At 38.3% G+C, this 72,089-nt stretch overlaps 1 protein-coding gene across 1 annotated transcript; it reads right to left on the bottom strand.

Moving 5' to 3' along the window:
* Window positions 1–7,777: 7,777 nt before the first annotated feature.
* LOC115512497 (vesicle-associated membrane protein 714-like) lies at window positions 7,778–40,623 on the bottom strand. Its single transcript, XM_030313599.1, has 6 exons — window positions 40,520–40,623; window positions 35,444–35,514; window positions 30,651–30,747; window positions 28,344–28,445; window positions 18,618–18,776; window positions 7,778–8,033 (listed from the first exon to the last, which is right to left on the bottom strand). The coding sequence occupies exons 1-6, from the start codon at window positions 40,595–40,597 to the stop codon at window positions 7,896–7,898; spliced, it is 645 nt and encodes a 214-aa protein (XP_030169459.1). The 5' UTR covers window positions 40,598–40,623; the 3' UTR covers window positions 7,778–7,895.
* Window positions 40,624–72,089: the final 31,466 nt, after the last annotated feature.

Consider the following 72,089-nt stretch of genomic DNA (forward strand, 5'->3'; position numbering starts at 1 on the left):
AAATTTCATACGTAGTTTGCTAGTTTATTATGGAACCAATCTCTATTAATGGACAGTGTTAGCTTTTATTTCAATTCTCCACCAGTTTTGTAGACTGATTAGAGCTGTCAATCTTCCTTCTTTTCAAGTAATGTGTGAGTTCTTGGTCTGCCGGCCTAGTTCAAGTTTTGATACCTTTGGTTTACTAGGTGTGTGCTACCAGGTGAGTTACAATCTCTCTTCTTGGGGTTTTGGGCTTTTATTCCTTTCTTAACCTTCAATGAGCTTTATAAGGTTACAGGTTTTGTTACTACATTACTCTTTGCACATTGGGATGGCGGTTGCTTCATTGATGTGCACAAGTTAGAATACATTATGTGGAACATCTGTCCAGGTGTCCTTCATGCTGAGGTAATTTTGAAAGGTGGTTTCATTAACGTTAGCATCTAAGTTACAAAAGGCCTGTGCATTCTATATGCACTTTTGGTTTTTTACTGCTTGGAAAAGTTCTTTGAAATGGTTGTCTTGTACTTTAAAAGTACCTTATGGGGTTGAGGTATTGGGAAAATCAAAACTGAACCCACTGCCTACCACAGCAAATTTTGGTTTTCTGAAATGTATAATTTTATTTGGCTTGGGGTCACATTAACTTGAAAATGTCAAAATCTAGGTGAGTAAATTTCTTTGGGAACAGTTTACTTCTAATTTATCAGCTCTCTAACATTTAAGCATGACTCCGAATTATTCATAAAAACTGATTTTTACTATCTACTTTGGGCAAGCTGAGAGTGCATTCTTTATCTTTTCTTCACTGCTGGCCATGTTGAAGTCTAGCCTGAAAATCTCCATGGCTGAGGTAATTCTGGCAAGATGAATATCCAATTGTGCAAATTGAATCTGCCTGGCCTGCTAATTGCTGTCAGTTGCCTATAATCTGGTAAAATTGGAGAAAGGTTAGTTATAATCCTCATTTCAAAGAGGCTTGAGCCCATTTATATGGGAATCAATCAGAATTGTTCAGGTGTTGCCTGGGAACTTGGATTTCACACCCCACTCCAAGTGATCTTCGCTACTCTAAAGTTTTAGGTATTGTTGCTTTAAGATGGTTAAATAATGCTGTTTCATAAAGATTTTTTGTTTTTACTTTTATTTCGGGTAAAGACAAAGGTGTGTGTTTCATAAAACAATGCCACTCAAGCATTTTAATCATGATCCCTTAAGTCTTGCTTGGAAAAAAAATCAGAAAGACTTGGCATTCTAATGAGTGTACAAGATGATAATGAGTATATGTGCTGCCGAAGGCGAGCACCGAGATGACAATGAGTAATAGTGTACCAAGTGGGGGAAGAGATGTGGTGGAAGTAGCAGTAGGCTTGGAACGTGGGGAGTTGGTTTTATGATTTTTAAATTAACTATAGGCGATACACTTTCCTTATTGCCTGCATATTGCCCCACTTAAGTTTGTCACTGATGTCACTCATCCATTCCATTGTGAATTGGTAATTAGTAACTGAAATTGACTTGCTGTAGTTTTGGGTTGGGCTTGTTACATATTGTCCCACTATCCTTAGCATCTTTTAGATTCTCTAGTGATTTCCAGCAGCCTCTTATTTTCAATGGCTGTAGTATAGGAGTAGCCTTAGGTAACAACTGTGGTATCCAAGGGACTATGGAATTTAGGAAGACAGCAATGGGTGACTGCTAAGTGTTAATTTACCCCAGCAAGCCCTGTAAATTTGGGGGGACAGAAGGGGGGCTCTAAAGGCATGAAAAAAGGACCTTGCAAAATTACTGTACTGCTTTTAAAAGGTGATGCTTCATAAGAATTAGATCTTAAGAGCAAGGTGTTCTTTGTTGTTAACAGTCCAAATCAGTTACTTTACTTGTCAGGAGAGGAATTCTTTAAAGTCTTCCGAGAAAGTACAGAATAGGCATTAGGGGAGGTGCTAATTCATTTAACAATGATAGAAGTTACTGAATTCTATTTTGAGAAACTTAAGTCACTTGATAGGAAGATCATTTAAACTTCAAGGTTAATTGGTATACAATTTATTTTGTAATTGGATAGGCTACATTGTTTGCACTTCGGGATTTAAATGCGAGGTTATTTTTCCTGCCTCTCTCATTTCTCTGAAAAATAAAATATTTGAAGAAACTTAAGAGGTCTGTTAATGTTACCTAAAAGCGACATTTAACATGTCATGGAAGCGATGCTTTGAATAAATACTTAAGGAATTATATAATTCCCCTTTGTTGTTGTTGTATGGATGGCCTTGGATTACACAAGGCTTAATCACACTTTTAGAAGACACTTGCCAATCTCACTAAGTAGAACCCGTTTAAAATAAAAATTGGAAGATGGCTCTGGCTGTTATAAGTGTAGTTAAATTAGCTAAGGCAATAAAGAAAACTTCAAAATGCTCAGAAATTTGTTGTACATTGCTTCTGCAATCATTGATATATAATAAAGCATGCTACTACTAGTCAATTAGTTTTATGTATTAAGACCTATCAGCATGTCTTTGTTTTTTTTGTTTTTTTTTAGTACCTGGTTGACTTGATTTCACACTAACGTGATGTTCTCTGTACCATTTAACATTTTCAAAACCTATTCTCCCCCAGCAAATTCTGTTAGAACCAAGTGTTTCCATTTCCGGAAGCCTACTTTTAGAGTTCATATTAAGTTTATAGTGGGCTTTAGTGGGGTTTTAATTTGCACTAAATTTTCTTTTCTGGAAGATTACTTATGTTCAAATTTATAATGTAGTGCTTTTGTCTTACAATTAAACTCTTATAGCACTCATGCATTTTTTGCACTGTCTTTTTGTTTTTCTTTCTTTTTTTTTCAATTTAAGCTTTCCCTTCTTGGATGAATACTTTGAAATAACAGGTCTTATTTTCTTAGTTGAAAAGGTAAGAACTATCATATTTAAAATGTAACAGTTTTAAATGATGGGATTCTTTTGAAAGATTATGCAAAATGGTCAAATAGTTTTTGAATTTGAAGAGTCACTGAATTCAATGGAAGAAAGAAGGGTCATTTTCAGTTTTCTCCAGGATGTTCAGGAGGAAGGATAGTGAGAGAAGGAAGATTCTGTATGGGGATATTCAGTCTCTGGCCTCTACTGGGTTTGCTGTCAAATGTGGTGAGACTGCTGAAAGTGCTGCTTTTTATGCTATTTATGCAGACTTGTATATATTTCTCAGAAGATGGCAAATTGAATTAGATGTGTAAAGTTGCACTAATGTTCGCCAAGGTATTCCTACTCTGAATACAGAGGAAACCTAACATAACATTATTGTTCCACTATTCCATTTCCTATGTTTGTGTTCCTCGAGAATTCTGAGGCATTTGGGTCGTTCCTAGTGCTGGCCTGCCAAGAGAGAGGCTGACATTATGGCAGGTCATGGTATGATGCTTAGAAGGTCTTCACTCCCTCACAAATGATCTCTGTGACCAGTTTGTGATTTGCCTTTTTGTTCTATAAAATCAGGCCAAGTTAAATAATGGGTTCTGTTATTTTAGGTTCTGCCATGATTCTATAATGAGAATATTAACTTTATTTTTTTAGAAGTCTCCTACTAAATATTTGGGGGGGGGAGGGGCAGAGGGAGAAAGAGAAAGAATCCCAAGTAGGCTTCACGTTGCCAGCGCAGAGCCTGACCTGGGGCTCCATCTCACAGCTGTGACATCAGGACCTGAGCCTATATCAAGAGTCAGACCACTGAGCCACTCAGGTGCTCCAAGAATATGTACTTATTTAAAATAAGTTAAAATCATCTTTTCAGATTTATTAAAATGTATAGGATATTGTCTAGCAGACTTAAAGCAATTTCTAGTTTAATACATAATTCAATGGAATAGACTTTAAAAAAAGAATGTTTCTGAGGTCCAGCTCTGTCATTTGCCCTGTGATGTTGGACAAATAAAATTTAACTTGTCTAAGCATCAGTTTTCCAACTGAAAATTATTTCTCAGATACGGATGTTTGATGATAGGCATGTGAATGTGCTTTGGAGTTAGTAGTTCTCAACTTTATCATAAGGTTAAACACACTTTGAGGCCCTATCCCAGCCTTAAGTAGAATCTTCAGCGGGGAGAGCCCAGGCATCTATATTATTAAGATCCCTGAGTCTGAGAGTTGAAAACCAAAGCTTCATATTTATTGCTATGACCATGTTTAAGAGCTATGGAGATCACACATAGGAAAAGGTATCAAATGTTAATACCTATATGTGCTGGGCAGTCTGAATGTGAAGAGTATAATGTGGCCAGGCTTGTGGGGAGTAGATACACATAGCTGTCTACCAAGATGGGATGAGTGCCCTTTGCAGTTTGCCTGGGCATCTGCTAGGACTTCCCACTTGTGCTTCTGTAACTCTTCTGGGCTTCCCTGGCTATGAACCTTCAGATTTAGTGTAGAAGTCCCTTGAGTTTCGTAATTTGAGATAAGCAGAAAGGCTAAAAAGGTTCTGGATTACAGAATAGTGTAAAAGCCTTTATAAATAAGAAATAAGGTCAAGGAAGCATTTTTGTGGGGAATGGAGGAAGAATATATCGTTGAGTTTTGGGGATTTAAAATTTAAGGTGTTTGCATGATACCTAAGTGGGTGTATCCAGTAGAGAGTTGGAAAAGGTTTGGAATTCAGAAGAGAGGTTACTTGCTGGAGAAGGCAATGTCATGGGAGTAAATAAAAGCACCCTAGAGAGTGTGGGAAATGAAGAGAACCAAAGGCTGAGCTCTGTTGCAGGCCATTTGATGAATGAGTGCATGATTAGACTCCCAAAGGCCTACTCTGCTTTCTGCACCCCCCCCCCCCCCCCCCAGCAAGCAGTGTCTTAATTTGCTAATCCTCTCTCTTACTAGCCCAGTGGAGTCAGGCAAGTGACCTAGCTTGTCAAGTTTTCTTATCTGTAAAATGGAAATGAGTCCCTACCTCAGGGTTGTGAGGATTAAAAAAGAATCTGTAAAGTACTTAAACAGCTACTGGCATATAGTTAAGTGTTTTAACTGTTACTGTTGACTGCCTTGACCTATTGAGATAAATTCTTTTTTTTTTTTTCCTTTTTAAGTAGGCTTCATGCCCAGCATGGAATCCAAACTTGAACTCACAACCCAGAGATTAAGGCCTGAGCTGAGATCAAGAGTTAGATATGGTTTAACCGACTGAGCCACCCAGGCACCCCAAGATAAATTCAATTTCTAGTAAGATCCAATTACCAGCCCCACTTACAACCCACAAAATCTCCATCAGTGACTGGAGCTGGTGTTGATCATTATCTTTCTTAAATTTATTCTCTGCTGCACAATGTGCCACTTAAATAGGCATTGTTTTAAATGTGCTTATGATTTTTTTCAGTCTTGCTGCCTCAACTGGAATGTTAGCTTCCGTTGGGATTAGGTCCATTTCTTAGACTTCTGTGTATAGCCACTAATTTCTCAAACATCAGTTATCTCTATTGATGTGGTAACTTACAATAAAATTGTAATGTTTTAGAACTATTTTGGTGCAGAGTGGGAGCTCAACAATGTTTGGATGCATAAATCAATGAAAAGTCTTAAGATTGCCTTAATATTTGTTTCTATCTACTCAGGTATTTTCTGACAGATGTAGCATAAATAGCAGATAAACACTCCTTACTAAACGAGTGCTTTTCTTCCTAACTCTTAAGCTCTAAGACAGTTCTAAGACTGGGAAAACCAGCATTATGTGGGACTTAATAGCCTGGAACCAGAGTGATAGCTTGTGTCTTATTTGTGCTGCAAGTGGAGAGAAGCTTGTCACAACATGCTCTTCATTTTTAGGTTCCTGGGTCTTGGCATCCTAATATGTAAAATTGGGGAGGGGGTAGATTAAGTGATCTTTAGGTTCATGTCTTCTAGCAATACATATGTTAGTATTCACTGGCAATCAGGAAACAAATACATTGTTTTATAAATATATTACAGAAATGTAAGGGAAACACATTATATAGGCTTTAAAAATAATAGCAAAATACATGGCAATTCTCACAATGCTTCTCTTTAAATTTCTGTCTCCCCCCCCCCCCCCCCCCCCCCCAACAACCTACCAACCTACAAAAAGCAAAAATACTCCATGTGTCTTAATCTGGACCACAATTGAGGGGTCAGATAATATACTCTGAGTTAAAGATACAGATTTCATATATACAACAGCCAGGACTTGAATTCATAAAATCTCAGCTTTCTAGGTGTGTGACCTTGAACATGTCATTGAACTTGGCTATTTTCTGATCTGCAAAATAACGATAATATGAGCAAATATTACACAGCACTTTTCTATGTGCCTTACATTATACTTAATAGGGGCTCATGGGTGGCTCAGTCGGTTAGGCGGCCGACTTCGGCTCAGGTCATGATCTTGCGGTCCGTGAGTTCGAGCCCCGCGTCGGGCTCTGTGCTGACAGCTCAGAGCCTGAAGCCTGTTTCAGATTCTGTGTCTCCCTCTCTCTGCCCCTCCCCCGTTCATGCTCTGTCTCTCTCTGTCTCAAAAATAAATAAACGTTAAAAATAGTTTTTACTTCTTTGTCATTGTAAAATTAATGAGACATTCCTCCTCCAAAGCACTTAGTGCATTATATCAGAGTACATATTCAATATAACACCTATTTTTTTCCTGACATAAATTACAGAAACTCTAAAGTTTCTAACATTTAAAATCCTTTAAAAAATACTTTGTGCATGGAAAGGTGATCCTGTGCTGGAGGAATAACAAGCTTGGTGTCTATTTATAAAGTGCTGATACTTGATCATTAGAATTAAAATGAGCTATCTACCAGATAGGAACCCATGTTTTTACTCTTCCCCATGGATCACTAAGTGATTTTTAAAACTGACTTTAGACCTCAAGTTCCCATTTAAGAAACAACTCATGATACCTTGTTACCAACTGCAAAGTGAAGCTGGATGTTTTGGTTATTAGATATCTTAGTGATTTGAGGTTATTGAGTGAAATGTAGGGGGAAAGCTATTAGGGTGGTAAAATGGGACAGGAAATCTCCAGGTTTATTGGAGATACAGCTTCCTAATTTTAAAATCTTCACCCAAGGAAATGTCTAGTATAAAACAATGGTGTGAGTAGTCATTTCAAATGAAAGAATCTGTGGAAGAGGTGAATGTTTATTTCTGGACTGTGTACTCATGTGAAGAGTCATTAATTTTTATTTGTATTTAATTTTAGAGAGAGCAAGGGAGGGGCAAAGAGAGGGAGAGACAGAATCTTAAGCAGGTTCCATGCTCAGTACAGAGTCCAATGTCGGGCTCGATCCCATGACCCTGGGATTATGACCTGAGCAAAATCAAGAGTTGGACACTCAACCAATTGAGCCGCCCAGGCACCACAAGACTTCTATTTCTAAGGGAATTAATGAGATCACAGTCATTTTTCTTCTGAGTAAGAAGGAAAATATTAGGGATTTAATGCCAAAAATGCAATCATTTTCTTCCTGTTAAGTAATAGTTAACACTTAAATAGCATTTACTATGTGGTAGACATAATTCTATGTGGTATTATTACTAGCTCCCTTTTACAGATGAGGAAACAGACACAGGTTAAACAACTTGTCCAAAGTCACCTGATGGTATCTTGCAGGGTGGAGAGTTAAACTTCAGTGGTCTGATTCCAGGGTTTGTGCTTTTAATCTTAACAAAGGGCAGAGAGGCTGGGGAAGTAGCTGGAGCAGTGGGGAAAAAACTGGCAGCATTACAGAAATGGAAGAGGTACGAAAATTAATAAAGCACACTACAAGGACAAGGAAAAACTTCCAAAACCCTCTTCCTTCAGTCTTCCTACCACTGGAGAATGCTATTTCATAATTGTTGATTGTAGAACTCTCTATTTACACACAACAATTTATTGGTAACTGCTGGGGATGGGGAGAAAAAGGGTCAGGGTCAGGTTGGTATTACATTTGTACTTAAAAGAATGATGATGATTGAGAGGAGAATTACCACGGTGATGATTATAATCTTTCTGAAGTGTTTCCACCATATCCTTCTGAGAATCTTTCTTGTTTTTTGGGACTCTTTGGCCTGAAATAAAAATAAACACAAATTTAATGTTTTCTTTCTGTATCTGGATTAATGGACACACTTTTAATACCTAATAAAGCTATGTAAAAGAACAGATTTAGCTTGGTTTTGAGCAACCCCAGAGAATCTCACAAAGTCTGCACAGCTTTTATAAAATGATGCACCAAGGTTCCAGGTGTCTTCCTCATTGAGTTCAGCTGTAATTTTATTAATATTAATAAATTAATGTTTAATATATTTAATAAATATTTAATAAACTAATAGAATTTATTAATAAATAAAATTATTAACTCTGTGACCAAGTTAATAACTCTTTGAGCCCCAGTTTCCTCATCTTCACTTTATGATTTTACTTAAATGCCACTATCCCTTATAACCCTATTTAAAATCGCTACCCCCATCTCCATCCCAGAAACCCTATTTCCCTTCGATACATTATTTTTCTCTAAAGTATTTATCTCTTGGGGTGCCTAGGTGGCTCAGCCAGTTAAGCGTCTTGACTGGCTCGGTCATGATCTCATGGTTTGTGAGTTTGAGCCTCTGGCTCTGTGCTGACAGTTCAGAGCCTGGAGCCTGCTTTGGATTCTGTGTCTCCCTCTCTGCCCCTAACCCATTTGCACTCTGTCTCTGTCTCTCTCAAAAATAATCATAAGAAATTAACATGTTTAAGGTATTTATCTCTTATCTAACATTATGTAAATCTTATTTATTGTGTGTTGAGAATGTAAGCTCCGCGAAGGCAGGGATTTTGGTCTGTTTCATTCACTGCTGTATTCCCAACAGTGCTTAACGTAGAATACTCCTCTATTTTTCTTTAGCACCCGTATATTGCTATTGAGAAATGTGATGCTATTCTAATTGCCAAGTCTTTGCATTTTCTCTCTGAAAACATTTAAAATCTCTCTTCCTTTTTTAATGTTCTACAATTTCAATATTACCTACATGCCCTGCTATGGTCCTTGTTTTGTTCATTCAATCTGGAAACTCGTGTTATTTAGTTCTAGGAATTTTTCTTGTATGCCTCTAATTTTCTCTCCTTTGATTTCTTCATTGTCTGAAACTCCTGTTGTTCATATGTTGGATCTCAGACTGATTCGCTCTTATCTTTCCTCTTTCTCTTTTTGCTCTCCTTTCTGAGAGAGTATCTCAACTTTATATTATAATAATTCTACTGAATTTAAAATTTTTACTATTGTTTTAATTTCCAAAAGATCTCTTTTGTTCTATGAATAAGCTTTTACATAGCTTTTCATTCTTGTTTCAGGGATGCATTACTTTCTATTACTTCTCTGAAGACAGAGAAGGTTGGGGAATGGTCACCATATTCAAAGATACAGATACTCAGGATAAAACTTTTCACTTGATCCATCGGATTTTAATATGCTGGTCACTCTGGCCTCAACTGCATATGGTTTCTGAATTTAGACCCTCTCTGGTCTGTTGTCTTTAGGTAATAACACTTATTATCCTTTTGTCAGGGGTAAGGAGAGGAAGTGATGTGGCTCTAAAATGTAGGGAAGAGGCTCTGCAGGTAACATGTTCCTTTTAAAGACTTTATACCTAGTCTCCTCTTGAGACTTCTATTGCATGTCTACTTTTACAAGTACCATGTATCTCCAATTTCTGATTCTTTCCAAAGTTCTATGGCCTGGATCAGTTTGCATCTTAATGTCTTCTGGTACAAACTTAGGTTTTGAGGTTTTTGCTACTAAAAAGGTTAAAAAGTACTCATAATTGGTTTTCTAGCTTCCAGAATTGTTGCCATCTGTTACCTGTTGTCTTTTCCTTGTTTTTTGTCCTAGTAATTTATACGTTAAAATTCCTAATTATTGCTTTACCTATAATTTTATTGGAATTTTGAGTGTATGCCAAGATAAATGTATCTGTTTAATCTGTCAAATTAAAATCCATGACCCATATTTATCTGTAGGCAGACTGAGAGAAAGCTTACTGGCCTTTTTGTTAAAAAGCCAAATGGGCTTTTTTTTTTCCCTTTAAAAAAGCTTATTTATTTTGAGAGAGAGAGCACTTGTGCACAGGTGTGAGCACAAGCAGAGCAGGGGTGGAGAAGGAGAGAGGGCTCGTTGTCAAGAACCATGAGGTCATGACCTGAGTTGACAGGAGTTGGAAGCTTAACTGACTGAGGCACCCAGGTGCCCCCAAATCAGCTTCTTAAGGGACATTCAGTAGTCTTTTATATAAAGATCAAGGGGGAAAAGAGAGGTAACTAATTTTGCAAGTCAAAAAATAGAGGTGGGGCGCCTGGGTGGCGCAGTCGGTTAAGCGTCCGACTTCAGCCAGGTCACGATCTCGCGGTCCGTGAGTTCGAGCCCCGCGTCAGGCTCTGGGCTGATGGCTCAGAGCCTGGAGCCTGTTTCCGATTCTGTGTCTCCCTCTCTCTCTGCCCCTCCCCCGTTCATGCTCTGTCTCTCTCTGTCCCAAAGATAGATAAACGTTGAAAAAAAAAATTAAAAAAAAAAAAATAGAGGTTTTTGTGAGAATGATTATGTGGTATCTGTGTGAAAAATATTCTGAGAAAAACTGTAAAATACTTCAAATATGTTTTATTGAGCTGCTTCTACTCAACTGTCCTCAAAGAGGAAGTCATTTTTTTCTTCATGTAATCATGTATGAATAAAAGTGGGATTTGTTTGGAAGGTAAGGCAGTAAAGTGAAATAAAATCTCTTACTTTTTTTGCCATATTTTTTGTGGGATTTAGATGTTGCCACTTACCCCATAAAAAAGACAAAATCTAATAAAAAAATTAATAGATCTGGCAGTATGGTAGACTAAGTAATCCCATAACCCTCCTGCCACTATTACTACTCAGAAATGCTAGATAAAATATAATAAGCAAACTTAAATTCATAGCAGAATTGGGAAGAAAGTCAGAGTACAGCCTGGTGCCAAAACTTAGGCAAACAGTGAGAAATTGCACTTCTGGTGCAGCTTGTCTGGATTTGGGAGGGTGAGGACATTGGCTTCTGTCATCCAGGGCTTGGGATTTCACTGCCCACAGGCACAGCAGGCTAATCTCTGGGCTCCATGAGGAGAACATGGAACTATATTGAATTTTCATCTTTCCTGCTAACTAGGCTCAAAACTTTGGAGTCTTCCTTAACTCCCTCTCACCACACATGCAATCTGTCAGCAACTCCAATTTGTTCCACCTTCAAAATGTATACAGAATCCAACCACCTCTCACCACTTGTACTGAACTAAATATTCATTTTATGTTACCTACACTTTTACCACTTTCTTTGCTCTTTAATTTTTTGCTGAAAGTCAGATTTCTCCTCAGAGATAATTTTCCAACTACCTAAAATACCTCCTTTAGAATTTCCTTAGTGCAGATGTGATAAACACAGCCAGCTATCCACTGCAGACTTTAGTTCCCCTCTCATAATGTAGAATTATTGCTGGCAAGAGACTGTCCAATCACAGACCACATTTATCAGGCTCTTCACCCCCCTCTGTGCTGTTTCCCTCTCTGCCTCTTGCACATATGCAAAGCTGTAAGACTAATTCTTACCAATAGGTCGTGAGTAGAAATGATGGTGTCACTTTTGGGCTGAAGTGGCTATAAGCAAATATGCTTCTTCCACTCCATGTTTAACCAACTGCCACCTGAAATGGAAAGACTCTAAGGCCCCAGGCAATGGCAGAGTCACAAAACGGAAAAAGCTTGGGTTCCTGGATTACCATGTGAAATTATGCCCACGGAAAACCTGTTTTAAATTGTTATGCAACCAAGAAATAAACCTTTATTTAGTTCAACAGTTAGTGTTTCTCTAATACTGCAGTTGGTAGTAGGATGAGATGTTATTAAAAGAGTCTAAAACATGTGGCATTGGCTTAACCATCAGGTGGTAGGCAGTGAAGAAACTGGTAGTAGAGGCTGGAAAGATAAAGACCTATATTCTTCAGAATAAAACACTGGATAGTTTTACCATTGCCTGTGACAACTTGGAAGGCAAACAAATTGCCTATTGAGTCTTTCACTTTGGAAGAAAATGTTGGAAAACAGAATGGTAATGGTGTGAGTTCTTGTTACTGGCTGCATTTATCAAGGTACCAACTGGCTGGTTTGCAAGAAGAAATGAAAAAGGAATAGGGTGAAGAAATGTGGAACACTGAAACATTAGATAAGCTTATGTTTTTTTGGTCCAGAAATAGAAATATTGAAAAGGTCTTTAATGACAAATGCCCATTAAGAAGATTCTGTCCTCCCTCAATAACAGAAAAACTCCAAACCTATTAAAAAAAAAATGGGAAAAGGACTTGAACAGACTTTCATCAAAGATCTATAAATGGCATGCGAAAAGATGCTCAACATCATTAGTCATTGAGGGAATGCAAATCAAAAGGAGATGCTAGTTAAAAAAGTGAGATGCTAGTTCATACCCAGTAGGATGTCTATAATTAAAAAAATGGAAAATAACAAGTGTTGGAGAGGATATGGAGAAATCTGAACCCTCTTACATTACTGGTGGGTACTTGTGGCTACCCTCTTACATTACTGGGTTCAACCACTGTGGAAAATAGTTTGGAAGTTCCTCAAAAAGTTAAACACAGAATTACCACATGATGTAGCAATTCCATTCCTATGTATACACACAAAGGAATTGAAATCAAGTATTCAAACAAAAATTTGTACATGGATGTTAATAGCATTATTCACAATAGCCAAGGCAGAAACAACCCAAATGTCCACCAAATGATGACTAATAGATAAGCAAATAGGGGTGTATCCATAAAATGGAATATTACTCAGCCACAAAAAGGAATGAATTACATATGCTACAACATGGATGAACTAGAAAAACATGCTAAGTGAAAGAAGCCAGCCACAAAAGACTGGATTGTATGATTCTATTTATATGAGATAGCCAGAATAGGTAAATCCATAGAGACAGAAAGTAGATTCGTGGTTGCCAGGGCCTGGGGAATAATTGTTTAATGGATATGAGGTTTCTTTTTGGGGTGACAAAAATGTTTTGAAACTAGTAAGGTGTTGGATATACAATACTGTGAATGTATTCAATGCCACTGAATTGTATACTTTAAAAATGTTAATTATACCTTATGTGAGTTTTACCTCAATTAAAAAAAAAAAGATTCTGCCCTGTGGTGGAGACGAGGTTAAGGGTGCAATATGCTTCCTATCCAAGCCTAATGGCCTCAAAGTAGTTGTCTTTAAATTGAGAGGGAGGCATGAGGGCAAGGAGCAGGAGCAAAGAAATAACCGGGTTTCAGAATATTGTCCAGAAAAGAACTTTACATGTGGATACAGGCACTTGGAAACGACTAGAAGCAAAAAGATTCAAAATCAATCAAGTTTTGAAATGGAAAATAAAGCAGAACCTGGTCCTTTGAAAGGACCAAAACAAAACAAAACAAAAAACTTGATTAAAATAATCGAAAGGCTAAGAATGAGGAAATTAAAGCAACCACAGGCACAAGACAAAAGTTAAGAATACAACCGCATATAGCATATAGTATAAGTTTTTATACACGGCTAGAGTCAGTCTTTTGAGGCAACAAAGGTAAAACTATAGCAGTGAATCCTACAACACGTACAAACATTTAATGTGAAATTTATCATATTAACAGGTTTAAGAAGAAAAATCATTATCTCAATTAATGTAAAGATAGCATTTGATACAATTCAACCCCCTGTCATGATAAAATTTCTTAGCAAATAAAGAATAGAAAGGAAGATTTATAAGTTGTTAAAAAGTATCTATCAAAATCTGAATGTAAATTTAATACTTAATTGGGAAGCATTAAAAATATTCATTTTAAATTGGGAACAAGTATTTCAGATATCACCATTTCTAGTCAATATTTTACTGGCATTCCTAGATAACATAGTAAGACAAGCAAAAATAAAGAGGGGTGCCTGGCTCTTGGTGGAACATGTAACTCTTGATGTTGGGGTTGTGAGTTTGAGCCCCATGTGGGGTGTAGAGGGTACTTAAATAAAAAAAAATTAAAAAATGAATATATATGGGAAAGGATGAAAAAATATAGTCATTATTTAGTATATGATAAAGTTTTTATGTAAAAATGCAAAGAAATCCATAGATAATATTACCATGAAAGTTCAGTAAGATTTAGGATACAACATTAGTATGCAAAAATTGATTGTGTTCCTATTAATCAAAAAACAGAGTCAGAAAGAGACCTAGAAAAATGGAGACCTAGCACATTCAGAGATGTGAAAACAATATTTTAAAGATGTCAATCCTCCCCACATTAATGTAATTCCAACTAACATCCTAAAATTGTGTGTGTGTGTGTGTGTGTAACTCAAGATGTAGATTCTAAAATTCACTGAAAGAGAAAGCAAGACTTGCTAACACAATTTTCAAAAAGTAGAATACCATTCACTATAAGATATTAAGACTTCTTATAAAACCACAGTAATTAAAACAGTATAGTACTGGTCCAAGGATAAAGAAATGGATTAATAGATATTAAATATGTATAGGGAGGGGCACCTGGCTGGCCTACTGGTAAGTGCATGTGGCTCTTGATCTTGTGGTCATGAGTTCAAGCCCCACGTTGGGTATGGAGATTACTTAGATAAATTAAATAAAAAGAAAAAAGAATAGAGTATATATATATTTACATATACATATATGTACATACATATACATATATACATATATATGTAAATATATATATAATTGGCATTACAAACCAAATTTGGAAAGGCTGAGTGCTATTCAATAAATGGTGTTTGGGCAACTGATTTTTTGTACAGAAAATTATAAAACTTTGATTCCTACATCATACTCTATGCAAAAAACAAAATTCCAGATGTTTTAAAGATCCATGTTTAAGAAGCAGAATTTAAAACTTTTAGGAAACAATGTAAGAATATCTTTATAACTTTGGGAAAGGAAGGAGTTCTTTTTTTTTGAGAGAGGGAGGGAGAGAGCGCTAGCAGGGGAGAGGGGCAGAGGGAGAGAGAGAATCTCAAGCAGGCTCCACACTCCGTGTAAAGCCCAATGCAGGCCTTGATCCCAGGACCCTGGGATCATGACCTGAGCCCAAACCAGGAGTTGCATACTCACTGAGCCACCCAGGCGCCTCAAAGGAGTTCTTAAACAAGACCCAGAAAAGCATAAACCATGAAGGACAAGACTGATATATTTGTCTAGATGAAAGTTAAAGACTTCTTTCCTAAAAAAGGTATTTTACATAAAGCTGAAAGCCAAGCCACATACTGGGAGAACATATTTACACTTTATACAACTAAGTATCAACAACTAAGAATTGTATACCATTTTTTATCCTTTATTATACATCAGTATTTTATGTATTTCCTATAAATTATTTTAAAAGATAAAGATTCACATTAGCAAAATGGGCAAAGGATATCAACAGGCAGTTCACAGAACAAATTCTAATAGTTAATAAACATAAAAATTGTTCAATGTCATTCAAAATTAGGAAAACACAAATTAAGACAATAGTTATCTTCTTTCCCTTACAGATTGTTAAAAATCATAATCTCATAATCCCAAGTATTAGAAAGAATGTGGGGCAACAGAACTCTCATATACTACTGATGGAAGTATAAATGGCACAACACTTCTTAAGGAATTTTGAAGTATTTAGTTAATTTAAAGATGCACATATTTTAAGATCCAGCAATTTCATTTCTCTTTCTATATATAGCAGAGTGAGGGTTCTACAATGAGATCAAGCATCCCAGGGAGTTGCATGAGATGCTCCATTGGAAAGCAGGAAATTAATTTTAGAACTTCTCTTTGTTTATTTTAATCAAAAAAATAGGAAGGGAATGAACATGTATTAATGTACAACATATGTATAGGTGCTGACACCTTCCCTAAGTGTGTACGTAAAATGATACATGAGGACGCTTAAGGTTTTTTAGGGGTAAAGTGTAAATTCCCTAGTGACAAAGAGTTGACCACTGCCTACCCCTTTATCCATTTACCTGTAGTGTATTGCAATTCCTATAATTTACATGCATCTGGGGAAGAGAATTTATGGGCAATATTATTTAGTTTTAACTAAACTAAAAAGTACACATGTGGCTTAAAAATTCTACCAATAAAGGGGTGCTGGTTGGTTCAGTAGGAAGAGTGTGCAACTCTTGATCTTGGGGTTGTGAGTTCATTACTTAAATAAATAAATAAACTTAAAAAAATTATACCAATAAGGCAAACATAAACAACAAAAACATGGCAAAGAGGATATATCTCTTCTAGTTTGAGTATTTCATCTGCCATATTTAGAAATAAAAATATAATGATTATAATCAGATCTGACTTTTAATTATAATTACTATTATTAAAAACATTCTTATTAATATTTTTCTTAATCGGAGAGAAACAGTTTTAATCTTCTTAAAAAACCAAATTATTTAATATTTTATTTCATCTTCATCCCATTCTTTTAATTACTACTTTCCTATATTCTTTATATTATATAGTGTTATTATAGAAGAATATATAATTTAGATATATATCTAAATGCATTCTGAAGAATGCACTTGTAAATTTGTAAAATTACAAATAAGTATGCATGACCAAAAAACTCTACAGATCACTGTCTTAGAAACAGTTTTGCAGGGGAACCTGATTGAGGTGACTCAATCAGTTGAGTGACTGACACTTGGTTTTGGCTCAGGTCACGACTCATAGCTTGTGAGCTGGAGCCCCACATCAGGCTCCACACTATGGCCCTCCCATGTGCACTCTTTCTCTCAAAATAAATAAACAAAAAGAACAGTTTTGCAAAAGTGTACCAAGAGATATGAATAGGTTGTTCAAAGAAGTATTGTTCATAATAAAGTTAGAATCTACATTAATGTTTATTAAAAGGAGAAAAAATAAGTATACTGTGTTTATGTAGTTTTAAGTTTTTTACATTTTATTTATTTAGAGAGAGAGAGAGAATGGGGGATGGGCAGAGAGAGAATCCCAAGCAGGCTGTCCACTGTCAGCGCAGAGCTGGATGTGGGGCTTGAACACACGAACTTGAGATTATGAACCTGAGCCGAAGTCAAGAGTCAGTGCTTACTCGACTGAGCCACTCAGACGCCCCCAACTACATTTACTTAAATAGTAATGATATGCTGTCAGAAGTTAAACTGATAAATTAAAGCTAAGTGTGTCCAAATAAATACAGTTCATAAACATAATGTTGAACTAAAATCTTATGTTTTAGTTCATTATATGTACATTATAATGTCACAAACATAAAGTTAAAAATGCAAACTAAGAATGTAGATACATATATACCTACAGATACAAATCAGGACTCAAGCATACAAATGATTCATATCAAATTCATGATAGTGGTTCTGGTGTGGAAGGGGAATGGGCTTGGGAAAGGTACACAGGGACTTTAATCATAGTCTAATTTCTTTTTTAAAATTTTTAATGTTTTTTTTTAAAATTTATTTTTGAGAAGGAGAGAGTGCAAATGGGGGAGGGGCAGAGAGAGAGGGAGACACAGAATCAGAAGCAGGCTCCATGCCATCAATGCAGAGCCTGATGTGGGGCTCGAACTCATGAACTGTGAGATCATGACCTGAGCTGACATTAAGAGTCGGACGCTTAATGGACTGTGCCCCCTAGGCGCACCCAAAACTATCTTCTAATAGAAAATTTTGAACACATACAAAAATTGACAGAATGGTATAATGAAACCCTATATACTCAACATCTGGTTTTAACAATTGTCAACTTATGGCCAATTTTGTTTCATTTATACCTCATTCTACTCCCCCACTCCTGAACTATTCTGAAGCTGATCTCAGATATTACATAAATTCATTCAAAATATTTTAATATGTATTTCTAGTAGTAGTGACTTTTTAAAAACATAACCATAATACCATTATTACATCTAAAAACCAATAATATTTCTTACTGTCATCTAATATCCAATCAGAATTCAAATATCTACTTATTCATGAAGTTGTAAATGTTCATGTTTAGAGTTTGTTTGAATCAAATTTCAAATAAAGGCCACACACTGAAATGATACACCTTCTAAATCCATTTTTTGGTAAGTTCTCCCTCTTTTTTTTCCCTTGAAATTTATTTGTTGACTAATCTGTGTGTTTTTTAATGTAAGAAATACATCTGTTATGCAAATAAGTACCTCCTACTTTAATGGGTTTTAAATTTTCATTGTTTTATAATTAATACTTTAGTTGCATTCTTATAATTTTTTTTAAAATTTTTGTTAACATTTATTTATTATTGAGAGACAGAGAGAGACAGAGCATGAGCAGGGGAGGGGCAGAGAGAGAGGGAGACACAGAATCTGAAGCAGGCTCCAGGCTCCAAGCTGTCAGCACAGAGCCCGACGCGGGGCTCGAACTCACAAACCATGAGATCACGACCTGAGCTGAAGTCGGACACTTAACCAACTGAACCACCCAGGAGACCCTATAATTTTTTGATAAAGCCATAGTTTGGTGACATAGGATTATCTCACAGTATTCGTGGTATTCCTCACAGTATTTCCTTTTGGCCATTTGTCTCAAGTCCTAAGACACTGTTTGGATATCAAGACAGGTGAACATCACTTACAGTTGTTTGGAGATCATCGGTTTTATCAGTGAAGATATTCAATCTTTCTTCATTTTCCAAAATTTCATCAATATTTTTGGACATAATATTTTTTACTTCAGTTACTTGGCTCCTCAGTGTAGATATTGAGCTATCACCTTGATTTTTATTGTATTGCATCTATATAGAAATGAAATATAATACAAATATTATTTTCTATAAATAAAATCTATGATAATAGATTGTACAAATTAGAACAAAAGTGTCAAAGGTGCATTTCAATTGTATTTCAGCATAAGGAATCAACTAAACTTCAAATTGTCCCACCTTAATCTTGCTAAAAAAGGGGAGGGGGTGGATGGAAGAGTGATATTTCAATATATTCAATCAGTGGTGGAAGTCTTTTTTAAAATTTAAGTTGTTTATATATTTATATAGACTTTTAAAGAGAAGTTTTAGGGGTGCCTGGGTGGCTCTGGGTTAAGTGTCCGACTTCTGCTCAGGTCATGATCTTGCGGTTGGTGAGTTTGAGCCCCGCGTCAGGCTCTGGGCTGACAGCTCAGAGCCTGGAGCCTGCTTTGGATTCTGTGTCTCCCACTCTCTTCCCCTCCCCCACTCACGCTCTGTCTGTCTCTCTCTCTCTCTCTCAAAAATAAATAAACATTAAAAAAATTTTTTTTTAAATAAAGAGAAGTTTTAGGGTCATAGTAAAATTGAGTGGGAAGTATAGAGTTCTCACATAACCCTTATCCCCTCCCTACACCCCTCCCCCTCCCCAAAGCTCCCCATCAACAACCTGCACTAGAGTGGTACATTTGCTACAATGGATGACCCCACACTGATGCATCATTATCACCCAAAGTCCATAGTTTATATTAGGTTTCACTGTTGGTATTGTACATTCACTTGGTTTGGACAAATGTATACTGACATGTATTCACCATAATATAGTATCACACAGAACAGTTCCACTGCCCTTAAATTCCTGTGTTCCACCTATTCATGCCTCCCTTCTCCCTGGCAACAATTGGTCTTTTTACTGTCTCCATAGCTTTGTCTTTTCCAGAATGTCATATAGTTGGAACCAAGTACTGGCTTTTCATATTGGCTTCTTTCACTCAGTAATATGTATTTTTTTTAAGTTTATTTATTTATTTTGAGAGAGACAGAGACAGATCGAGTGGGGGAGGGGCAGAGAGCTAGGGAGACAATCCCAGGCAGGCTCTGTGCTGTTAGCACAGAGCCGGGTGTGGGGCTCCACTCATGAAACCCTGAGATCATGACCTGAGCTGAAACCACGAATTGGACGCTTAACTGACTTGAGCCACCCAGGCGCCCCTCACTTAGTAATATGTATTTAAGTTTCCCACATATCTTTTCATGATTTGATTTACTCATTTTTTTTAGTGCTGAATAATAGTCAATTGTCTGGATGTACCACAGTTTATCCATTTACCCATGGAAAAACATCTTGGTTGCTTCCATGTTTTGGCAAGTATAAATAAAGCTGCTATAACATCTGTATGAAGACTTTTGTGTGGACATTACTTTTCAACTTATGTAAATAACAAAGGTGTGGTTGTTGGATCATATGGTAAGAGTATGTTTAGTTTTGTAAGAAACTGCCAAACTGTCTTCCAAAGTGACTGTAGCATTTTGCGTTCCCATCAGTAGTGAAGAAGCATTCCTACTGCTCTACTTCCTTGTCAGCATTGGTGTTGTCAGTGTTTTGAATTTTGGCCTTTCTATTTAAAAATTATTTTCATGTTTATTTATTAAAATTTTCTTTAACGTTTATTTAGTTTTGAGAGAGAGAGAGAGAGACAGAGCGCAAGCGGAGGAAGAACACAGAGAAAGGGAGACACAGAATCTGAAGCAGGCTCTAGGCTCTGAGCTGTCAGTATAGGGCCCAATTTGGGGCTTGAACTCACAAACCATGAGATCATGACCTAAGCTGAAGTCGGAAGCTTAACCGACTGAGCCACCCGGGTGCCCCTAAAGTCTTTATTTTTAAAAATAATTTCTACAATAGGGGCGCCTGGGTGGCGCAGTCGGTTAAGCGTCCGACTTCAGCCAGGTCACGATCTCACGGTCCGTGGGTTCGAGCCCCGCGTCGGGCTCTGGGCTGATGGCCTAGAGCCTGGAGCCTGTTTCCGATTCTGTGTCTCCCTCTCTCTCTGCCCCTCCCCCGTTCATGCTCTGTCTCGCTCTGTCCCAAAAATAAATAAAAAACGTTGAAAAAAAAATTAAAAAAAAAATAATTTCTACAATCAACATGGGGCTTTAACCCACAACCCTGAGATCAAGAGTCACATCCTCTACCGACTGAGCTAGCCAGGCACTCCTTTAGTCCCTCCCCCACCTTTTTTTGAGAGAGAGAGAGCATGCGCATGTGCAAGTGAGAGTGGCGGGAAGGGCAGAGGGAGAGGGAGAGAGAGAACCCTAAGCAGGCTCCACACCCAGCATCAAGCCTGACTCAAGGCTCCATCTTACAACTGTGAGACCATGACCTGAGCCAAAATCAAGACTTGGACACTTAACTGACTGAGCCACCTAGGCGACTCTGGCCCATTTTTAAATCAGGCTATTTTATGTTATTGTTGAGTTTTCAGAGTTCTTTGTGTATTTTGGATAACAGATGTATCTTTTGCAAACATCTTCTCCCAGTCTGTGGCTTGTCTTCTCATTCTCTTGACAATTTTTTGAAACAACCTTACAATCTGTCTCTTAATTGGTGTATTTAGATTATTAACTTTATTATTATTAGTTTTTTATATAGTTTATTGTCAAGTTAGCAAACATACAGTGTATACAGTGTGCCTTTGGGAATAGATTCCTGTGATTTATCACTTATATACAACACCCCAGTGCTCATCCCAACAAGTGACCTCCTCAATGCCCATCACCCATTCCTCCTCCCCACCCCCCCGCCCCTTCAACCCTCAGTTTGTTCTCTGTATTTAAGAGTCTCTTATGGTTTGCCTCCCTCTCTGTTTGTAACTACTTTTTTTTCCTTCTCTTCCCCCATGGTCTTCTGTTAAGTTTCTCAAATTCCACATATGAGTGAAAACATGATATCTGTCTTTCTCTGACTTATTTCACTTAGCATGATACCCTCCAGTTCCATCCACTTTGTTGCAAATGGCAAGATTTCATTCTTTTTCATTGCTGAGTAGTATATATATATATATATACACACATATATATAGTAGTACAGTAGCATATATATATATATATATATATATATATATATACACACACACACACTACCTCTATCCATTCATCAATGGATATATATATATATACATATATATGTATATATATATATATATATATATATATATATATATATATACTACATCTTCTTTATCCATTCATCAATGGACATTAATGGACATTTGGACTCTTTTCATAATTTGGCTATTGTTGATAGCATTGCTATAAACATTGGGGTACATGTGCCCCTATTAATCAGCCCTCCTGTATCCTTTGGATAAATTCCTAGTAGTGCTATTGCTAGGTTGTAGGGTAATTCTATATTTAATTTTTGAGGAACCTCCACACTGTTTTCCAGAGCGGCTGCACCAGTTTGCAGTCTCACCAACAGTGCAAGAGGGTTCCCGTTTTTCCACAACCTCACCAGCACCTGTTGTTTCCTGAGTTAATTTTAGTCACTCTGACCAGTGTGAGGTGGTATCTCAATGTGGTTTTGATTTATACTTCCCTGATGATGAGTGATGTTGAGCATCTTTGCCTGTATCTGTTAGCCATCTGGATGTTTTCTTTGGAAAAGTTAGACCATTAACTTTTAAAGTGATTATTGATATAGTTGGACTAATATCTACCATATTTGTTACTGTTTTCCATTCATTGTTCTTGTCCTTTGTTCCTATTTTATGTCGTCCACTTTATCCATGTTAACAAAAATGGTCATTCCAATGTAGCGTTATATATAAAAAGCTACAGCTGCAGAACAATATTAAATAATAACTTATTGAACACTTAGTATGTGCCAGGTGCTGTTTTAAGCACTTCACACATATTAACTCATTTAATTTCCAAACCACCGTATAAGGTAGTACTTTTATCATTTTATTTTCTAAAGAAGAAATCGGAGACTGAGAGAAATTAATAAGGTACTCAGTGTTACACAGCTAGAAGCAAAACAAGGATTCAGACTCAAGTTCCAGAGATCAAGCCTTTACCCATTGTATTAATGACCTTAGTTTTGTGAATTTAAAATGTATGTATAAACTTATGTTATATATATTATAAACATATAATGTATACAAAAATGTATACTTACATACATGTGCATACATTTATATTTATATGTATGTTTATACACATAAAAAATTCTGGAAGGTTATACACTAAACTGTTAAGAGTGCTCACCTCAGGGGGTTTGACTGAGATTGTAGGAGATACTCGTATTTTGCTTCATATACTTTTGTATTATTTTACTTTACTAATGAGCATTGTTTTTTAAGCTTTATTTATTTTTGAGACAGAGAGAGAGAGAGAGAGAGAGGAGAGAGAGACAGAGCATAAGTGGGGGAGGAGCAGAGAGAGGGAGACACAGAATCTGAAGCAGGCTCCAGGCTCTGAGCAGTCAGCACAGAGCCCGACGCAGGGCTCGAACTCATGAACCGTGAGATCATGACCTGAGCTGAAGTCAGATGCCCAACCAACTGAGCCACCCAGCTGCCCCAACTAATAAGCCTTAATATTTTAAATTAAAAAAAAAAAAAAAACCTGCTCGTTGGCAAGTGATCAAATCCACCTTAGACAGAACTCTGATCTTGTCGGTTATGGGACCATGCAACTTACAATTGATGTTTTGTGAGGAGCTCACTAGGTAAATGTAGAAAAGAGGAGGTTGCTAGTTGAACTGTGTCCCCCAAAAGATATGTTCAATTCCTAACTCCAGGAACCTGTGAATGTTACTTTATCTGGAAATAAGGTCTTTGCAGATATAATCGACTTAAGATGAATGGTTAATTTTTTATTTTTCTTTTTGTTCCTTTTTTCTTTCTCTCCTTTTAAAAAATGTTTAAGTTTTTTAACCTAAGAGAATCATTTAAGATTTGTTAAGATAATGTATTTATAGTCCATTCATTGGCATTCAGATTATATACACATACACACACACACACACACACACACACACACACACACATATATTTAAATCTCTCAAAACATTTTTCTTTTGTTAATTATAGTATAAGAAATTCAACAACACTTTTAAAAATTTTCTACAGATTTAATGCTTACCAGGTTAGTTTATAAATGTTAAAAAGAAATGTCTTTGATGTCAGATGTGTTAACTGCTTAAAATATGCATATTTTCATATGGTAACTAGTTTTGGGGGAGCTCTGTCAATAATATATTTTGGCTGTGTAGAATATGCAGAATTCTTCATAAAAAATTATGAATTTAATATAAAAGCATCTATCCTTAAGTATTTTTTAGGCATTGTGGTAGACACACCCTATGGTGACCCCCAATGTATCACATCCTTGTAAACCGCCCCTCCCCACCCCCAAGTGTGACTTGCTTCTAATTAAGAGAAGCAAAGGTGATGGGATGTCACTCTTGTGATTATGTCACATTATATAATATTTAGTAGACTGGAGTGAGAGAGATTCCTCTGCTAGTCTTGACAGGGAAGCAGCCATACTGAGGACAGCAACTGGCAAGGACCTGTTGTTGTCAGTTCCTAGGACCTGAGGGTGTGCCCTGGTCAATAGCCAGTAAAAAGCTGCATCCCTGGCACAGCTGTAAGGAAATGAATTTTGCAACAGGCTATGAATGAGCCTGGAAGCCAAATACTCCCCAGAGCTCCTGGATGAGAACACAGCCTGGCTAACAAACTCACTGCAACTTTGTGTGAGACCCTGAGGAGAACTTGTTAAGTCCTGCCTGGATTCCTGACCCACAGAACCTGGGAGATAATAAATGTGTGCTGTTTTAGGCTGCTGATTTGTACTGATTTGTTAAATACATAATTAGAAAACTAAAACAGTTATACTGAGAATATTTTAATACGGAAAAGTTCATATACAGAGTGAACAGTATAATGCAGAGTGAACAGTATAACCCATCCCTATGTACCCATCACCGAGTATCGACACATGGCCAATCTTGTTTCATCTATACTACTACCAATTACCTCTTCCCCAAATGTATTGTTTCAAAGAACATCCCAGACATTCTATCATTTTAATTTGTAAATGCTTCAGTTTGTATCTCTAAAAGATATGGCCTCATTTTTCTTAAAAATAAAACTACAACATCATTATCGTATCTATAAAAATGCCTTAATATCATCAAACATCCAGTTTGTAACAAATTTATAAAAAAAATCATAGTTGTTTTGTTTTTTAACATTTGTTTTGCTGATCCAGGATCCAAAGTCCGCATTTAGTTGATATGCATAAGTTTCTTTTAATCTGGGGATTCTCCTTAACTTTTTCCCCATTGCAATTTATTTGTTGAAGAAATTTGATTATTTGTCTTGTAGAGTTTCTCATATTCTGGATTTTGCTGATTGGGTTGCTGTGTATCATTTAATGTGGTCACTGATCTCTCTATTTCCTGTAAACTGGTAGTTAGATATAAAGGCTTGGTCCTATTCAGGTTTGATGTTTTGGGCAAGCCTACTTCAGATGTGTGCTATATACTACTTACTGTGTGACATCAAGAAACACATAACTGATGACTGATTGTCTCCCTTATTGTGACCTTAGGAATAATCAATGGGTTTAGGTATTTAAAAAAAAATTTCTTTTTTACATTTATTCACTTTTGAGAGACAGAGAGAGACAGAGCACAAGCAGGGGAGGGGCAGAGAGAGAGGGCCACACAGAATCTGAAGCAGGCTCCAGGTTCTGAGCTGTCAGCACAGAGCTGGATGTGGGGCTGGAACTCACAAACTGCAAGATCATGACCTGAGCTGAAGTTGGACGCTTAACTGACTGAGCCACCCAGGTGCCCCAGTGGGTTTAGGTATTTTGAGTCAGTTTCATTTCATTTATTATGAATTTCCCCATCAGCGTTTCACCTAATTTTGTCAGTCATCAATGATCACTGCCTAGATCTATTATTACATTAGGGATTGTAAAATAGTGAAATTTATTACCTCTTCTTTGTTTATTAGCTGGAGTATTTCTACATTTGGTCTATATAAAGACCAAAAAAAAAAAAACAAAACCCTTTTTCCCTATCAACTATTTGTTTTATCTGAAGTACAGTTCATATAAGAAAGTCAGAATAAATGGTTGAGCCTTTTATTTATTGGTTTTTGGAGTGATGAGGTGGATCCTTAGAATCTTCCAGAGCTGACTGACGAGGGATTATTCCCCCCCTTGATAGTATCTAGGAACTCAAGGAGTTTTAACATATATGATGTGTTACAATCCACTGCAGTTATTATTCTTTTTGATGTTCAGTTATTCCATTACTGACAAGTGTTAGCTACTTCAAGTTGGCTCCTAAAGTCTTTTGACAAGAGTACAGTGAACTTTGAAAGCTTCCTTTTTTCTGGTATGACAAAATGTTTCTGGCTTATATGTTTCCTGCCTGACATCTGCAATTAGGTCTTATTCTTTTTAGTGTAAAATGGTATTTAGAGACAATAATCTAGATGCTAAGGGGGCACACTGCTACTGGGTTGGTCATTATTTCTAATGTTTTTCTTTTTTCTTTTTTTTTTTTTTAATTTTTTTTTCAACGTTTTTATTTATTTTTGGGACAGAGAGAGACAGAGCATGAACGGGGGAGGGGCAGAGAGAGAGGGAGACACAGAATCGGAAACAGGCTCCAGGCTCCGAGCCATCAGCCCAGAGCCTGACGCGGGGCTCGAACTCACGGACCGCGAGATCGTGACCTGGCTGAAGTCGGACGCTTAACCGACTGCGCCACCCAGGTGCCCCTCTAATGTTTTTCAATAGACAGCCTAGGAAATACTTTTATTTTTATGAGGTTTATTTATTTATTTTGAGAGAGAACAAGGAGCAGAGAGAGAGGGAGAGAAATAATTACAAATCACGAGGGGCCTGATCTCACAAACTGCGAGATCATGCCCCGAGCCAAAATTAAGAGTTGGTCACTCGACTGACTGAGCCACCCAGGTGCCCCATTATACTTTTTTTAAAAGAGAAAAAAGGATTGATATATTTTCAGTGAAAAAAATTTCAATATGTAACTTTCAATTAAAATTTTCAGTATTTAATTTTCTTTAAAAATTTTTTTTAATTTTCAAGTAAAATTTAGGATTATAAGGTTTTACTCAATTCTTTGATTTTATATTTGCAACTATTGCTGAAAACCTTGATTCCTAATGACATTAACTTGATTACTCAAAGTAATATATTTATATAAACCAATTTTAGAATAGCAACACCAATGCCATTATTAACAATGGGACACTTGAAAATAAAAACTTTAATATTTATTTTTTAGTTCTATTGTCATTAGGGTATAATCTCACTAGGAATATACAAATTGTTGTTTCTTAAAGTCGGTTGAAATAAATTTTCACTATCTTTTAAGTCATCAGCTCAATACACAATTAGGTTCTATGCTGACAGCTCAGAGCCAGGAGCCTTCTTTGGATTCTGTTTCCCTCTTTCTCTGCCCCTCATCCTCTGTCTCTTTCTCTCTCTTAAAAATAAATAAACATTAAAAAAAAACCTATTAGATTTTTTTTTTTTGAGTTTTAGGGATTACTTTTTTAAAATAAAAAAAATTGTTACGGTAAGATATACAGAACAAAATTTACCACTGTAATGATTTAAAAAAATTTTTTTAAGTTTATTTATTTTGAGAGAGAGACAGCAAGAGTGAGCAGGGAGGGGCAGAGAGAGAGAGGGAGACACAATCCCAAGCAGGCTCTGCACTGCCAGCTCAGAGCCTGATGTGGGGCTTGAACCCACAAACCATGAAATCATGACCTGAACGGAAATCAAGAGTTCGATGCTTAACCGACTGAGTCACCCAGACGCCCCTACAATTGTAATGATTTTTAACTGTACAGTTCAGTGGCATTAAGTATATTCACATTGTTGTGCAATTATTACCACCATCCATTTCCAGAACATTTTTCATCTTCCCAAACTGAAACTCTATACCCCTTAAACACCAATTCCTCCTCTTCCTTTCCCCCCAGGCTCTGGCAACTGTTGTTCTACTTTTTGTCCCTACAGATCTGACTTTAGGTACCTCATATAAATGGAATCACACAGTATTTGTCCTCTTGGGACTGTCTTATTTCACTCTAGGGACTATTTTTTAAAAATTTAATTTAATAGTATTCTATAATTATGTAAAATATTTACATGGTTCCAAAGTAAAATTTGCAAAATAAGTTTCATTCAGAAAGGCCTTGTTTCTATTCCTGCCCCTTATCCCTATGTAGGCAACCATTAAAATGTTTTTGATTTATCCTTTTCTTGCCCCCAATCTCCCTTTTTTTTTTTTACTATAAGCAAACAAATAAATATGTTTGTATTTACTCCCTCTTTCTTAAATGGCTGCATATAAGATTGGTAAACAAATAATGGTATACCATATATACTTTCTCTATCTTGCTTTATTCACTTACCAATATATTGAGGATATCATTCCTTATCATTATATAAGAATAGAAATCCTCAGTTCTCATCTTTACAGCTCTTATCTCCTAATTCCAAACTGATTTTTCAGCTGTCATACAATGTTTAGGAGTACAGTTGGAGGTTACATACCATATACTTCCCTAATACTTGTTGAAAATCTGCAGCAACTGCATTTGAAGGAGAAAAATGTTCTTGTGACATCAAAGGATTTCTCAGAAAAGTGTCGCTAACCTAGGGACATTAATGGAAATGTTTAACCTGTGTAGATAATTTAACTGGAGAATTACAGAGCAAATGTTTATTTGAAGCAAAATCTGGCAGAAATGTGAAGTAAAAGAATATTGTATTTCCGCACCGTTTCTAGCTTTTTGGTGGGAGAGTGTCCTTTCTAATGAAAGATGCAGTATTTATGAAAACTGTGCTTGCTCAGTCTTCTCCACTGCTGCAGTACAGATCACAATCTCACATAGTGAGACTGCAGATACCGCTTGGAGCCCTTGGTATGTCTGAGGACTTGAGGGGAAGAGCAGATGTTCACCTCTGGGAGACAAAGAAAGATGGATGGCCATGATATTTTCTAAATAAATGTGCCCTCCTGCTCCTACCCTCAAAATCCACTCAACGATAACTAAACAATCCCAACTAAGTGTCATGATACTATCTTTCAAACCCTTATGGTTGTTAAAGGACATTTCAAAGTCTCAGGAAGGAATTCAATTGTTTGTACTCGACGTTGTATTCCCCAGAAGTAGTGGTAAAATTTATGTGGTTGGCAATTTGGTATCATCTGGTTTTGAAAAGGTGGTAAAGTTGGGATGTTTTGTCACAGTAGCAGAGAGAGAAAAAATTAGAGTATAGTCAGTTAAATGGCTAACAGTGTTTAGTATCTAGACTCTAGGGATTGTCAAGGCATATCTGAAGAGTGAATTACAGTTCTTATGATCCTTGATTCTATATGTGGTACAGTTTGAGTTGTATTAAAGCAAGATGGTACACTAAACAAATGAAATATATACATAATTCATGAATATGAATGGAAAATAACAATTAGTAACTATAGGATAGCTGACTAATTTTTCCATGAATATTTTTTATTATAATATTGTTCTGAATTAAAAATTTGTGCATAAATTAAAGATTAGTATCATTTACTTTTTTTTTTTAACATTTATTTATCTTTGAGAGACAGAGAGAGACAGAGCATGAGCAAGGGAGGGGCAGAGAGAGAGGGAGACACAGAATCCGAAGCAGGCTCTAGGCTCTCAGCTGTCAGCACAGAGCCTGACGTGGGGCTCAAACTCAAAAACTGTGAGATCATGACCTAAGCCGGTCAGACACTTAACCCACTGAGCCACCCAGGTGTGCCCTTTTTTAACATTTATTTTTGAGAGATAGAGACAGAGCATGAGCAAGGGAGGGGCAGAGAGAGAGAGGGAGAGTATCATTTACTTTTTTTTTAAAGTTTACTTTATTTGAGAGAGAGAGAGTGAAAGAGTGAGAGAGTGAGCAAGCTGGGGAGCAGCAGAGAGAGAGAGAGGGAGAGAGAGAACCCCAAGCAGGCTCTGCACTGTCAGCATGGGACCTGACAGAGGGCTTGATCTCACAAACAGTGAGATCATGACCTGAGATGGAATCAATAGTCGGATGCTTAACAGATTAAGCCACCCAGGTGCTCTAGTATCATTTACTCTTTAAAATAAGAAACAAATGTACTATCTGGGCTATAAAGTTACTCGAATAATGGGTTAGCCCCATTCTGTCTCTGAGACTGGCTTTTATAAAGTCTCCTTGGTGCTGGCTGGAGATCAAACTTGGGGTGATAATCAGCAACAGCTGATATCTATTGAGAAGGCTAATTAACCTTTAAGAAATTTATAAAATCTCATGAATGTATGTAAGTACATATACGTACGTGTTGTATTTACCATATTTTATATTTTCTGACAATTTTCAGTTAAAACTTCCCTAAAGATAGTACGTCTTGATTAAACAATTTTTTTCTTTTCATTTAACTCTTATAATTGATTCATATTTTCAACCAGAAGTGTCTTGTATATAATTACTTGTAAATTAAATACACATGCTATTGAAAAGGTATATTAAATATTAGTAAAGTTTAATTTCTCTTTTACAGAACAAGATAAACACAAGGAGAGAGCCTAATAGATCTGTGTGGATAGTCTTTGCAGACCTTGCTTTAGGGTCAAGGGAAGTGTGGAAACAGGGCAGATGAAGGATAGAGTCAAATCTCTGAAGAAAAAAAAAAAAAAAAAAAAAAAAAAAGAAATTTCTGAGGGTCATTAATAACTCTGCTTTATAGACAAATCAGTGATCTGCTTTTGGTTAGTGACACTATTACTAACACAGTATAAAACAGAGACCTCATAATTTCAATAACTGCAAAAAATCCTTAAAGTAGTGTAAGAAGTTACTTACGTTTTTAAGAAATGCAGATGGTGTTATAGTATCCAAGGCATTGTCTGTGGCACATAGGTAAGTGATTCCATCAATAAAGAGAGTATGGTAGACAAAGCTTTGAAAAGAATACATTCATTTACATGATAACACTGAAGACATTAAGTACCCTCACAAAGAATATAATTTTGTTTTCAAGCTCTCATTAGTAGTATACAAGCTATATAGATAACTTTTTACAATAAGAATTAGAAAATCTTTCATATATGTGAAAAATTAAATTATATTAAATAGAAACTATAAAATTTGAATATGTATTTAATATTGTATCAGTAAAAATGAAATACAATAAAGAGAAAACTCTATATTTAAAATGACTTTGAACTAAAAAAATTTTAATGTTTATTTTTGAGAGAGAGACAGAGACAGAGACACAGCACGATGGGAGGAGGGGCAGAGAGAGAGAGGGAGACACAGAATCTGAAGCAGGCTCCAGGCTCTGAGCTGTTAGCACAGAACCAGAAGTGGGCTTGAATTCACGAACCATGAGATCATGACCTGAGCAGAAGTTGAATGCCCAAGGGACTGAGCCACCCAGGCACTCCTAAAGTGTCTCTGACAGAATCACTCATTCCAAGACTGAATCAAGATTCTCATCCCGATCAAATAGAAAATGCTATGTTCACTCATTTTTACTATCCCTCTATCTTTATTTTTTTAAAAAAATTTTAACATTTATTTATTATTGAGAGATAGAGAGAGACAGAACATGAGCATGGGAGGGGCAGAGAAAGGAGGAGACACTGAATATGAAGCAGGCTCCAGGCTCTGAGCTGTCAGCACAGAACCTGACCCGGGGATTGAACTCACAAACCACGAGATCATGACCTGAGTCGAAGTCAGATGCTTAACTGACTGAACCACCCAGGTACCCCAATCCCTCTATCTTTAGGTAGACATATTTAATTTTGGTACTTCCTGGCTTTCTATTATGATAGATTAGAATTTAAAAGTTGTAAACTGTTAATACTAAATATTCTTTTTTTTTTAATGTTTATTTTTTTAATTTTTTTTCAACGTTTTTTATTTTATTTTTGGGACAGAGAGAGACAGAGCATGAACGGGGGAGGGGCAGAGAGAGAGAGGGAGACACAGAATCGGAAACAGGCTCCAGGCTCCGAGCCATCAGCCCAGAGCCTGACGCGGGGCTCGAACTCACGGACCGCGAGATCGTGACCTGGCTGAAGTCGGACGCTTAACCGACTGCGCCACCCAGGCGCCCCAATACTAAATATTCTGAAGAACCAGATGAACTGGGGAGGGGAAATTAAACTCCCCTATAGTGTGCAAAAGTGTATCTGAGCTGACCTTTTGCGCTTTCTCAGAGTCACATATTAGCAAGCTAGAAGACTCTTGGAAAGTACCTCTATCTTTACTGCCCAACAATCCAGAAAATTTAAAAACATGGCAACAAAAATAGTTGCTTGGTCCCTAGACTTTCATCTAGTCATTTTGAACACTCTATATCCACATGGTTAACAGGCAACAGACCTGGTCAAATGCTAAACTGGATATACACGAAAGTGATGAATCTTAGAAACAGGTAGAAAAGATAATCCCAGAGACAGCAAATGTAAGGCATGTGCCCTTTCAACGTAAATCCTTCATGTCTTATCATGAATACAATATGCTACATGTATATATATATCTGCTACAAATATTTTTTTTAAATGTTTATTTATTTTTGAGACAGAGAGAGACAGAGCATGAACAGGGGAGGGTCAGAGAGAGAGGGAGACACAGAATCGGAAACAGGCTCCAGGCTCCGAGCTGTCAGCAGAGAGCCCGATGCGGGGCTCGAACACACGGACCGTGAGATCATGACCTGAGCCGAAGTCGGACGCTTAACCGACTGAGCCACCCAGGCGCCCCTGCTACAAATATTTTTAATGATGATATTGACTGATACATATAATCTCCACTTGGAAAATGTTTTTATTTCTAAATTGGGAGGAGTCTTTGTGGAAAAAAAGTTGCTAATTCTATCATCTCTCTGAAAGTTATATGTGTGATCTGAAGTAAATTGATATTGGATGTATGGGAGGAGATATTTTAATTTTATGCTTAGTATGTTATTACTGAGTAACATTCAGAAACCATCTTTAGGGGCACCTGGGTGGCTCAGTCGGTTAAGCGTCTGACTCTTAGTTTTGGGTTAGGTCATGATCTCATGTTGTGAGTTCAAGCCCCGCGTGGGGCTCTGTGCTGAGACTGCAGAGTCTGTTTCTGATTCTCTCTCTCGCTCTCTCTCTCTCCCGCCCCCCCTCTGTCCCTTCCCTGCTCACACACACATACACTCTCTCTTTCAAAATAACAACAATAATAATAATAATAATAATGATAATAATAAAGATCACTTGTCTTAAAAAAAAAAAGAAAGAAATCTTTAAAAGTTAAAAAACCCTGGGGCAGCTGGGTGGCTCCGTAGGTTAAGCATCTGACTTCGGCTCAGGTCATGATTTCACAGTTCATGAGTTTGAGCCCCATGTGGGGCTCTGTGCTGACAGCTCAGAGCCTGGAACCTGTTTTGGACTCTGTGTCTTTCTCTCTGCCCCTCCCCTGCTCATTCTCTCTCTGTGCCCACCCCCCCGCAAATAAACAAACATTAAAAAGAAAAAGAATTTTAAAAGTTAAAAAACCTTGATTACCTGATGTTCAACATATACTGGTAACTAACAAAAGCGAGATGAGGAAAAGTGTGTATGATGTACTACCACTTATCTATCATTCTCATATTTTTTCCTAAGGGAAATGCACATATATATGCATGTGTCTCTTATAGGAAAAAAAGCAAAGAAAAAGAAAATGACAAACTAAAAACTTAGTCAAAATGGTTACCTGTATAGGGGGAGAGGGAGAACAGTGCAGAGAGGAAAGAATAAAAATTAGACTTTAAAAAAAAATTTTTTTTTTTTAACGTTTATTTATTTTTGAGACAGAGAGAGACAGAGCATGAACGGGGGAGGGTCAGAGAGAGGGAGACACAGAATCCGAAACGGGCTCCAGGCTCTGAGCTGTCAGCACAGAGCCCGACGCGGGGCTCGAACTCACGGACCGAGAGATCATGACCTGAGCCGAAGTCGGCCGCTTAACCGACTGAGCCACCCAGGCGCCCCTAAAAATTAGACTTTTTGCAGGAAACTTGTTTTTTCAATTTGATTTTGGAATCACATATATGTTTTGCCTAATAATAAAATGCTATCAAATCAAACTTTAAGAGAGAAATGCTTAAAAATAAAAAAACACAAAGACAAAAATGAACTTGACTTTGTATCAAGTAACCCAGACAAGAGATGATGGTGTGGTTCCTACGGTAATGGTGGAGGTGGTCAGGTTCTGGATATATTTGGAAGGTAAAGGCAACAGGATTTGCTGACGGGCTGGATTTGGATGTCAAAGAGACAAAAGTCGAGGATCAGAAAGGTTTCAGGCCTGAGGAACTGGAAAGGTGATATGTGGAGGACTGCAGGGGGAGGCTTGGTTTTGGACATAAGTTTGCAATGTCTATCAGATGTCCAACAGAGATGTGGAATAGGCAGCTGGATATATGAATCAGGAGTTCAGAAAGAGGTATTCAAAGGATTCAAATTAGAATGCACAATATAGGTAAGTAAATTGTAGATGAGTAGATGAGAAAAGTGTCTTTTTGAAATCGCACTGGCTGAGAAGAAAAAACAAAATTAGAATATCACCATTTTACACAAGGAATATCAATGGCTGCTAGCATGGCAAAAGGAGACAGAAGCAGACACATGTACCATCTCATGAAAAAAACACCTACAGTCTTGCCGTAGGGATCAAGCCTGTGGATTCAGCTGCCTGAAACATGGTATGCTGCATTTTGAATATGCAATCAGCAATACCAGAGTGTGGGAAACTCTACACTCTACAGGTTCTTCAATGATAAATTGTAAGGAAAAGAAAGGGATGGAGAGGGAAAATATAGAGATTTAAAAGACACCAAAAGAAAAGAGCCGGCAGGATTAGGCACTCATGTTTGAGATTGCCTGTTTGGGTTGAGGCAATGAAGAAACAGGGTGAGTAACTGCTATAGAAGCTGGAACACTGGTTGGTTTGGGGGAGAGGGAGAAAGCTGTGGATGGGACAGGGCATATGGCCAAAAATATTCTGTATTTTTGGCTTGGGTGGTAGCTGCATTTGGTGGGCAGGTTCCCTTGTAAAGCTTCATGAAGTTATCCTTTTGCTTGATGTGGTTTTTGTATTTTGTTTTATTTTACAGTATAAAGGTTAAAAGAAACCTACTCTTGAAAAAACCAATGGTGAGTCTAAAAATAATAGACGCTCTCTTACTCTCCACCTGTTCTTTCACTAGCAAAATGTTTTCAAGACTGGCTTAGGCCATACCATGTAATGTCCCAAGTATAGCTTAGAGTGGTCTTATTAGAGATTTTTCAAGTGGAAGTTTCCTTTTTTATTAAAGAAATATTTTGGGTATACTAAAGAAGTATGAAGAATAAGATAATGAGAACACTTTAGACCTACCATCTGCTTAAAATGTTACAGATACCGTAATGTCCCATGTATACCCTTCCCCAACTTCGTTTTTCTCCCTTCCCTTTGCAGAGGTAACCACTATCTTGAATTTGGTGTTAATCATTCTCATCTGATCTTATACTTTTACATATAGACGTTCTCTCTTCTGAAGGTTCAATCAAGAGCATGTGCAACCAACATTTTTTTTCTCATGTCATTATTATTGCTAAAAAGCAGACCTTTATTAGAATGTAACTTACCTTCCCATCTGCATTATGGTCTTTGGCTCAGCTCTAAGAAGCACCAGTCGAAGCACTGTTGCTGCTGCTTCCTAAAAATAAATTATCAGCGTTTACTTTGTGGACGATTGTAGTGTCTTTCATTATGCCTCCTCCTAAATTTACCAATGTTCTCACTGGTTTATTAAAGAACAAGTGTTCATGAGGAGAACTAATGGGTAGTCATAATACATGGTGAAAGGCAAGTTATAAAATATTCATTTGAATCTGAAGGAAAATATTAAAATTACACAAATATATGTTGTGTGGATACTTACATGTGCAAATGCAGTTTGCTTAGAGTTACAGCTTACATATGGCTTTAAGGCTGGGAAGCACTATCTAATCAAGTATCTTTTCAGTGTCACTGAAATATGTAAAAATGTTAATGGGTTAAAAGTATTCAGCTCTTATTCTCTGAATATCCTAAGCAGTCTTTCTTTAAAGATAAAAATTTTTATCCAATATTCTTTACTGATCTCTTTTTTGAAAGAAATAATTGCCAAGATCCCTTATTATCTGTTTCTTATAAGGCTCATTTTCTGGGGGAAAATGTGCAAGGTGTTAATGACTATCCAGAATATCTTAAATATAGTTAATTGTATGGAGTCCTATTAATTTACTTTAGAAGTGTGAAAGGAACCTGAAAGTTACCTAGGAAGACTTGAATAGTCACATTCCTAATTAGCTTTTCCATTTCCACAAAATGACACTTGAAATAAAAACTTTTGGGGAGGGAAAAACTTATTATTAATAGTAGAAAGTAAAACGTGAAATTCTTGGTAGTGCTTGAACAATCCAGGCGGTATTGTCCAGGGGAAAGATTTCCTATGAAACACAAAAAATTAAGGGGATATATAAACTTTCAGTTACTATATTATCATTACTGGAACATTCTCCTAGCTTTCACCAAGTGTCCTTTTTAGGTTATATAAACAAGGAAATCATAGCAAAATCTGAAATAAAGTGAATGGCAACATGAGGCAGGAACACGACTGACAAAGTAGGCTCTAGCTCTATTTCTGGAATTACTGTGCTACACATCTTAAGACAGTGACTTGTCTGGGTCTGTTTCCTCATGTGAAGAATGAAGGAATTGGGCAAGACGCTCTCTAGAGTCCTGTCCAACTCCAGGACCCTTTAACAGCAGCGGATTTGATCTCACAATTAAGCTTTGGTAGATACTAATACTTTTCTAATGAATGTAAAATATTTGTGACATTAATATTTAGCACTGAGGAAAGACATGATAGACCGTTCCTTAAAGCTCCTTGTCACCCTTTTTCTTCCCTCTGGTCAGCTTTCTGCACAGCAGTCATGCCAAACCTTTAATCCTCTCCTCTAACTGCATACTGGTCCAGCCCATTCCACTGTCTTACTTTCCTGCATGCTTCATAAAGAGAGGCCTTCGGCCTTATGAATTTCTTCAGCTTTCTGTCTCTCTCCTTCCTTAATTGTTTGTTTTTAAGTTTAGTTATTTTTGAGAGAGGGAGAGAGACAGAGCGATTAAAGGAGGGGCCGAGAGAAAGAGGGAGAGAGAGAGAGTCAGTGTGGAGCCCAATGTGGGGCTCGAACCCATGAACTGTGAGATGATGACCTGAGCTGAAGTTGGACGCTTAACAGACTAAGCCACCTAGGTGCCTGTTTTTTTTTTTTTTTTAAGGTTTATAGTTTTGAGAGACACAGAGATTGCAAGCAGGGGAGGAGCAGAAAGAGAGGGAGAGAGAGAATCCCCAGCAGGCTCTGTGCTGCCAGTGCAGAGCCCTACTTAGGGCTCGAACCCATGACCTGAGCTGACATCAAGAGTCAGACGCTTAACCTACTGAGCCACCCAGGTGCCCCAATTAGTTCTTTATGAGAACCTACTGTATACTATGGATCATACACTGCAAAGACAGAGATGACATTCCTGGTCTTGAAGGAATCTGATCAGAAAAAGAAGATTCCAATTCAGCCTGGTAAGTAGTTTCTTAAAGGTATGTAAATTAGCCTAGGCATAGAGAAGGCTTCAAGGAAGAATTGAGAAAAGTTTCAAAGTCCAGAAGAGGTTATATTACTAAAAAGTGGAGAAAATGGGGTTCCAGGGAAAGGGAATGGAAGTTGCAAAGGGAGACCTTGGTGAGATCAGCATGAAGTTCAGGGTAGCCAGAGCACAGGAATATTCAGGAAGAGAAGGAGGCAGTCATGGAAAAGCCCTACCACGTAGGGCCCTGAATTCCAGGCTAAAGGAGTATGGGCTTTACTCTGAATGTAATCAGGTGCCACGAAATGATTTTAAGCAGGGGAGTGACTCATATTTGCTTTTTAGGAACAATCACTTGAGTAGCAGTGTGGAGGCCAGTTCTGAGAAGGATAAGGCTAAAGTCTGAGAGATCATGCCTAAGAGGTATTTTTTTTTCTTTTCTTTTTTAAGAATTTTATTTATTTATTTATTTATTTACACAGAGGGTGCAAGTGAGCAATGGGCAGAGAGGGAGAGAGGGAAAGAGAGAGAGAGAGAGAGAGAGAGAGAAGCAGAGTTCACCCAAAGCAGGGCTCGAGTTTGTCCGATGTGGGAATCAAACTCACAAACTATGAGATCATGACCTGAGCCGAAGTCAGATGTTTAACCGACTGAGCCACCCAGGCACCCAAGAAGCATTTTCAATAACCCTGGTATCAGGGCCTAGAAGGTTCAGAAGCAAGGATTTGGTTTTAAGACATATACTGGAGATAGAACTAATAGAACACAATGACAAATGACCAAATGTAAAAGTGAAGAATGGGCAGTTGAAGAGGACTCCCAGTTGCCAGCTTGAATGGCTCAGTAGAACTACTCAGCAAGGCGAGAAACAGATGAGGAGGAATCTTCTAGGAAAGATTATTAGCTCTGGACATGGTATGTTTGAATGTCTATTGGGCAATGTAACTGTGGAGAGAGATCACTCTGGAAGTGGACTTGGCAGTGGTCAAGGTAAAGGTGTCTACGGGTGTGAATGAATGTGTCAGGTTAAAAGAGGATGGAAGTAAGAACCTTGAGCAACATAGCACTTCAGGGACTGGTAAAGAGGAGAGCCAGGAAGGAGACCAAGTTCTCTGTCTCTATATCCAGACTCCTCCATTCCCCAAGAGAAAGAAGACATTCCTCGGTCCCAAGACTCACATCTCCACTGCTATGCTGGATTCCATTCCGTTGAGCTCCTTCAGGGCTTACCGTACTAACAACCTCCTCCTCTCTTAGATCTTCAACCTTTTCTCCTTCCCATTAGCCTACATACATTGAGAATCTTCCCTGTTTTGAAACACGAGGCCCCTTCCTGGATCACACTTCCTCAGCTTTCACTCTGTCTCCCTCCCTTTCTAAATTCTCGTAAAGATGGTCTAACTACACTCACCCTACTTCCTCATCTCCCAGTCAGTTGGCCCAAAGCAGCCTGGCTTCCGCCTCTACCACTTCTTCCAAACTGCTAACTATGTGGTCACCAATCACCTGCTGATTGTAGAGTTCTAGGAGTACCTTTTAGATCTTGTTCAACTTCTTTGGGGTATAAAACATTCTTGTAACTCTCTTCCCTTGGCTTTCAGGACACCACTGCCCTCATTTGGTGTCCCACTTCTCTATTTTGCTCCTGAACAGTGTTCTGCCTTTTGGTCCTTTTCTCTCCTCACTCCCATACTTTTCTTTTCCACCCCCTTCTACTATCCTCAACTGTTAGCCCTGACCCTCTGAGGGCTACCCTATTGGACATTTTTCGACTTAAATCTTTTGGGAATAAGGTGGATAAGGAAGTACATAAATAGATTGGCGTCTTCTAACAGGCAGCAAAATCCAACCTGTCTCAAACTGTACTCTCTTCTCCTACATTCCCTCTGACTTCCTCCCTCACAATCCTCCTCCATCTGTAGTTTCAATCTTGTTTAATGCCACCTAAGAAAAAAATTTAACAAATCATCACATTGTACACCTTAAATTTACACACTGTCATACGTGAATTATGGCTCAGTAACTGTGGGGGAAAAAGATTAAAAAAAGAAAAACAAAGAAAAAAATGGAGAATCACCTTGGCATGACCCTATTCCCTTAGTTTTACAAAGTCTCTAGGATCTGCCCCCTCCTTCCCATTTGCACTGTCATTCGCCCTTACCTCAGGCCCTTAAAACTCCTAGAGAACAATACCATCCTAACTGGTTCTTTCCCCTTCAATCCACCTTCCATATTGTAACTAGACCAAGTTTTGTGGAAGATGAATCAGATCCTGCTATTAATGAATTTAATTGCTCAACAGGTTCCCCTACGATAAGAAAACAAACTAAATATAGGACTCTTCCTTAACTAACCTCTGCCGGCTTTCTTGACCTCACCTTTAGCGCTTACATACTGTGACCCTGTGCTCTAACCACACTGAGGTTCTTGAGGTTCCCCCAACACACTATGCTGTTCCATCTGAATGCAGGAGTCCCCATTTCCCTTTCCCGTCCCAGGCTAACACTAACTCTCAGAAGGCTTCTACGCCAAGCACCCTAATATCACCTCCGCTGTGGTCAGCAAGCGGCCACCCATCCTGAGTGCTACAGACGCAATCCCGACCTATCTCCACTGGCAGACTTTTTACACTGTAGGACAAACTGTATATAGCCCATGGTCATAAAGAGACAACGAGCTCATCAATGGGCAACTCCGGGTCCCGTTTTCTCTTCAAATAACACCTTTACCAAATAACACATGTTCAATAAGTGTGTTTTGAACCGCAAGTCATTTCTCCGCAGGGGAGAGAAAATCTTTTTAAGGGTCTCCGGAATTGCAGCAGCACGTGGCTACTAATCACGGCCAAATGGGTCGCGCGCACCACCAACCCCAACCCCCAGGCGGCACACGTGTGGCTCCGCAGTTCGGAAGCGCGCCGGCGCTCGCCCGGGATTCACTGCCTCCCAGAAGCAGGCCTTTCTCGGGGCGGTGCCTCTCGTCCCCAGTGCCGGCTCCCAGCCGCCCGGCAGCGCAGCGTCCTGAGGGGCGGACCCCGCAGGCGCCACCCTTGAAGTGCGGAACCTGCCAAGGCGGAGGTCCGGACCCAGGGGTACCTGATAGGAGCCGCCGGTCAGGGATAGCTCCGCTAGGACCGCTCGGCCATTAGCAATACAGCTGTAGGTGATCGTCATGGCGGGCGGACCAGTTAAAAAAAAAAGCTCCCGCCGCACCTAACCGCCCGACACAGCCTCGGGGCCGTACCTGGGGCGGGGATCCGGGCGGTGCTTGCGCAGGCGCGAGGAGCGATCGATTGGCGAGGAGGGTGGCGGGGCCGTCCCTGGTCTGGGCAGAGCCTATGAGGAGACGGGGGCGGGGTTTCATAAAAAGCGGGCTTTGAGTGAGTGAAAAGTTTCTCCTTCGTCGTCATCCTCAACATCTTTTGGTGAGAGCCAGTTTACTTCACAGTACTTACCTACCTATGATTCATTCACAGTCTACGACGTGTAAAGTATAGCCCTTGACTTAAAACACACCAACTCAGCAAGTATTTGTTGAAACCCCACAGTGCAGGCCCTGGCCCCTGGCGTTGGGAGTTCGTATTCTGCAAGTGGTTACAGAGGCATAGGCAGGCAGACGCCAACCTCAAGTGGCATGTGTGTGCCGCGGTGGAAAGATAAACTGAGTTGCAGAAGCTGGAGTGGAGGCAGCTAATTGTCCTTGGCAGAGGGAGCAAAGCTTCCAGTGTCCTTCTGATTTAGGAGGGGTTGATATTCTCTAAGTGGGGAAGGACAGGACAGTTAACAGAGGGAACTGCTTCTGTCAAGGGTTTAGAGTGGCACGTGGGTTTAGGGAATGCATAGGAGTGAGGGTGGTAGGGTTGGGTAGGAGGTGAGAGGGTAGGAGTGGTAGAATGACTTATCCTAGATCTTGAGTTCCCTGACAAGACTTTTTTAAAATATAAGCTTAAGAGAAGGTCATATATTTTCATTAGCAGGCTGTCGTGGTGGAGTGAAAAGAAGTTAGACAAACTTGGATTAAATATAGGCATTGTTCCCGCCCCCACCTCCTGTCATTTGGAGGACCGGGGAACTCTTGATCTTGGGGTCATGAGTTTGAGCCCCACGTGGGGTATAGAGATTACTTAAGTAAAAAAAAAAAAAAAAGTTAAAATAGGCATTGTTATTTACTCTGTGCCTTTATTGTAACTTAGCCTTTCTGAGACTCAGTTTCCTAATCTATAAAATGGGGAAAGTCATCAAGTTTAAGTAATTAGGCAAAATACTCAGCATACCGTAGATAAGCAATTGCACCCTTAGTGTGATAAATACATTAATGAGAATTACTTTCTTGCTCTCAGTGGTATAACTTTAAAAGAAAAGCAATCGATGTCCTTCTGGGGTGATTGGCAGAGGTGAAGACAGGTAATCAATTGAGCTTATTTTAACCCAGTGCAGTCAGATTGGATTTGACAAGGAGGTAGCAAAACTTGTCTGGACTGTGGCTCCTGAGGAAAATGCTTTGTTGAATCATGTATACTCCTATATAAAGGAAATCTTGAATCAGTGTGTCTTATCAGCTTAGAGAGAATGTCTTGTGTTACAGGTGGGGGTCACTGAATTAAAAGCATTGGTCACATTATTTGTATGTAGGAACATGAAATACATTAATTCTGATGTAATCGTTGGAATATTTGTTTTGTTTTTTAAGATTTTATTGTTAAGCCATCTCCACACCTACCAACGTGGGGCTAGAACTCACAAGGATCACTCGCTCTACCAACTGAGCCAGTCAGGTGCCCCTTGTTGGAATATTCTTGCTTACAGTAAAAATAAGCTGAATAAACTTGGCCAAATTGCAGCACCGCTTGTGTTTGGTAAGTGGTGGAGCCAAAAGAGACTGGGCAATGAAGTCATGAGCTGTAGTAATGACAACATGCATCTGGTAGTTGAAAGGGTGTATATGGGGCCTTCCTCATCTCAGTCTCACCTTGTCCCATTGAAACAATCCTGTAAAGCAGGTGTGATGGGTTCAGTTTGCACAAGCCACAAATTCAGGCCCACAGAAATGCAAAATGTAAATTATAATACAACTCTATCTTTCTTTGAGCCCCATTTTACCTGAAATCTGAGGCTTAATCTAGTCAATGCCAGGTTTCCTCAGTCAACTCCAGATTTACTTCTTCCCCTCTTTCTATCCAGGGTAGGGGCGGCATCTGTGTGTGTGTGTGAGGGCCTTGGTGGTGGGGGAGACCTGAGTCGTGATAGTCATCTCTTTAAGGTGGCTCCTGCTGCTAACGTTTGTTTTCTGTCTCGGGTCATCAGTTCACACACTGCACTGGGAAACTCAAGGCCCCTTCAGCCACTCTGGTTGTCTCTCAGCCACTTTTGTAGCCCTCCTGGGGCGAGGAAAACTTTCCCCTGCTCCCTCATGCCATTCTGAGGTGGTGGGAGGCTTGAGAGGCTGTCTCGGGCCTCTGGCCAACACACCATGCTGCCACCCCTCCGGTCATGCTGTCGTCGTGCTGTCATTCTGTCGTCATGTGGGAAGCAGCTCTTGGACCTATCTCACCTGGGAAGCAAGCCCTTGGATCCCCAATTAACTGAGAGCTTTCTCATCACCACACTCCGTCACCCCTCACCTTCCAGCGGGGACTCTAGCTAATTGGATTGCTTCCTTCGGACTCTGTCCTCTCCCAGCCTGTGGAAACTCCAGCAAGTTTAGGTGGGGAACCTCCTACCACCCAGGGCATTCTTCCCAATTTATGGCATTAATGTTGTTGGCTTCTGCTGCCTAAAACTTTTCTTTTTGTTTTCAGGGAGTTTCCAAAACCTACTTTGAAACTTTAAGAGCTGAGAATCTTTTCCTTCTTCCCCTGCTCTTCCACCTCTGCCCCTTCTCCTCCTCCATTTTCTTTGTTCTCTATTTTTATGCAGAGAATAACAGAATGAAAAGCAACAGGTAATATGAAACATCACTGGCATTTTTGTCTTTCCCTTGATAGTTTGACAAAACCTTGAGGGTGGAGCAGAGTGGGTGGTGAGAAGCTGGATCCGTGGGAAAGAGAAATCGGACATTCACTGTTGTCCTTTTTTTTTTTTTAAATATTTAAGTGTTTATTTTGGGGAGGGGAAGTGAGAAAGGGAGGGAGAGAGAGAGGGAAGACGAGTAGGGGAGGGGCAGAGAGAGAGGGAGACACAGAATCCAAGGCACACTCCAGGCTCTGAGCTGTCAGCACAGAGCCTGAAGTGGAGCTCGCGAAACACAGTTGGAAGAGCAGAAGTTGGAGCAGAAGTTGGATGCTTAATCGACTGAGCCACCCACGCACCCCCACTATTGTTCATTTCTTTTAAAACAAGCTTTTAGACTTTATGACTACTGTCATTGACTAGTGAACCTACTGCCATTGCTTTTTACAGATTATCTTCTCAGGTGGAAAAGTCACTAGTTTTTAAATTATCCAATTTCTTAGGTCACCGAGGAGTTTGTAAATATTCCATAAGCTGGAGACTATCAAGCACTCACTAATTCAGGATTATTATTTAGTAATGAAATTCTCCTGTAAAGGATTTATTCCTCTTTTACTTCTTGCTCTTCAAAATGAGAATATTTATATATTTTTTTCTTGTAGTATGTAATCACTGTAGAAATTCAAATGATATGGCAGTAAAAGTCTTTCTATTTTTACCAAACCATAAAAAACTCACTGTAATAATCTAATTTATATTTGACTGTTTTAATGCATTTTTATATTTAACATTAGTGATACATGCATACTGTTTTTTCCAAAATCTGTTTTTTGTTTTGTTTTTTAAAGGATATTTTAAAAATTGTTTTTATTATTTATTTATTTATTTCGAGAGAGACAAGAGTGTGAGCAGGGAAGGTGCAGAGAGAGAGGGAGACATAGAATCTGAAACAGGCTCCAGGCTCTGAGCTGTCAGCACAGAGCCCACCGTGGGACTTGAATTCACAAATCACAAGATCATGACCTGAGCCGAAGTCAGACGCTTACCTGACTGAACCACCCAGGCGCCCCTGTTTTGTTTTTAAATCCATAACATGTTGCTTTCTTTGACCCTCACATATATTTCAAATATTTTCTTCTGAGATTTATCATTTCCTTTTTCTTTCTGGTGCCTATTCTTTTGCAGACATTTTTGTTTTTTGTTTCTTACTTAAACATAATGTTTTTTATTATGATGTTGGAACTTAGTTAGACAGGGCTTCCTTTCCTGTTCCCATATGAAAATATTTCCTTAATTTTCTTCTGTTACTTTTGTTTGTTTTAATGGTTAAGTCTTTAATCTACCTGAAATTTGTTTCTTTGTCTCTTGTGAGGTAAAAATTTATGTTTTTCCAAAGGTACAGCCAGTTGTTTCAGGCCACTTACTTGAAACGCCACTTTTGCCATAAACTAAATTCTTTCACAACATTGTTTATTGGATTTTAGAGTTGATATACATGTCCTTTTCTGTGCTGATATCACAGTGATTCAATAACTGTAGCTCAAAATGCTTTAAATTTCACAGATTGGAAAGAATTAATATATTTGCAATATTTAATATTCCTATCAGGAACATGGGTTGACTTTCTGTTTATTCTTAATTATAGCTTCCTGTAAGAGCTCTATGAATTTCTTCATAAGGGCTTGACAGATTTTTTTTTTTGTGTTTATTCTAGGGTATTTGACTATTCTTTATAGACTTTGTTCCTCATTTTGACTTAAAACTGGCAGTTTGTGGCAATAATAATAATAATAATAGTAATAATTATTATGATTTAAGTAGGCTCCATGCTCAACATGGGGTTTGAACTCCCAACCCTGAGATTAAAAGTCCCATGCTCTACCGACTGAGCCAGCCAGGTGCCCCTGTTTCTGGCATGTAGAACATCTCTTGGCCATGATGCAGTTTTATCGAGTACAACAGCCAAGAAATAATTCTTGAGATGTATGGTGCAACTTAGTAAGTTTATTTAAGTTGCATGGGGATGGGAGTCATGGGCAGAAAGGGCCGCACTTTTGCTGAATGAAGCTGGTGGTTATATGCTCAGTGCTCTAGGGGGAGGGGATATGCAGCGAGTATTAAATCATAAATATCTTCTTTGAATTTCTACTCATGAAACTACTTTCATAAAATTTCTCTGTTGCTTATCATTCATTTTGGTGTTAACTATCAGTGAGATACACAAGCAGTCATGAATCCCTTTCAGGATGTAGCAACCAGCACGTATTTGATCCTTGTCAGAAGTATGTGGGCTATAGGTCAACATTCGGGGCTAAAGGTGAACATTTTTCTGCTTCTATCCTTCACCAACCATATTTAATTTATTTTACATATAACCACTGCTCTGTTGTATTGTAAACTCCTTAAGGCCAGGAGCCTCATGCACGGCACAAAGATCATGTCAATAGTAGGATACTATTGCTGACTCTCATATTAGGCTTTCCATTATATTTAGCAGTTAAGTGGAGGGGAACCTCAGGTAGCAATGACATTTGTGGAAACTGGATAATGATTGAAGACAGTGTAGTGGAAGGAGATTGAAGGGACTTTGGAGTCAAGCAGACCTGGATTGTAATGCTGACTTTGCCACTTTCTAGTTGTGTACTCTTGGTGTCTTTGAACCTCGGTTTATTTCTTAGGCTCATCTCTGAACTTAATTCAGAAAATGAATTAACATACCTAAAGCATATGGTGACTGGCCCCAGGAGGTGTTTCAGTGTGGATGGCTGTTATGATCATTATGAGTCCATATTGTCATGGAACGAAATCAATAAGATACACGTTTAAGAAAGCACAGCCAGGCATATACAAGTTGCCTCTTAATAGATTCAGTGAACATATTCGAATCATAATTCAAGGCACATGATACAGAAGTTTTCCAGAATTCTTCCTTTTGACAGATGTGTTATGTGTTGGCTTCTCCTCTGTAATAAATTTCCTGAGAACAGAGGTCAAGTATTACCAATCTTTTTATCTGTAGCCCCTCACGCAGTGGTGGACACAATTTAGGTGGCTGCGTTTCCTAGTATGAAGTACAATAATTTATTTAACCATTCTTCGCCTACCTTTATTTTTTTTTGTTGTTGTTAATACAAAAGATGTTGGATTCTCATCTTTGCTAGGAAGTGTAGCCAGGTTTAAGAGAGGGTATGTAGATGGCAAACACCTCTGCAGGACACCCAAATGTAACTATTATATTATAGTTGGTTTTAAATCTAATTGCTGTGTCAGGGCCAGCAGAGGGAGCACAGAGCACAGCTTTGAAAGACAGTGCAGCTGTACTGGGGAAGAATGAAAAAGGCTACTCAGGACTTTTACAGAGGAAGGAAATGACAGCTAGGAAGAAGGTCATTCCTTACTTTGGTTCTCTTCTGCCTTGCTTTCTTTTGTAACTCATTCAGGCCCTGACAGGCCTGTTCTCATCTTTTCTTTTGCCCCTTGCTCAGCAGATTTTCATAACCCTTCCCTTCCCTCTAGTTAATTACACAGGAAGACCCACAAGTGCAATCATGTTCTCCAAGCTGGTTTCCCTTTTCAACGTTTATTTATTTTTGGGACAGAGAGAGACAGAGCATGAACGGGGGAGGGGCAGAGAGAGAGGGAGACACAGAATCGGAAACAGGCTCCAGGCTCTGAGCCATCAGCCCAGAGCCTGACGCGGGGCTCGAACTCACGGACCGCGAGATCGTGACCTGGCTGAAGTCGGACGCTTAACCGACTGCGCCACCCAGGCGCCCCTGGTTTCCCTTTTAGGCAGCTCGGTTACTTAGTTCAGATTCAGGGATGGACATTGGTGTGGGTCCCAGAGAAACACTGAAGAACCCAGGTGCCTTGATTCACAATTTCCACTGAATAAAGCCACTTGGTGGTGGTGGTGGTGGTGGTGGGGGGTACTGAAAGGGCTGAGTTGAATTCTTCTCTGCATGAGGAATTGAAGAGGTAAGTGAGGACTGGACAGAACGGTTATAGGGAGTGGGGTTCCTAGAGAGTAGAGAAAATGTTACTTCCTGCTTTATTGTCTTGCATAAGCAGATTTATGACAGGTACAGAACCACATGTGACATGTCAACAACCACAAAGAAGCTAATATAGGCCAGTGTTTCTCATTTTTTTCTCTGAAAATACAAGGATGTTAATAGACATGTGAGGATAAGATCTATGATCAAGTAACTGTGTGGAAACTGCATTAAAAAAATTGAACAGATTTCTCTACTGTGGAAGTTCTTAGATCCTTTAGCAGACTAATAAATATGGTTTGTGAATCTCTGGCAAAAGGATATTATATGCATGTGGGATTTCCCAAACTTGTATGGACTGAACATTTTTAACAGATGGCATCTATGGGATGAGTATTTTATGAATTCCATTTTGGAAAGTGCTGAAATAGACTTGTCTAATGTTCAGGAAATTAGGCAATTACTCCAATGAGATACAGTCATGAAGAACTTTCAAAAGGGCACTGTTTTCTTCAAAGATCTCCTTTGACTTCCCATTCCCACTGAAGGGGGTGTGGAGGAATGAGTGAAGTAGTTAATGAAGGAATAGCAGAATCTCAAGTGGGACTTTCTGAAATCTCTCGTGTCCCTCCCCCCACCCTCCTGCGAGAGATTCTCACCACCTCATCCCCGTATTTGAGGATCTCTTGAATTGTGCCCACTACTGTAACTGGGAGTGATCGTATCTCTCAGGTTTATTGGAGGAGATAAAATGGTTGTGAACTATTCTCCTACAAGTCAAGTACAAAATTCTCTGCCTGTTGTTTAATGGTTTCTATTGTCTTTCCCAGCCCCAGTATCTCCCAACTTTAACCTTCTTCTTCTCCCCATTAATTGCCACCATAGCCAAGTTAATCTGCTCACTGATCTGAGATCATATTATGCTAATTCTGGGCTTGAAGCTTCTGTTCACATAATTTTTCTCACATTCTCCTAATTCTTCTTCTATCCTTTGAAATCCAGCTGAAGACCTTCAGAGTAGTGTACCAGCTACACCACTTATTTTTTTTACATTAGGGGTTTCAGCCATTAATCGAATACAGCTAATTCTTTGTTAACAAGCCTGTTGGGTTTCAAAAGTTAACAAGTTGATTGGAATGTAGAGCACTTTTCTCTGCAGAAATATTGTAACTGAGTCAAGGTGTATTTGAAATAGAAATAGTAGAAAACAATCTTTAGTAATTAAACAAAATAGCAACTCTAGTGATTAAACAAAACAGGGAATCAATAAGATTGAATTAGCTCACTCCCATTTATCTTGGTGCTGGTGTTTAAGGAAGAGCAGGTTTAATTAAAGGAGGATAGAAAGGTGTTGGAAATTAGTGGATATTCTGAATGGGCCTTATGGGGCAATTTCACAGGCTTTTTGTTATGTCTTTATTACTTCACAACTCCTAACTCTGCATGTCCATGATGCTGGTGTCTGGCTGTTAGTGCTTTTGTACTTAGCCATGGTTTGGATTATTTTTGGCTTAAAAAAGGTTATGAGAGAATGTCAGCAAAAATGGCAGAAAAAAGGACCTTCAAAAATTTTCCTCTTCATAAGGGCAATGAAAAAAAGACAAACTCTTTGGAATTCATTTTATAACATATATATTTGTTGAATCACTGTGTTATATAGCTGAAACTAATATATGTCACCTATACTTAAAAAAAACTTCAGAATCGGGGCACCTGGGTGGCTCAGTTGGTTGGGCGACCGACTTCGGCTCAGGTCATGATCTCACAGTTCATGAGCTGGAGCCCCGTGTCGGGCTCTGCTGACAGCTCAGAGCCTGGAGCCTACTTCAGATTCTGTGTCTCCCCTCTCTCTACCCCTCCCCTGCTCACACTCTGTGTCTCTCTGTCTCTCAATAATAAATAAACATTAAAAAAACAAAAAAAACAAAAAAACCTCTTCAGAATTAAAATTTCAGAACTCTAGAAATTAACCAAAGGCTTATTTGGTTAACCCAAGGATCCAACCCAAGAATCATTTACTCAAGAAAAGTGTCTGAATCTTAGTAAGAATGGTGGGCTCTGTGGCATTATAACTTACCCTAACCCCACCACCCACTTTCCAGTTATGTAGTAGCCTTAAAAAATAACACCCCACATTCCTGGGGCAGTTTGGTAGCCACCAGAGAGGGCAGAATGAATTTGGAACTCTTTCAAAGTCCCATTCTCATAAAATTGTCATTATCTGATCTGTCTAGTGCTTCTCTGAAAGAGTTCACTTACAAGGCTGACTCAAAACTCAGTGCTAAAAACTACCCCCCCCCCCGCCCCCAGCAGGGAACATTGCCAGAAAACAATTACAGGCAAGGGTTTTAACTTGTAGATGCTTATATGATGGATAACAGTTGAGCAAACAATAGACTAACCAAAAGCTTAAAGGGAATAGCTGGTGAATGCACTGTCCATAAGGGCTTTGAAAAACTTGGACATATACCTGGTAATCTAGAAGGCCGTGTTACCTGGAAGAGCTCTGAGCATGCTGGGGAAAGATGTGAGAAGGCCCTAAGCTGTCCTGTCTGATTGACCCTAAAATTTTATGGAAGTGGGAAGTGAAGGCTGAATTTGAAAGACATGCTCCAACACTACACCGAACTACTCACGGCAAAGCCTGGGAGATTTATTAGTTCCAGGTGTTTAAGGATATTTGTGGCCAATCATTAGTTGACCAATTAGCTGACTAAGTAGGGACGCTAACATAACAAAGAATGTAGACTTTACAAAATTAGTTCAGAAAAGTCACTAAACAAACAACTAAGTATAGCAAGTGGCAACATTAAACTCTGAAGGTAGGGGTGGTGGATCTGACTGTCAGAGTTGTCACATTGTATTATTTTAAATGTCTGGTTTTTTAAAAAATTTTAAATGTTTATGAGAGAGAGAGAGCGCGCATGCAAGTGGGGGATGGGTAGAGAAAGGGGGACAGAAGATCTGAAGCAGGCTCCACAGTGACATCAGCAAGCCCGATTCAGGGCTTGAACTCATGAACTGCAAGATCATGACCTGAGCCAAAGTCAGACACTCAACCGATTGAGCCACCCAGGCACTCCTTAAATGTCTAGTTCTTATCAAAAAATCATGAGACATACACATAAACAAGAAAATACGCTCCATAAGAGGAAAAAAGTAATCAGTAGAAGTCATTCCTAAGGAATCCCAGACGTTGGACTTACAAGACACAGATTTTAAATCAGCTGTTTTAGATATTCCAAAGAACTATAGCAAACCCTATCTAAAGAATTAATGTATAATAGTGACATTTCAACAAATAGATAATATCAATACAGAGATAGGATTTATGCAAAGGAAACAGATATAAACTCTGGAGTTTAAAGTATAAAAACTGAAATGAAAAAAAATCACTACAGGAGCTCAACAATAGTTGAACAGGCAGAAAAAAGAAATAGGGAATTTGAAGATGTATGATATATTGATATTATTCATTCTGGGAAACAGAATGAAAGAAGAATGATCAAAAGTGAACAAAGCCTTACAAACCAGTGGGACACCAACAAATGTTACCAACATAAGCATAACGGAAATACCAGAGGAGAGGAGAGCAAGAAAAGGGCAGAAAAAATACGTGAAGAAATAATGGTTGAAAACTTCACAACTTTGATGAAAAATATTCATCTAAACACCCAGGAAGTTCAGAAAACTCCACATAGGGTAAACTCAAAGGGATTCACTCCTAAACATGGTGTAATCAAACTGTTAAAATCTGAAGGCAAAGATAGAATCTTGAAAATGGGGGTACCTGAGTGGCTCAGTCGGTTAAGAGTCTGACTTTGGCTCAAGTCATGATCTCATGGTTTGTGAGTCCAATCCCAGCATTGGGCTTCATGCTGGCAGTACTGAGCCTGCTTGGGATTCTCACTCTCACCTCTCTCAATCTGCCCCTCTCCTGCTTGTGCTTTCTCTCTCTCTCTCAAAATAAATAAATAAACTTAAAAAAAGAATCTTGAAAATAGCAAGAGAGAAGGATTCATTACATATAGGAATCTCAATAACATTAACAGTTGATTTCTCATCAAAAGTCATAGAAGCCAAAAGACAGTTGAATGACATATTCAAAGTGCTGAAAGAAAGAGAGAAGGGAAAAAAAAAGAAAGAAAAACACCACCGTTAGCCACAAATTCTATGTCTGGAAAGAAGAAATAAAAACACTACCAGATAAACAGGAACTGAGAGAATTCATCATTAGCAGATCTGCCCTGTAAGAAAAATTAAATGAAAGAACACTATATAGTAACTCAAATTCACATGAAGAAATAACACCAGTAAACACATAGTTAAATGATAATATAAATGTAGCTTTTGTTTGTTACTCCTCCCCCCCATATCTGATTTAACTGCATAAAGTTATAACTATGAATGTATGTTGATGAGCAAACAATGTACACAGATCTAGTTTTTGATAATAAGAGAAGAGTGGAGGGTAATGGAGCCATTTAGAGCAATTTTTAAAATATACTATTGAGGGGCGCCTGGGTGGCTCAGTTGGTTAAGCGTACGACTTCAGCTCAGGTCACGATCTCGCAGTCCGTGAGTTCGAGCCCCGTGTCGGGCTCTGGGCTGATGGCTCAGAGCCTGGAGCCTGCTTCCGATTCTGTGTCTCCCTCTCTCTGTGCCCCTCCCCCATTTATGCTCTGTCTCTCTCTGTCTCAAAAATAAATAAAATGTTAAAAAAAATAAAAAAAATATACTATTGCAATTGAGTTGGTACTAATCAGAATCAGATTGTTATAAATTAAGATGTTACTGGTAATCACCAGGGCAACTAGTAAGAAACTAACCCAAAAATATATAATAAAAGAACTGACAAGGGTGTTAAAATAGTACACCAGAAATGTCTATTTTAATACAAAAGAAAGCAATATCAGAGAAATCAAGGAGCTAAAAAAATCATAGAGTAGAAAACAAATAGCAAAATGGGAGATGTAAATCTTATCAGTAATTAAATATAAATGTATTATACTCTCCAAATTAAAGGCAGAGACTGGTAGGATGAATTAAAAAACATGATCCAACTGTATGCTGTCTGTAAGAGACTCACTTTAAATTAAAAGACACAAATAGTTTGAAAGTAAAAGGATGGTAAAAGATATACTATGTAAATAGCAATCAAAGAGGTGGTGTAGGTATACTAATATGAGGCAAATAGACTCTAAGACAAAAATGTTACTAGAGACAAAGAGGATGTTTTATAATGATTAAAGGGACAATACATCAGGAAGACATAAGCATATAACAACAGAGTGTCCCATTGTATGAATTAAAAACTCCCAGAATTGAAGGAGAAAACAGGAAATTGAAAAATAATAGTTGGGACTTCAATGTCTCACTTTCACTGATAGGTAGAATAAGGAGGCAGATAACAAGGAAATAGAAAAATAGTGTAACATGATACACCAACTAGACTAATAGACAACTCTAGGACACCCCATCCCCAAACAGAATGCATATTCTTCTCAAGTGCACATGGAACATTCTACAGGATAGACCATACATTGGGCCATAAAAAAGCCTCCATAAGTTTAAAAGGATTGAAATCATTATAAAATATGTTCTATAACCATAAATCAATATAATTAGAAATCAATAACAGAAGGAACTTTGGGAAAATATATATGAAATATATGAAAATTAAATAACACATTCCTAAAATAACCAGTGGGTTGAAGTAGGAAATCACAAGAGTAATACATCCATACTTTCAGATGAATGAAAGTGAAAATACAACATGTCAAAATATAGGATATAGCTAAAAAAGATACTTAGAGGGGAATTATTTATGGGAGTAAAGATCCTAAGTACAAATTCTAGAAATAGATAAATACAGAAGACTATCCAAGTCATGTTCTCATGTGATAGCAGAGAAGCAGGAGTAAATAAACTCAGTCAAGCAAGCTTTTTCCAAGCTTCTGCTTGTGTTACATCTGCTGATATCCTGTTGGCCAGAATAAATGACATGACAGAGTCCAGGGGAGGGGCACGATACACTCCTCACAGTGGGAGGGCCTTGGTGCTCCCACTATTGTATTTCCCTATTAGGTTGCTCGTTTCTGTTTCCCGGTTTTTGAAGCAGGCATAGGATTGCAAGAACCCAAGATAAAAGCAGTGGAAACCATGTTGCTTTCATTGTTCAAGATCTGTGGTTGCGAATTAATATTTAGCATGATTTTATGTGTTAGAAAACTGCTTTAACTGTGTATTCTAATCATTGGTGTCCATGGGGGAAATATTTACTTGTTGTGTTACATTCCTAATTAGCAGGGTCAGTTCTGTTCAGATGTCATTGTTTAAAAGGTACTAGAAAAGGATTCTTTGATATGGTTTATCTTTTGAGGGTGTCTGTCTTGAATTAGGGAGTCCTGCTGGAGTTCTCTTAATTAGCTCAGAATTAATAATCTTTCACTAACCTGTGAAATTGAAGGATGGAATTGGAAAAAGCCTGAATATTATATCACATAATTTTTGTATTGTCCACTTGGTGGTGGAGTTGTTTTTAGAAAGCAGTGTAAAGTAATAAGCTAAGCAAAAAAGTAGTAGAATCTCATGAATTCCTTGCCATGAGGAAAACGCGGCACACATTTCCAGTAGATATTCTTCTAGGCAGCATTGTTACTTTTATTAAAGTAAAAGAGCTAATGTAATCTCTTAAAGTATAAGAGATAATATCCCCCCCACTAAAGAGGTGTGATAATTCATTTCCCAGCACATCAGATACTACTTGCTTACTGGTTAGAGTTCAATACTCAAAAATAGAGATTTTAGAAATGGTCTTAATTTGGGTAATCCTGAACACCATCTAATCTTTTTTTTCTTTTTGTTTAATTTAGAAAAATCCTTGTGTAAAGTAATTCTCCTTATGCAATTTTGTCTAAGTCCTCCTACTCAAAGTGTGGCAACACTGGTATCACTTGCACTTGGGAACTTATGAAAAATGTAGAATCTTGGCCCTCACCCTAGATCTACTGAATCAGACTGCAATTTAACAAGATCTCCAGGTTTTTTTGCATGTTCTGTAAGATGCACTGTTCTCCACAGGTAACATGCAAGCAGTGGATGATGAGGTAGAAAAGGAAGAGAAGTAGGACAGGTATCAGGACTGGCATCATTTAACAGATATTCACAGACTTATTTTCAACCTTTAATTGCTTATTTGAAGGCATCCTGAAATGCTCATGCTCTAGCACTGGAGACTGATTGTAAACACGAAGCTACCTTGAGTTCTTTTAGATTCCAAAAGAAAGAAAGCAGAGTTATGTCAGTTATTTTCATACTCACCAATCAGTCGTTAAAATATGGGAGATTCTGGAGACTGGTGTTCTAATTTGGCCCAGCCAAAAACTGATGGTGTCACATACGGCAAGACCTTAATCTCTTAATTTTTAGCTTCTTTATCTAAAAGTGAGGTGGTTCAGCAGGTTTATCCTTTTCAATTTTTCTAAAAATCCTGTGGTTTTAGGTATAGTCAGGGCTGATATTCCGCTGGTAAACCCAGGTATACCCATACCTATCTTTATATTGGCATCTGCTTGGAGTGCCTGGTGCTGGTGTCCCACTGGTTGTTACGTAGTTTGCTCCTAACTAATGATTGAAGGGGAACTAAGTACCAAGGACTGTTAGGAACTAAGTATTATCACTATAGGTTCCAGAATCCTTGCATGTCATGGATTCAGATACATGTAAACATAGGCCTATGGTATAAGAAAGCTGAGTCAAACAGTATAAGGAGTAGAAAGTACATGGGCTTTGTGTCAGTCTTGGGTTCATGTTTCATGTCCTAGTTTTGCTGCATATTGGCTTGTATGGGTTTATTACCTAAATGCACTTGGCATCAGCTTTGTTTTGTAGCTGAAAAATAGGATTAATATAATAATATGTACCTCACAGTATAATTATGAGGAATTAATGAGATAATTTATACAGAGAATCTGGCAAATGATAGATATTCAATAAATGTTAGTTTCCTTTTCACTTATGTATCAATACACAGAATAACTCGTACAAAAATTTTTTCTTCTGGAAACCTCTGTAATGTGATATACTGAATGAACAGAGGCACTGGGTGCCTTAATAATGATAAAAGAAGATCAGGGCATCTGTGTGGCTCAGTCATTTAAGCATCTGACTTTTGATTTTGCCTCATGTCATAATCCCAGCGTTGTGGGATTGAGCCCTGCATCAGGTTCCACACTGGCAGCACAGAGATTGCTTGGGATTTGCTCTCTGTCCCTCCCCCACTCACTCTCTATCTCTCTTTCTCTCAAAATAAACAAACATTTAAAAAAATAATAAAAGAATGGGAATGCAAGCTCTCTGGAAAACAGTATGGAGGTTCCTCAAAAAACTAAAAATAGAACTACCCTACGACCCAGCAATTGCACTACTAGGCATTTAATCAAGGGATACAGGTGTGTTGTTTCAAAGGGACACATGCACCCCAATGTTTATAGCAACACTATCAACAATAGCCAAAGTATGGAAAGAGCCCAAATGTCCATTGATGGATGAATGGATAAAGAAGAAGTGGTATAGATATATACAATGGAGTATTACTCGGCAATCAAAAAGAATGAAATCTTGCCATTTGCAACTACGCGGATGGGACTAGAGGGTATTGTACTAAGCGAAATTAGTCAGAGACAAATATCATAAGACTTCACTCATATGAGGACTTTAAGAGACAAAACAGATGAACATAAGGGAAGGGAAACAAAATAATATAAAAACAGGGAGCGGGATAAAACAGAAGAGACTCATAAATATGGAGAACAAACTGAGGGTTACTGGAGGGGGGTATGGGAGGGGGGATGGGCTAAATGGGTAAGGGGCACTAAGGACTCTACTCCTGAAATCATTGTTGCACTATATGCTAACTAATTTGGATGTAAATTAAAAAAATAAATAAATAAGCTCTAAAAAATAATAAAAGAATATAGCTAACTTTTAGGGGAATTCCAGTTGGGGAGGAGGAGTTTATAACTCCACCTAGGATTCTTGGTTAAAATCAAAGATGACTTTCTTCTTTAGGCTAGTGGCCTTTAACTTTTTTGTTTACCTGTCCTCTATAAAAATTTTGAAACAAAAGCAGCCATGTTCTCCACATACAGTAAAAACAATTTTTTAAGGTTTATTTATTTATTTATTTATTTGAGAGAGAGACACAGTGTGAGCTGGGGTGGGGAAGGGGGTGGGGGGAGCAGAGAGAGAGAGTGAGAAACAGAATTTGAAGTAGGCTCCAGGCTCTAAGCTGTCAGCACAGAGCCCGACACGGTCTCAAACTTATGAACTGTGAGATCATGACCTGGGCTGAAGTTGGACAGTTAACTGCCTGAGCAACCAGATGCCCCTCCACATACATTTTTAAATTTACATCTAAAATTTTTTCATCATAAGTTTAAATAGTTGTGAAGGATACAATTTCTGGTGTACTATAAATACTACATTAAAAAATAAAACTACTGTTTATCTCTCTTAGATTTCAAATGTTTAAAATTTGTAAGAAGCAAGCTGGGAAGTTCCAACCTGCAAGGAAGACCATTCTTGTATTTTTACAATTTTTTTTAAAGTTTATTTTTGAGAGAGAGAGGGTACGCAAGCGCAGGGGAGGGGCAGACAGAGGATCCCAGGCGGGCTCTGCACTGTCAGCACAGAGCTGGACATGGGGTCGAGCCCACAAACCGTGAGATCATGACCTGAGCTGAAATCAAGAGTCGGGGACTTAACTGACTGAGCCACCTAGGGTGCCCCTACAATTCTAATTAGTGAGAAACAGCTTGGTGAGGACTTGCTTTCCCCAGTGTCTCATTCTGTGCCCTGGGTGCTTGTTTTACTTCATTTCAAGAAGAGAAGGTGAAAAGTTACATATTTTTTCTGACAGTTCAACACTCCATCTTTGAATAAAAGGGAAGTTGGCAAACTTTTTCTTAAAGGGCCAGATAGTAAATATTTCAGACTTTGAGGATCATACAGTCTGTATCACAACTACTCAATTCTCCCTTATAGTGCAAAAGTGGCTGCAGACAATACCTGAAAGGACAGGGCTGTGTTCCAGTGAAGCTACTACCCTATTAACAATCACTCCTGGGGCGCGCCTGGGTGGTTCAGGTGGGTTAAGTGTTGGACTCTTGATTTTGGCTCAGGTCATGGTCTTATGGTTGGTGAATTTGAGCCCTGCGTTGGGCTCTGCGCTGATGGTGTGGAGCCTGCTTGGGATTCTCTGTCTCCCTCTCCCTTTACCCCTCTCCTATTTGCTATCTCTTTCTCTCTGAAAATAAATAAATAAACTTTAAAAACAACAACAACAAAAGCAGTCACTCCCTCCACCTGCACACCAGCCCTAGGAAACTAGGCTTTTAACCTTCTGTCTCTCGATTTGCCCAGACTGGACTTTGGGAAGCCTACTTAGAACTTGTTCTGGTGATTTTGTATGAACCTGATTCTCCATAGTGAATTTCTTTCTGCCTGAAAGGCCTTGAGGGGCTTCTGTTTCTTAAAAAAAATTTTTTTTGTATTTATTTATTTCTAAAGTAATCTCTATACCCAACATGGGGCTCAAACTCAAAACCCCGAGATCAAGAGTTCCACTGGCTGAGCAGCCAGGCTCCCAAGGGGCTTCTGGGCTTCTGTTTCTTGCACTGAACTTTGATTGTTCAGTCAGAGTTAAGAGACAAACCTAAATGACATATCATTTTCAGCATTTAAAAAAGAGCTTGTTTATTAATATGTGATAAATGGTATGAAATCATTATATTTATATTCAATTGTATACAAGTAAACATATCAATATTTACAGCATGCCAAAAATTATATCCTTTGAAGACATTTATAGTTATGGTGAAAAAAATTAGATATTTCATTTAAAACTGTGCAAGATACATTGTTTTTGAACTTGTTAAAGGTGAGAATCAAGCTAAGGAGTCTGAAGTCTTGTGTTAGGCAGGGTGTCATTATCTCTAGAATGTTCTTTGAAAATAAGACTTTGACTATACTTTTTGGCTTCAGTCTTTAAACAAAAGTTTACCAGCTTTTCCAAATCATTTTGTTTGATTCCTTAAATGGCAAGGAAACATGCATTTATTATTTAAAACTTTTTATTTTATTAAAAAAATTTTTTAATGTTTATTTATTTTTGAGACAGAGGGAGACAGAGTGTGAGTGGGGGACGGGAATAGAGAGAGGGAGACACAGAATCTGAAACAGGCTCTGGGCTCTGAGCTGTCAGCACAGAGCCCGATGCGGGGCTCAAACCCACAAACTGGGAGATCATGACCTGAGCCAAAGTCGGACACTTAACCAACTGAGCCACCCAGGCGCCCCTAAAAGTTTTAAACAATATAGATGTGATGGTCCTACCTTTAACCACACTTTTTAGAGGTTAATCATAATTAACAGATTTTTATCCTTTGAAATCTTTCTCTGACACAGGAGATGTAAAAGAAATTTACTCAGTACGTTAGATGATCTCTTGAGGTGCTTCCTAGCATCTAAGATTTAAATACAAATTCAGTGCTTTTCACTGAGCTCTCTTTGAATTCCTAACACAGTGCCCTACCTCTGATGCTGAATGAATCTTTGTTGACACTGATCTCTAATTTAAATGATTCAAAGCCTTGACAAAGAGGTAGCAAGTAGATTACTTAAGATGTGAGTCTGAAGCGCACATCCCTACATGTAGCAAAGATCCTCTACAGTGCTTTTTTTTCAATAATTGAAGATTTTATTCACTTTTTTTTTTTTTTTTTTTTTTTTTTTTTTTTTTTTTTTTTTTTTTTTTTTTTTGGGACAGAGAGAAACAGAGCATGAACGGGCGAGGGGCAGAGAGAGAGGGGGACACAGAATCGGAAACAGGCTCCAGGCTCTGAGCCATCAGCCCAGAGCCCGACGCGGGGCTCGAACTCACAGACCGCGAGATCGTGACCTGGCTGAAGTCGGACGCTTAACCGACTGCGCCACCCAGGCGCCCCTTTATTCACTTTTTAAATGAGTTGATATCTATTATACAGAAATAACAAATGTCTTTTTTGTCAAGTACTGTGTTCTATATCCGAACAAAATGAAGTGAGTGCTTATGCTATGTCATTAATACTAATAATACCTGACACCTATAATTGCTTTGTATTTTCTTTTTTTTTCAAATTGCTTTGTATTTTACAAAGTACTTAGAGGTGTATCTTATTTGACCCTACTGAGGCAGACTTAGTAAGGGTTATACCCATCTTAGAGATAAGTAAATGAAAGCTAAGAGAGGCTCATGAACTTACTCAAGGTCACATAGTTAGTGGCGGAAACTGAAAGAAAACATGTTGACTTTAGTGTTCTTTTCTCAATCTACATACAAAACGTTGCCCAGCAATTGCCTTTATTAAGTGAGAATTTGGGGGGTAATTATGGGATGGCTGGCAAATACTTCTGCAATTTTCAGTTACTGTTGCACCACTTCCTCATCTTGGAAGCTAAGTGACAGTTTAGCACTTAATATAATTCAATAAGTTAGCTGTGGCCTTAGGAGGGTGCTCTTATTCAACCCAAGGTTTGAGAATTGATGTTAAATTTAGTTTGTAACTACATATTGCCTAAATAAGTGAGTGCAAGTGTATTTATCTTGCACCAAATAGAGTATTTTAGTTCAGTTTCATATATGAATACACACACACATACACACACACATACATATCATATTCAAAGAACTGAAATCTTGTTTTTCCCCTTACTCTGAATATACTATAGATTTAAAACAATAAAGAATCTTCCAAAGTTGAGATTGATTTAACTGTGATTCTGAAAGGAGGGAGTGAGGGGGGAAATGAGATTGGATCAAACCAGCACTGAGAAGATGGTCAGCAGCTGGTCAAATTCCTTTAAGGAGCCCTTCTGACCTTTGTCCAACCCAGTCCTGACAATACAGACATCACATAAATTGGATTTCCTGTGTGGGCATTAAGTTTTTGGATTAGCTTGTCTAAACATTTGGCTAAACCAAAAATTATGAAGTTAACACTGTTTTTCTTGATTTACTGATATTAGAATTAACCTTAGATTCTGCTTTTGTATCCAAGCTGCCCATTTATGGACTAACCTGGGTAATACCTTTTCTTGGATGGGCTAGGTTCCCTTCCCTGTACTTGCCACTGTCACACACCCAGATACTCAGGTCTCTCTTGAGCAGGTGCTGTCCCTTCCACCCAAGACTGGGAGGTCCTAGACAGATTAGGAACATCATGTGGTCTGTTGACTCAATGATCACTCTCACTGGCCTCTAGCCAAGACATTAATTTATTGAAACCCATTATACTGTGGTACATTTAATTCCTTAAATAGTGTCAATGGGTGATGGGCATTGAGGAAGACACTTGTTGGGATGAGCACTGGGTGTTGTGTGTAAGCAATTAACCATGAAAATCTACCCCAAAAACCAAGAGCACACTTTACACACTGTATGTTAGCCAATTTGACAATAAATTATATTAAAAAAAATAGTGTCGGGGCGCCTGGGTGGCGCAGTCAGTTAAGCGTCCGACTTCAGCCAGGTCACGATCTCGCGGTCCGTGAGTTCGAGCCCCGCGTCAGGCTCTGGGCTGATGGCTCGGAGCCTGGAGCCTGTTTCCGATTCTGTGTCTCCCTCTCTCTCTGCCCCTCCCCCGTTCATGCTCTGTCTCTCTCTGTCCCAAAAATAAAAATAAACGTTGAAAAAAAAATTAAAAAAAAAAAATAGTGTCAGACAGCAGTGACCCTGCCACTTCCTAGCCTGGAAAGTCTAGGCAAGTTACCCAACCTTTAGGTTTCACTTTCCTCACTTGCATAAGGCTAATAATGGTACCTACCTTAAAGTGTGGTTGTGGGGATTTAAAGATGCTGTAGGAAAACCTCTAGCACATGGCCTGATGGATACTTAGTATTATTAACTATCCTTGGGTATAGGCTCCAAACTTAGGGGGTAGGGTTTTTTGGGTGGGGGAGGAGGTGCAAGACTAGTAATAACAAGTTTAGGAACAATAAGTTGAAATAGGGAACAAGGAAAAATTCCTATAAACTCATAAGCAGGAACTTAATAATAGGAACTTAAGGAGAAAAGATTCAGAAAGGAAATTAGTGGTAATTTTGGGAAATAGCATCCCGGGTATGAGAGGTGGTAAAGGGGGCTCAGGTTAGAATTGGAGATCTAGCAACTCCTTCCTTAAGCCATCTAACAGGAAGGATGTCTCAGTGTTAAATATCTCCAGGGTGATGGCTGGAGTAGCTCAAGTAAAGGAAGATCAGCACTTGCATTATACCCAGGAAGACAGAGGTAGGAAAAATGTGTAAACTGACACCTGAAATGATGAAAATTCAACAATGATTCATTGCACATCTATCCCATTTATCCCCTCAGTGTTTGACTCTTTCAGAGTTTATTTTTACATGGTTGAAATAATGTATGTGCTTATGATTTTTTTTTAGTAAAGAAAGATCTCTCTTTTGGAAATTTCAAATATTTTTTGATTTGGCAAACTTTTTATAGCAATGGATTATTGAATTCTTAACAGAGCATTTGAAGTGATATGTTTAGTATGCAATGATTTTTTACTGCTGAAAAATAGAGGATTCTCCCAATATTCTTATCATCATTTAAATTTGTGTTTTAAACTAATCCTCATCTTCCTTCTCTGTTTTCAACTTCCTAAATGGTGCAGAGAGAGGACGAAGCAGAATCGATGTGAACAAGACTTCCCTGAGAAAGGGGAATCTATTAGAGATATAGGAAACCTTAGTGGACTCAAGAAAAGATGCGGAAGAGTAGTGTGTATTTCTGTGTATGTTTGGGAGATGGGATGAGGATGGTTATGTAAAAGGAAGTGTGTGATCAACTTAGAATTAAACTTCAGTTATCTATTTTAAATGACATTCTTGATTCCAGAATCTTTTTTATTTTATTTTTAATTTTTTTAAAATTTACATCCAAATTGGTTAGCATATAGTGCAACAATGATTTCAGGAGTAGATTCTTATTGCCCCTTACCCATTTAGCCCTTCCCCCCTCCCACAACCCCTCCTGTAACCCTCAGTGTTCTCCATATTTATGAGTCTCTTCTGTTTTGTCCCCCTCCCTGTTTTTATGTTATTTTTGTTTCCCTTCCCTTATGTTCATTTGTTTTGTCTCTTAAAGTTCTCATATGAGTGAAGTCATATGATTTTTGTCTTTCTCTGACTAATTTCACTTAGCATAATACCCTCCAGTTCCATCCATGTAGTTGCAAATGGCAAGATTTCATTCTTTTTGATTGCCGAGTAATACTCCATTGTGTATATATATACCACATCTTCTTTATCCATTCATCCATTGATGGACCTTTGGGCTCTTTCCATACTTTGGCTATTGTTGATAGTGCTGCTATAAACATGGGGGTTCATGTGTCCCTTCGAAACAGCACACCTGTATCCCTTGGATAAATGCCTAGTAGTGCAATTGTTGGGTGTAGGGTAGTTCTATTTTTAATTTTTTGAGGAACCTCCATACTGTTTTCCAGAGTGGCTGCACCAGTTTGCATTGCCACCAACAATGCAAAAGAGATCTTCTTTCTCTGCGTCCTCGCCAACATCTGTTGTTGCCTGAGTTGTTAATGTTAGACATTCTGACAGGTGTAAGGTGGTATCTCATTGTGGTTTTGATTTGTATTTCCCTGATGATGAGTGATATTGAACATTTTTTCATGTGTCAGTTGGCCATCTGGATGTCTTCTTTGGAGAAGTGTCTAATCATGTCTTTGGCCCATTTCTTCACTGGATTATTTGTTTTTTGGGTGTTGAGTTTGATAAGTTCTTTGTAGATTTTGGAGGCTAACCCTTGATCTGATATGTCGTTTGCAAATATCTTCTCCCATTCTGTTGGTTGCCTTTTAGTTTTGCTGACTGTTTCCTTCACTGTGCAGAAACTTTTTATTTTGATGACATCCCAGTAGTTCATTTTTGCTTTTGTTTCCCTTGCCTCTGGAGATGTGTTGAGTAAGAAGTTGCTGTGGCCAAGATCAAAGAGGTTTTTGCCTGCTTTCTCCTCGAGGATTTTGATGGCTTCCTGTCTTACATGTAAGTCTTTCATCCTTTTTGAGTTTATTTTTGTGTATGGTGTAAGAAAGTGGTCCAGGTTCATTCTTCTTAATGTCTCTGTCCAGTTTTCCCAGCACCACTTGCTGAAGAGACTTTCTTTATTCCATTGGATATTCTTTCCTGCTTTGTCAAAGATTAGTTGGCCATATGTTTGTGGGTCCATTTCTGGGTTCTGTATTCTGTTGCATTGATCTGAGTGTCTGTTCTTGTGCCAGTACCATACTGTCTTGAAGATTACAGCTTTGAAGTATAGCTTGAAGTCCAGGATTGTGATGCCTCCTGCTTTGGTTTTCTTTTTCAAGATTGCTTTGGCTATTCAGGTTCTTTTCTGGTTCCATATAATTTTTAGGATTATTTGTTCTAGCTCTGTGAAGAATGCTGGTGTTATTTTGATAGGGATTGCTTTGAATATGTAGATTGCTTTGGGTAGTATCAACATTTTAACAATATTTGTTCTTCCTATCCAGGAGCATGGAATCTTTTCCCATTTTTTTGTGTCTTCTTCAATTTCTTTCATAAGCTTTCTATAGTTTTCAGTGTATAGATTTTTCACCTCTTTTGTTAGATTTATGCCTAGGTATTTTATGGTTTTTGGTGCAACTGCAAATGGGATCGGTTCCTTGATTTCTCTTTCTGTCGCTTCATTGTTGGTATATAGGAATGCAACCAATTTCTGTGCATTGATTTTATATCCTGCAACTTTGCTGAATTCATGAATCAATTCTAGCAGTTTTTTGGTGGAATCTTTTGGGTTTCCCATATACAGTATCATGTCATCTGTGAAGAGTGAGGAGTGACCTCCTCCTGGCTGATTTGGATGCCTTTTATTTCCTTGTGTTGTCTGATTGCTGAGGCTAAGACTTCCAATACTATGTTGAATAACAGTGGCGAGAGTGGACATCCCTGTCTTGTTCCTGACCTTAGGGGAAAAGCTCTCGGTTATTCCCCCTTGAGGATGATATTTAGCGTTGGGCCATTCATATATGGCTTTTATGATCTCGAGGTATACTCCTTGTATCCCTACTTTCTTGAGGGTTTTTATCAAGAAAGGATGCTGTATTTTGTCAAATTCTTTCTCTGCATCTATTGAGAGGATCATATGGTTCTTGTCCTTTCTTGTATTGATGTGATGAATCATGTCAGTTCTTTTGCGGATATTGAACCAGCCCGGCATCCCAGGTATAAATCCCACTTGGTTGTGGTGAATAATTTTTTTAACGTGTTGTTGGATCCGGTTGGGTAATATCTTGTTGAGGATTTTTGCATCCATGTTCATCAGGGAAATTGGTCTATAGTTCTCCTTTTTAGTGGGGTCTCTGTCTGGTTTTGGAATCAAGGTAATGCTGGCTTTATAGAAAGGGATTGGAAGTTTTCCATTCCATTTCTATTTTTTGGAACAGCTTCAAGAGAATAGGTGTTAACTCTTCCTTAAATGTTTGGTAGAATTCCCTGGAAAGCCATCTGGCCCAGGACTCTTATTTTTTGGCAGATTTTTGATTACTAATTCGATTTCCTTACTGGTTATGGGTCTGTTCAAATTTTCTATTTCTTCCTGTTTCAGTTTTGGTAGTGTATACATTTCTAGGAATTTTTCCATTTCTTCCACATTACCCATTTTATTGGCATATAATTGCTCATAATATTCTCTTATATTGTTTTTATTTCTGTTGTGTTAGTTGTGATCTCTCCTCTTTCATTCTTGATTTTATTTATTTGGGTCCATTCCTTTTTCTTCTTGATCAAACTGGCTAGTGGTTTATCAATTTTGTTAATTCTTTCAAAGAACCAGCTTCTGGTTTCATTGATCTGTTCTACTATTTTTTTGGTTTCGATAGCATTAGTTTCTGCTCTAATCTTTATTATTTCCTGTCTTCTTCTGGTTTGGGGTTTTATTTGCTGTTCTTTTTCCAGCTCCTTAAGGTGCAAGGTTAGGTTGTGTATGTGAGACCTTTCTTCCTTCTTTAGGAAGGCCTGGATTGTTAAATACTTTCCTCCTGTGACCGCCTTTGCTGCATCCCAGAGGTTTTGGGTTGTGGTGTTATCATTTTCATTGACTTCCATATACTTTTTAATTTCCTCTTTAACTGCTTGGTTAGCCCATCCATTCTTTGGTAGGATGTTCTTCAGTCTCCAAGTATTTGTTACCTTTCCAAATTTTTTCTTAGGTTGATTTTGAGTTTGATAGCATTGTGGTCTGAAAATATGCATGGTATGATCTCGATCTTTTTGTACTTAGGGCTGACTTGTGTCCCAGTATATGGTCTATTCTGGAGAACATTACATACGCACTGGAGAAGAATGTATATTCTGCTGCTTTAGGATGAAATGTTCTGAATATATCTGTTAAGTCCATCTGGTCCAGTGTGTCCTTCAAAGCCATTGTTTCCTTGTTGATTTTTTGATTAGATGATCTGTCCATTGCTGTGAGTGGGGTGTTGAAGTCTCCTACTATTATGGTATTACCATCGATGAGTTTCTTTATGTTTGTGATTAATTGATTTATATATTTGGGTGCTGCCACATTTGACGCGTAAATGTTTACAATTGTTAGGTCTTCTTGGTGGATAGACCCCTTGATTATGATATAATGCCCTTCTGCATCTCTTGGTACAGTCTTTATTTTAAAGTCTAGATTGTCCGATATAAGTATGGCTACTCTGGCTTTCTTTTGTCGACCATTAGCACGATAGATGGTTCTCTATCCCCTTACTTTCAACATGAAGGTATCTTTAGGTCTAAAGTGGGTCTCTTGTAAACAGCATATAGATGGATCTTGTTTTCTTATCCATTCTGTTACCCTATGTCTTTTGATTGGAGCATTGAGACCACTGACGTTTAGAGTGAGTACTGAAAGATATGAATTTATTGCCATTATGATGCTTGTAGAGTTGGAGTTTCTGGTGGTGTTCTCTGGTCCTTTCTAATCTTTGTTGCTTTTGGTATTTATTTATTTATTTATTTATTTATTTCTATATATATGTATGTGTGTATATATATATAGATATATATATAGATACATATATCTATAGTGTATAGATATGTGTGTATATATATATATATAGTGTATATATATGTGTGTGTGTGTATATATATATATATATATATATATATATATATACATATATATATTTTAATCTTTTCTCCCCATCAGAGAGTCCCCCTTAAAATTTCTTGCAGGGCTGGTTTAGTGGTCGCAAACTCCTTTAATTTTTGTTTGGGAAACTTTTTATCTCTCCTTCTATTTTGAATGACAGCCTTGCTGGATAAAGAATTCTTGGCTGTTGGGGCGCCTGGGTGGCGCAGTCGGTTAAGCGTCCGACTTCAGCCAGGTCACCATCTCGCGGTCCGGGAGTTCGAGCCCTGCGTCAGGCTCTGGGCTGATGGCTCAGAGCCTGGACCCTGTTTCCAATTCTGTGTCTCCCTCTCTCTCTGCCCCTCCCCCGTTCATGCTCTGTCTCTCTCTGTCCCAAAAATAAATAAACGTTGAAAAAAAAATTAAAAAAAAAAAAAAAGAATTCTTGGCTGCATATTTTTCTGATTCAGCACACTGAATATATCCTGCCACTCCTTTCTGGCCTGCCAAGTTTCTGTGGATAGGTCTGTTGCAAACCTGATCTGTCTTCCCTTGTAGGTTAGGGACTTTTTTCCCCTTGCTGCTTTCATGATTCTCTCCTTGCCTGAGTATTTTGTGAATTTGACTATGATATGCCTTGTTGATGGTTGGTTTTTGTTGAATCTAATGGGGGTCCTCTGTGCTTCCTGGATTTTGATGTCTGTGTCTTTCCTCAGGTTAGGAAAGTTTTCTGCTATGATTTGCTCACATAACCCTTCTACCCCTATTTCTCTCTCTTCCTCTTCTGGGACCCTATGATTCTGATGTTGTTCCTTTTTAATGAGTCTCTGATTTCTCTAATTCTTAAATTGTGCTCTTTTGCCTTCATCCTCCTCTTTTTTTCTGCTTCATTATTCTCTATAAGTTTGTCCTCTATATCGCTGATTCTGTGTTCTGCCTCATCCATCCTTGCTCCTGTGGCATCCGTCTGTGATTGCAGCTCAGTTATAGCATTTTTTATTTCATTCTGACTAATTTTTACTTCTTTTATCTCTGCAGAAAGGGATTCTAATCTATTTTCGACTCCAGCTAGTATTCTTATTATCGTGATTCTAAATTCTGGTTCAGACATCTTGATTGTATCTGTGTTGGTTAAATCCCTGGCTGTCATTTCTTTGTGCTCTTTCTTTTGGGGTGAATTCCTTCGTTTTGTCATTTTGAAGGGAGAAAAGGAATTAATGAGGTAGAAAAATTAAAATTAAAAAAATATTAAAATTAAAAAATTAAAAACACACACACACCCAAAAATAGAATAAATGATGCTAGATCCTAGGTATGTTTTGGTCTGGGTGCTGAATGTCATTTGACAGATTAGAGAAAAAAAGCTGAGGAGGGAGAAAAAAAAGGATATCATTTGAGAATTTGAAAAAATGAATACACTGAAGTAGACTAAAATGAAATGATGGGAGTAAGATAGAATTTGAAAAAATATACACAAAAGTAAAGAATATAGTAGAAAAAATTAAAGAACAATATTTTTAATAAAAATTAAAAATAAAAATTTTTTCTTTTTCTGTATTCAAGAAAAATAAAAGAAATGAAAAAGAGAAAAAAGAAGAAAAGGGAAAAAAAGGAAATCATTTGAAAATTTGAAAAGTGAATACACTGTAGTAGACTAAAATAAAACGATGGAAGTAAAATAGAATTTGAAAAAATTTACATGAAAGCAGAAAATATAGTAATAAAATTAAAGGAAAACATTTTTAATAGAAATTGAAAGTAAATTTGAAGTTTTTCTCTTCTGCCTTCAAGTAAAAGAAAAGAAACAAAAAGGAAAAAAAGAGAAAGAAAACAAAGGAAATAGTTTAAAAATTTGAAGAGGCAAATACACTGAAGTAGGCTTAAATAAAGTAGTGGAAGTAAAATAGAATTTGAAAACATTTACACAAAAGTAAAAAATATAGCAATAAAATTAAAGGAAAACATTTTTAATAAAAATTGAAAATAAAAATGAATTTTTTCTCTTTTTGTATTCAAGAAAAAGAAAAGAAGTGTAACAGAGAAAAAAAAAGAAAGAAAATTGAATAGATGGACCTGCTAACAGATTGAAGTAGGACTGAAATTACTTCATTTTCCCCTAGAAGTCAGACTGTGTAGCGCTTTATAGTCCATAAACTAAGCAGGCGATGAGACTTATGTTCTTGAAGAGTGAAGTTGGCCCAGTTGAGTGGGGCTCAGTATAACGGCTCCACTCTCCACTAGATGGCGCTGCTAGCCTACTGGGGTGGAGCATTGTGGCACTCGTAGGTGTGTATGTGCATGCATGGGAGTGGTGAAAATGGTGCCACCCAGCTACCCAGTCTCTAGTATTGGAACTCTGATCTCCCGGATCAGCAATCGTGCACCCGTCCTCTGTCTTCAGCTTTCATCCACTCCCCACTTTTTCACTGTCCGTGACCAGGCCCTGGACAGTACCTCTCTCCTGAGTTTTGTCTCAGATGCGGCTCTTTTCCCCGGCCCCTTACTTCTGAAGGACTGCAGCTTTGACCCGTTCCACTCCCTCTGCGGGAGAGTCTCACCGAGCAATGGCTGAATGTTGGCTGCACCCAGGAACGCTTGCTGGACCCTGCTGCTGCCAGTGCCCCGAGACTGGCCAGGTGCCAGCCTGCCCCAGAAAAAGTTCACGAGATAGTGTAGCAGCAGCTTTTCAGGGATTATGGAAGATCACAACACACATCTGGCACCAGGCTTCACCCTCAACGATCTTGTTCCAGCACCAGCGAATGTGGCCATTTTCTGGGGTCTGCTGGGACCAGGTGGCTTCAACAGTCTCTACCAAATGTCCTTCCAGCAGTGGAACCGCTTTTCCCTGTGTGGCCTGGGAACCTCCGGACCCCACTCTGTTCCTGGGGATTCGCCTTTCCCACCAGAGCACCGCCAGGTATCAAGCTGCGGAGTTACAGCCTTTGAGCTCCCCTTATTTACAGTCTTAATGGAATTTAAACCCTCTCCTTTCTCCTTTCTCCCCTTTTAGTTTAGTCCCTGTGGCTGTTTTCAATTTTCCACTTTCTCTCCAGCTGCTTTTGGGGAGGGGTGTTTTCCCATATTCTCCCCCAACCCAGTCTCCGTCCTCTCTCTGCTTGCAAAAGCACCTCCCTTCCTGCACCTTCTCACTTCCCAAGTTCACCTCTCCGCGCCATGTACCTGCTGAATTCTGTGCAGGTTGTTGAACAGTTGTTGTTCTGTTCAGGTTGTGCAGATTGTTGTATTAATCCTACAATCAGTTTTCTAGGTGTATAGGATGGTTTTAGTGTTGGTCTGGCTCTATTTCATGGATGCGAGACACACAAAAAACTTCCATGCTGTTCCGTCATCTTGGCTCCTCTGATTCCAGAATCTTAATTAAGTAAACTGTAGTAGTCGGGCTAGGCTAAGCTATTCTATGGAACAGGTAAACCTGAAAATCTCAGGGGCTTAACAGAACAAAGGTTTGTTTCTCTAAATATTTACATTATAGGCTGATGTAGGTCGGGTAGCTCCCGTGCTTGGCTCTCCTCCAGGTGGTGACTCAGGGATCCAAGTTGCTTCTTTTTTGCCACTCTGATGTCTTAGAGTACTTTGTTACCACCACATGGATGGGAGAGAGGGTGTGGATAAGGTACATCCTTTTTGGATTAGAAGTGACACATCACATCAGCTCACGTCCCATTGTTATGAGTTAGTGACATGATATGGAGCATTCTCCAGAATAGATCACATATTAGGCCACAAAACAAGTCTTAAGAAATTAAAAAAGATTGAATTCATATCATGCATCTTTGACAGCCACAACACTCTAAATATAGAAATCAACCACAAGAAAAAATTTGGAAAGAACCCAAATATGCGGATGTTAAGTAACATGCTACTAAATAATGAATATGTCAAGCAAAAAATAGAAGAGGAAATAAAAAAATACGTGGAGACAAATGAAAATGAAACCACAATGGTTCAAAATCTTTGGATGCAGCAAAAGCTGTTCTAAGATGGAAGTTTATAGCAATATCAGCTTACCTCAAGAAGCAAGGAAAATCTCAAATATATAACCTAATCTTACACTAAAAGAGCTAGATAATGAACAAACAAAACCACAAACCAGTAAAAAGAAGGCAATAATAAAGATTAGAGCAGAAACAAATGAAATAGAAACTAAAAAAACAAAACAAAACAAAACAGAACAATAGAACAGACTGATGAAAACAGGAGCTGGTTCTTTGAAGAGATGAACAAAATTGATAGACATTTTAATGTATTGTTGGATTCAGTTTGCTAATATTTTGTTGAGGATTTTTGCATCTATGTTCATCAGAGATATTGGCCCATAGTTCTCCTTTCTCATACTGTTTTTATCTGGCTTTGGTATCAGTGTGATGCTGGTTTCATGGAATGAATCTGAAAGCTTTCCTTCCTCTTCTCTTTTTTGGAATAGTTTGAGAAAAACAGGTATTAACTCCTCTTTAAATGTTTGGTAGAATTCACCTGTAAAGCAGGTTGGGAATTTTTAAAAATTGGGAATTTAAAAAAATTTTTTTGATGGTATTTTTTTTAAATTTATGTTTCTTTCTTTTTTTAATATGAAATTTATTGTCAAATTGGTTTCCATACAACACCCAGTGCTCATCCCAACAGGTGCCCTTCTCAATGCCCATCACCCACTTTACCCTCTCTCCCGCCCCTCATCATCCCAATTTTATTCTCAGTTTTTAAGAGTCTTTTATGGTTTGGCTCCCTCCCTCTCTGTAACTGTTTTCTTTTTCCACTTCCCCTCCCCCATGGTCTTCTGTTATGTTTCTCAGGATTTACATAAAAGTGAAAACATATGGTGTCTGTCTTTCTCTGTATGACTTATTTCACTTAGCATAACACTCTCCAGTTCCATCCACGTTGCTACAAAAGGCCAGATTTCATTCTTTTTCATTGCCAGGTAGTATTCCATTGTGTATATAAACCACAATTTCTTTATCCATTCATCAGTTGATGGCCTTAGGCTCTTTCCATAATTTGGCTATTGTTTAAAGTGCTGCTATAAACATTGGGGTACAAGTGCCCTATGCATCAGCACGCCTGTATCCCTTGGGTAAATTCCTAGCAGTGCTACTGCTGGGTCATAGGGTAGATCTATTTTTAATTTTTTGAGGAACCTCCACACTGTTTTCCAGAGTGGCTGCACCAGTTTGCATTCCCACCAACAGTGCAAGAGGGTTCCCATTTCTCCACATCCTCTCCAGCATGTATAGTCTCCTGATTTGTTCATTTTAGCCACTCTGACTGGCGTGAGGTGGTATCTCAGTGTGGTTTTGATTTGTATTTCCCTGATGAGGAGCAATGTTGAGCACCTTTTCATGTGTCTGTTGGCCATCTGGATGTCTTCCTTAGAGAAGTGTCTATTCATGTTTTCTGCCCATTTTTTCACTGGATTATTTGTTTTTCGGTTGTGGAGTTTGGTGAGCTCTTTATAGATTTTGGATAATAGGCCTTTGTCTGATATGTCATTTGCAAATGTCTT

Source organism: Lynx canadensis, chromosome B1 (assembly GCF_007474595.2).
Source record: "Lynx canadensis isolate LIC74 chromosome B1, mLynCan4.pri.v2, whole genome shotgun sequence".
In the NCBI taxonomy this organism is placed as follows: Eukaryota; Metazoa; Chordata; class Mammalia; order Carnivora; family Felidae; genus Lynx; species Lynx canadensis.

Coding starts and splice junctions, on each gene's coding strand:
- LOC115512497 (XM_030313599.1), bottom strand. CDS start 40,597: ATGACGATCACCTACAGCTGTATTGCTAATGGCCGAGCGGTCCTAGCG. Junction 35,515..40,519: donor TGACCGGCGGCTCCTATCAG/GTACCCCTGGGT, acceptor ATTTATTTTTAG/GAAGCAGCAGCAACAGTGCT. Junction 30,748..35,443: donor ACCATAATGCAGATGGGAAG/GTAAGTTACATT, acceptor TTCTTTTCAAAG/CTTTGTCTACCATACTCTCT.